The sequence below is a fragment of the Hemitrygon akajei genome, unplaced genomic scaffold (assembly GCF_048418815.1).
Source record: "Hemitrygon akajei unplaced genomic scaffold, sHemAka1.3 Scf000111, whole genome shotgun sequence".
Taxonomy (NCBI): domain Eukaryota; kingdom Metazoa; phylum Chordata; class Chondrichthyes; order Myliobatiformes; family Dasyatidae; genus Hemitrygon; species Hemitrygon akajei.
The window spans coordinates 1517349-1582062 of record NW_027331997.1 but is presented as its reverse complement, the minus strand read 5'-3'; the positions used below and the strand labels follow the sequence as shown (position 1 = coordinate 1582062).

At 45.5% G+C, this 64714-nt stretch overlaps 1 protein-coding gene and 1 long non-coding RNA gene across 3 annotated transcripts; both read left to right on the top strand.

Annotated features, from left to right (window-relative positions):
• The first annotated feature begins 19823 nt into the window (after positions 1 to 19823).
• Positions 19824 to 37238, top strand: LOC140723375 (NACHT, LRR and PYD domains-containing protein 3-like). 2 transcript variants are annotated; one of them, XM_073037955.1, is made up of 13 exons: positions 19824 to 19939; positions 20700 to 20866; positions 21788 to 21959; positions 22058 to 22108; positions 25805 to 25897; positions 26764 to 26930; positions 27769 to 27940; positions 28040 to 28105; positions 32427 to 34164; positions 35034 to 35120; positions 35276 to 35446; positions 35569 to 35736; positions 35889 to 37238. In XM_073037955.1, the coding sequence occupies exons 1-13, from the start codon at positions 19879 to 19881 to the stop codon at positions 35974 to 35976; spliced, it is 3201 nt and encodes a 1066-aa protein (XP_072894056.1). In that variant the 5' UTR covers positions 19824 to 19878; the 3' UTR covers positions 35977 to 37238. The 2 variants fall into 2 exon arrangements, with proteins under 2 accessions (XP_072894056.1, XP_072894055.1); XM_073037954.1 differs by having other exon boundaries at positions 35532 to 35736.
• Positions 37239 to 40704: 3466 nt separating this feature from the next.
• Positions 40705 to 46584, top strand: LOC140723397 (uncharacterized). The gene is made up of 2 exons (XR_012097881.1): positions 40705 to 40908; positions 46319 to 46584. It is a non-coding gene; the product is annotated as an uncharacterized lncRNA (long non-coding RNA).
• Positions 46585 to 64714: the final 18130 nt, after the last annotated feature.

Sequence of the window (64714 nt, the reverse complement as noted above, 5' to 3'; positions counted from 1 at the left end):
TTAGGCTCTGGGTAGTTTGTTAACAGCTTAAGTTAAATGCAAATACATTTGAGAAAAAAAAGACCACCAAACAGCAATTTTACTTTCACTGCTCTGGGGGGAAATAATCATGACAGGTATGAAAGGAGGGAACTTCTATTGTCTGAGTCCATGACCTGATATCCCCGAGGCTGCGGCAGCACCGTCCGCACTACAAATGTAATCTCAGGTTACTGGGAGCGCGGGATTTAGGGGAACAAATTAGTAGACGTCACAGAATATTGCAAGAAACATAATTTGTTGTAGTTTGATTTTAAACTTCCACATATAGTCTGGCTCTCTCATACTGTAAATTGAGTAGAGGCACTGATGTATTTGACAAATGTCTTCAGGAAAGTTTCCTTAATGAGTAAGTTGAAGATCCAACGAGAGAGCGTGTGATACTTACTGTCCGAGTAGGGAATGAGACAGGTCACATGTAACAGAAGTCTGTGTAGGGAAACTATTTGTAGCTGGTGATCACAATGTCATCAGATTCAAAGGAAGTATGGACAACGCTAGCTCTGGTCCATGGGTTGAGATTCTAAATTGGAGAAAGATCAATTTTGATGGTATCATAAAGTATCTGTATTGTGTGGATAGGGACAGGTTGTATTCTGGCAAATGCGTACTTGTATGTGGAGACATTGAAATATAAAATTTATAGACTTCACGGCATTTATAAGCCTATCAGAATAAAGGGTTAAATATACCTGTTTTTGAGAACCTTGGTTTTCAGGAGATATTGAGGCAAAAAAAAGGCAAAGAAAATACGGGGTGCATAATAGGTATACGCTGAACAGAATTAAATGAGGTACTTATGGAGTCACGGAAATGCAAGATAAAACTGGAGAAAGAAACCAGGAAGGCAATAGGATTGCAGTGGACAAAACTGATTGTCTGGATGGTAATGTCTGTATGGAGGATAGAGGAATTCTCAATTGGAATTTTCCAGTCAGGAAAAGGACACAATATTTGTAGAAGTGAGGCAAGGGAGAAGTGAGGGCATGGATGTTATACAGATTATAGATAAGTAAGTGTTTGGCATATTGGGCAAATTAGAGTGTATAAATCTCCAGCGACTGACAAGTTGATCCCTCAGAACCCGATGGAGGCGAGTGTGAAAATTGCAGGGACGTAGCCAATATGCCTAAATTATGTTCAGCCACAGGAGATTGGAGGTTAGCTAATGCTGATCCGCTGTTTAAAAAGGGCCCCAGAATTAAACCAGGAAATAATTGATCAGTGCGCCCAACATTAGTTGTGGGAAGACATTGGAAGGACTGGTTATAGGAGTATTTAAATAAACAGGACTGATAAAACAAAATGACTTTGTGTGTTCAGGGCAATCTTATTGAGTTTTTTGCAGAAGTTATGAGGAACGTTACCTCATAAGTTGATGAAGGCAAGGCACTGGATATTTTCAACGTGGACTTTAGCAAGGCATTTGACAAGATCATTTGACATAGGATGTTAACCAATAAATTTCATTCTCTTGGCATTCAAGGTAAAGTAGTAAATGGGAGTAGACATTAGCATACAGGAGGAAGGCGGATAGTGGTAGCAGATGGTTGCCTCTCTGACTGGAGTCCTGTGACTGGTGGAATTCCGCAGGGATCGGTGCTGATATCCATTGTTGTTTGTAATCTATATCAATGATCTCGATGATGATTAGATTAACCCGATCAGCAAATGTGCGGATGACACCGAGGTTTATGGTGTATTGGACAGCAAAGAAGACTATCAGAGCTTGCAGTGGGATCTGTGCCAGTTGTAAAAATGGGCTGATAATGGCAGATGGAGTTTAATGCAGGCCTGCCAGCTGTTACACTTTGGTAGGATCAACCAGAGTCGGTGTTGCACAGTGAACAGTCGGGTACTGAGGTGTGCGGTAGAACAAAGGCATCTGGGAATACAATTCATTGAAAGTGGCGGCACACCTAGATAAGGTAGTAAACAAATCATTGGCACATTGGCCTTCATAAATTAAAGTATTCAGTACAGGAGACTGCATGATATAAGATGGTTATAACGCCTAATTTGGAGCATGTTTGTAGTTTACGTCACCTACCCACAGGAAAGATGTAAATAAGGTTGACAGAGTATAATGAAAATTTGCAAGGATGTTGCTGCGATTGGAGAGCCTGAGTTATAAGGGAAGATTGAATAGGTTATGACTTTGTTCCTTGGAATGCAGAAGATTTCGGGGAGATTTGATGGAGGTCTACAAAATCATGAGGGGTATAGATAGGGTGGAGAGATGGTGATAGTGAAGGTTAGGTCAGGGGATAAAGTGGAGTGAGGGTCTCATTTTTAATCAGGAAACAACACCCCCCTCCCCCCGTGCTCATTTCAGTCAGTGCATCATTCCCTCCCTGTCGACCATTTTAACGACAGGGAGGGAATGTGACAATTTTCAGTGAGTGCGTCACTCCCACCTTCGGTAAAAATTCTGGCCATTTGGAATAAATGACTTTTAAGAGAAACAAATTCCAGAAGTATTTCTTGTAGAGTGTGGATCAACATCTGCGGCCTGTGAAATGAATTCCGCTGTTAGCCATTGGCGAGGGGGTTTCTTGTGACAATAGATGTTTGGATGGAAATGCAATCATCTTTCCCAGTTCTGGTTTTCCAGTTGAGTGTGAATATATAGCCGAACGTGCTTGGTTTAATTTTAGCAGAAAGGTGTCTCCCTGTACCTGGACAGATGAGAGACGTTTGAATTGAAACTGTACCTACGCCGGGCAGTCCTGTTTACACACGGAGCGGAGCTCAGACATTCCCAGAACTCGAACTGGATCAAATTCGCAGACTGGGACTCGCTGAGTTAAACAGAGAAACTCCGCTCCATTGGTTGCGGTGAAAGAAAAAGGAGAGATCTACACGGAAACCCGGACAGAAAGGTTAACGCAGCCTGTTTGTTTTCCTCTTTAGGGTTGCTACAGTGATCCCACTCCCGCCTCCTCCCGCTGTCAGACCCGTCCTGAGCCGGTGAGAGTTAGTGTGACCCGGACTGCGGCAGTCCCGCTCTACCCCGGCTCACCCGGCCCTGTCCATCTGTAATGAGCGACGGACACATCACAGCCGAGTGGCCTCGGGAGCAGCAGCTCAGACTCAACTCTCCGTACAGGGTGAGCACACCGGTGCAGGACCAGTGTCGATCACCCGAATAGTCAGACTGTGATTTCCCGGGACCACACTGAACGCCGTCCAGTTAAGCATCAGAGGTAAGTGTTGTCTATGATTCTGCACAACGATTCAGCGTTCACAGCGAGGCTCACCTTTGGTCGAGATCGGGAGTGAATTTAGTGGGAGAAGGGAGTCCTGACATGTTCATGTTAACGAGTCAATTACTGTCCAAATGGATTAAGAGAAATGATGTCGTTTCTGTCAGCTACAAATACTCTCCAGGGTGGATTCTACTGAGTGCCAGCAGAAGAAATCTTCTCAAACAGATGTTGTTAGGACAGCAGACAAAGTCAGGAATCGCAGGCTAACCATGATGCGACTAATGTTCTGAGCTGCGCATGTTTCAATGTACCAAGTATTAAAGGAAAGTCAGATGTGCTCAGGCATGAATCAACACGTGGAATTATGACATTTTAGCCATTTGTGAGACTTGGTTGCAGGAGGAGCAGGGCTGGCTGCTCTGTAATTCCGTTGTTTTAAATGCATATGTGCATGTGGAATTAAATGGGGGAGTACTCCAGGAAAATGTCCTGGCAGTGCTCAGTGAGGAAAGCCTGGAGATCTCCTCTGCTGAGGCTTTATGGGCAGAACTGAGGAATAAGAATGATACGACCGCATTAATGGGGCTGTATTACAGATCACCAACAGTCTGTGGGATTTAGTGGAGCAGATTTGCTGAGAGATTGCAGACTGTTGTAGAAACATAACTTGTGATGGTAGGTGATTTTAACTTTTCTCATATGGACGGGGACGGCCATACTGCAAAATGACTCGATGTAATAGATGGACCCTATACAGATTAGAGAGGAGGAGTTATTTGCTGTCTGAAAGCACATTAGGGACACTGACTTGACAAGGTCTTCCCTTCGATGGTGTGGAGGCAAGTGCAGAAATTGCAGGGCCAGAGCAGAGATATTTAAATCATCCGTAGCGAAACGTGAGGTAGCGGAAGATTGGAAGATAGCTAATATTGTTCCACTGCTTCAAAAAACCTCCAAAAATAAACCAGCAAATGAGAAGCCGGGAATCCTGATGTAAGTAGTGGGAAAGTTATTGAAAGCTATTCTAAGGGACCAGATATATAACTATTTGGATAGACTTTGACTGATCCAGGATGGTCAACATGGCGTTGTGCCTGGTAGGTCGTGTCTCAGCATTCTTATAAAAGACAAGACAGTGGATGTTGCCTATGTGGATTTTAGCAAGGCATTTGCCAAGGTTCCACTTGGGAGCTTAGTCAAAAAGTTTCAGTTGCTCAACATTCAAATAACAAACTACCAGAGGAACTCAGTGGGTCGGGCAGCATCTGTGGAGGGAAATGGACCGTCAACATTTCGGGCCGAGACCCTCCCTCTGGACTGAGAGTGGACGGGAAATAGAGAAAAGAGATGAGGTGTGGGGATGGGGCAAGAGCTGGGGAGTAAGAGGTGGATCCAGGTGAGGGGGGGAGGTAAGAATGTGGAAATAGTGACGGGTGGGAGGTGATTGTTTCGGGCAACACAGGGCTGCAGAAGATGGAAATTAATTCCATAGAGGATGAACAAAGAGGTTAGAGAGTATTTGTTATAGAGAGTGCAATGAAGATTCACCAGACTGATCCTTGGAGTGGTGGGGTCATCATATGAACAGACACACAATGCTGGAGGAACTCTACAGGCCAGGCAGCATCTATGGAAAATAGTACAGTGGACATTCGAGAGCCCAGTAATGTTCTTTACATTGTGCCTTTGGTTCTACTGCTCTTTCCTGTAGAAGAAAGGGTTAAATGCAATATTAAGCTTTCTTCACGCTTGAATGACAGTGTTTTGTCGAACCGGTTGGATTTGATTTCAGCGGAACGGCCGCTCCCTGTTCTGAGGAATGTGCACGGACAGGCAGCTGCTTGCACGCAGACCCTGAGCACCGAGTCTCATAGAGCAACAAACCGCACCTTCCAAATCAGTCAATCATCTGCCCTCCTCCCCTTTCCAGTCCAATCCTGATGATGGGACTCGGTTCACAACATCGACTGCTTACACCCATCAGTAAATGCTGGCTAACCTGCTGAGTTCTCCCAGCACTCTGTGTGTTGCCATGGTTACGTGTGATATGTGTGGGGTTGTGGGCGGGATTATTTGTAAGAAACGGTACACAGTATTCACACTGTCAGAAAACTCTCACACTCTTGGGGAATTGACTTAAGAATAATTCAATTTCAGATATTTATTTCGGATCTTTATTTCCAAACAACAAGTTGTCTCTGAATTGTATCAGCATTCAAGGAGATATTTGTTTATTTTGAGCCACTTCTGGCAGCTTTGTTTTTTCTGTTCCTAGTGTTAGAATTTTTTGATGTTGTGACTAAACACATTTCCGAAGGTAGAGCAGTAGATGTGGTGTATGTGGATTTTAGCGAGGCATTTGATAAGGTACCACATGCAAGGCTTATTGAGAAAGTAAGGAGGCATGGGATCCAAGGGGACATTGCTTTGTGGATCCAGAGCTGGCTTGCCCAGTGAAGGCAAAGAGTGGTTGTAGCCGGGTCATATTCTGCATGGTGACCAGTGGTGTGTTTCAGGGATCTGATCTGGGACCGTTACTCTTCGTAGTTTTTATAATTGACCTGGATGAGGAAGTGGAGGAATGGGTTAGTAAGTTTGCTGATGACACAAATGCTGGCGGTGTTGTGAGTAGTGTGGAGGTCTGTCAGAGGTTACAGTAGGACATTGATTGGATGCAGAACTGGGCTGAGAAGTGCCAGATGGAGTTCAATCTAGATAAGCGTGAAATAGTTCATTTTGGTAGGTCTAATATGATGGCAGAATATAGTATTAATGGTATGATTTTTGGCCCTGTGGAGGATCAGAGGGATCTTGGGGTCCGAGTCCATAGGACGCTCAAAGCTGCTGTGCAGTTTGACTCCATGGTTAAGAAGGCATTCGGTGTGTATTGGCCTTCATCAATTGTGGAAATGAATTTAGGAGCCAAGAAGTAATGTTGCAGCAATATATGACCCCGTGCTCAGTTCTGGTCGCCTCACTACAGGAAGGATGTGGAAACCATAGAAAGGGTGCAGAGGAGATTTACAAGGATGTTGCCTGGATTGAAGAACATGCCTTATCAAAACAGGTTGAGTGAACTTGGCCTTTTCTCCTTGGAGCGACGGAGGATGAGAGTTGACCATATAGAGATGTATACGATGGTGAGAGGCATTGATCGTGCGGATAGTCAGAGGCTTTTTCTCAGGGCTGAAATGGCTGCCACAAGAGGGCACATGTTTAAGGTGCTTGGGAGTCGGTAAGAAGAGATGTCAGGGGTAACTTTTTTTTACACAGAGAGTGGTGAGTAGTGTAATGGGCTGCCGGCAACGATGGTGCAGGCGGATACGATAGGCTCTTTTAAGAGACTGTTGGATAGGTACATGGAGCTTAGAAAAATCGAGGGCTATGGGTAACCCTAGTAATTTCTAAGATAGGTTTACGTTAGACACAACGTTGTTTACCGAAGGGTCTGTATTGTGCTGCAGGTTTTCTATGTTCCATGTTTTTCTATGTTAACTGTTTGCACGATTGACATTTTCCACAGGCTTAGTAAAGATTAAGAACAGTTCTAGAACAATGGCCACCTGCTTCAAAGCGAAGGTGCGGGATCTGTACAGCAAACACCTGTTCCGTTTTCAGAATTTCTAATTTCAGACAGATACATCTATTGGTTCATGTGTTGATTGAGGGTGTTTTGAACTCTTCTCCTCAATGGCCAGTGGAAGCAAAGCCTTTGATTCTGTTGAAGGCCGAGATTCTTGATAAACAGTAGTTTACAGGGATGGACATGGGGGAATATGGAATGAAATTTCAGATCAGATCAGATCAGCCGTGATTTCATTACCTGCAGCATCAGTTTTGAGGGATGTGTGGTCCATTTATGTGTATAGTATTGTTATATTGACTGGAAAAGCTCTGACAATTTAAATAATGTAACCTGGTATAATGACTGCATTCGAAGAGAGATATAATTTCTTTTATATGGTGAGCTGAAAACAAGCATTAAATAGATGAACGATTTACATCCAACTTTGTGCTTTAAGTATATGCCCCAGCGTCAGGGGATGGAATTTATGAGTAACTTGGTGAGCTGGGCATCACGGTGTTAAACCGAAAGGCGAGCTCCCGATTCCATGTTAATCCTGCTGCAGACTCCGTGTGTCTTTCCACGACCCCAACACAGACCCCTCGGCAACTTTAGAGGTTAGGGGACCTCGGGTGGCCACAAGTGGCCGAAGATCCCCGTGGACCCACCATTTGTCGGCGGTCGGATGGACAATGGAGAGGGTTCAGCTGTCCGGCCCTTTCTGTGCGACACTCCCGATCTCCACATCAACTCCATCCATCTGACTCTGGGCAAATTTTAACAATTAACAAATATAATTCCTCTCAGTGACCAGCTCTCTGAGTGATCCCCTGGCTTTTGGAGGAAAGGTTACCTATGGTCCACACTGTCAGGGTGTTGAGTTTACCAGGAGACAAAGACTGCAGGGACGAGAGGTTTTCTGTTGACTAATACACTGTTTGGACCCCGCTGGCAATTCTGGTTTACATTTGTAAAACAGATGTGTTTTTTTTTCAAAATACTGAACAGCGAATCTCTGCGTTGATTAATCTACTCGAAACCAGATCAGCCTCGATAGTTCTCCCAAATCAGTCGAGATTTTGTGATCAAACTCGAGACAAATAGCGTGCTACACACTCCAACAACGGCACAGCCGAGCAAATCCCAGGATTGATTTCGTTGTCGCTCTGAAACCAGAATAAACGGCCGTTCGGGTGTTTTAAAATACAAGTGCCTCCCACACCAGGACCTACCGACACGTGTGCGGTACTTTACATCGCACTAATAGAAACATAGAAAGCCTAGAGCACAATACAGGCCCTTCGGCCCACAAAGCTGTGCCGAACATGTCCTTACCTTAGAGCTACCTAGGTTTGCACATAGCCCGCTATTTTTCTGAGCTCCATGTACCTATCCAAGAGTCTCTTAAACAACCCTATCGTATCCGCCTTCACCAACGTCACCGGTAGCCCATTCCACGCAATCACCATTCTATGCGTAAAAAACTTACCCGTGACATCTTCTCTGTACCGACTTCCAAGCACCTTAAAACTATGCCCTCTCGTTGTAGCCATTTGAGTGCTGGGGAAAAGCCTCTGATTATCCACAACATCAATGCCTCTCATTATCTTATACAGCTCTATCAGTTCACCTCTCATCCTCCGTCGCTCCAAGGAGAACAGGCCGAGTTCACTCAACAGCGCTGCCCGGCTGGCATTGAGATGTGTTAACGGCTGAGGTACCAATCACGTCAGCCCACACCCACCGGCGCTGTCAACAGAGCATATACAAGCTACGTTATTCTCATTGATGCGAAGAGATGTCAATTACTGGTTACACCCAATAGTGGAGGCGGACCAGTCGAGAGGGTGGTACCACCACAGAACGGTCTCCCACTCCCATTCCAAACTCCCCGTCAAAGTGGAACAAACCTCAAAGTAAATGCCCCCTTTTTTGTTTATCTCCATTTCCTTCCGAGGGAAGTTGGGGGTGTTTGTGAACCACCTTCTGCAGCAGGTGTCTGATGTATGGCTGAGAGGCAGGAGGAGACCGCTTGTCCATCGGTTTGATGCCGGCTCCCCGGGGTGCGAGAGATCCCGCCTGAAGAAGTGGGGGGGATTTTATTGAAAGGATAAAGATGGTGTTAGAGGTGTCGGAGAGGATGGTTTCCCCAGTGGGGATAGGAGGGACTCATCTGTGGAAATGTCCGAGCCCATGGTGGTGGTGAGCAGAGGGGTTAACCATATTGGTGCACAAACACCGGCGGACTGCTGACCTGTAAATTGGCCACGTCACAAAAATCTGTATATTGTTGACAACATAAAAAAGATATTTTATATGTTACTGACAGAGGTTTTGTATAATTTATGTTCGTGTATCATCTGGATGTACTTGCCTGCGATGCTGCTAGAAGTCAGTGTTCCTCTATACCTGCACTTTCCTGTATTCCTGAATACGGGGCTTCAAAAATGGTGCAAGGGGGAGGGATTCAAATTTCTGGGGCATTAGAACCAGTTCTGAGAGAGGTGGGACTGGTGTAAACAGGACGGTCTGCACCTGGACTGGACTAAGACCTATGTCCTTTGGGAAGCGTTTGCTACTGTTGTTCAGGAGGATTTAAACTAATGTGACAGGGGGATGGGAACAAGTGCAGAGAGACCGAGGGGTGTAAAATGAGGGTAGAAATAAAAAGTAGTAACTTGAAAAATAAAAGTGGCAGGCAGGAAAATCCAGGGCAAAAATCAAAAAGGACAACTTCTCAACATAATTGTATAAGGGCTAAGTGTTGTAAAAACAAGCCTGAAGGCTTTGTGTGTCAATGCAAGGAGCATTCATAACAAGGTGGATGAATTGAATGTGCAGATAGGTATTAATGAATATGATATAGTTGGGATGACAGAGACATGGCTCCAGGGTGACCAATGATGGGAACTCAACATCCAGGGATATTCAATATTCAGGAGGGATAGACAGGAAAGAAAAGGAGGTGGGGAAGTGTTGCTGGTTAGAGAGGAGATTAATGCAATAGAAAGGAAGGACATTAGCCTGGAGGATGTGGAATCGATATGGGTCGAACTGCATAACACTAAGGGGCAGAAAATGCTGTTGGCAGTTGTGTACAGGCCACCTAACAGTAGTAGTGAGGTTGAGGATGGCATTAAATGGGAAATTAGAAGTGCGTGCAATAAAGGAACACCAGTTATAATGGGTGACTTCAATCCACATATAGATTGGGTGAACCAAATTGGTAAGGGTACTGCGGAAGAGGATTTCTTGGAATGTATGCGGGATGGTTTTCTGAACCAACATGTCGAGGAACCAACTAGAGAGCAGGCCATTCTAGACTGGGTATTGAGTAACGAAGAAAGATTAGTTAGCAATCTTGTCATGCGAGGCCCCTTCAGTAAGAGTGACCATAATATGGTGGAATTCTTCATTAAGATGGAGAGTAACATAGTTAATTCAGAAACAAAGGTTCTGTACTTAAAGAAGGGTTACTTTGAAGGTATGAGACGTGAATTAGCAAAGATAGACTGGCAAATGATACTTTACGGTGGATATGCAATGGCAAGCATTTAAAGATCGCATTTTGTAGATGAACTACAACAATTTTTCATCTCAGTTTTGCAAAAGAATTAACCAGGGAAGGTAGTGCACATGTGGCAGACAAGGGAAATTAGGGATAGTATCAATTCCAAAGAAGAAACATACAAATTAGCCAGAAAAAGCGGCATACCTGAGGACTGGGAATAATTCAGAGTCCAGCAGAGGAGGACAAAGGGCTTAATTAGGAAAGTGAAAAAGATTATGAGAGAAACCTAGCAGGAAACATAAAAATTGACTGTAAAAGCTCTAATAGATATATGAAAAGAAAAAAATTGGTTAAGACAAATGTAGGTCCCTTAAAGTCAGATACAGGTGAATTGATCATGGGGAACAAGGACATGGCAGACCAATTGAATAACTACTTTGGTTCTGTCTTCACTAAGGAGGACATAAATAATCTTCCAGAAATAGTAGGGGACCGAGGGTCTAGTGAGATGGAGGAACTGAGGGAAAAACTTGTTAGTAGGGAACTGGTGTTAGGTAAATTGAAGGGATTAAAGGCAGATAAATCCCCAGGGCCAGATGGTTTGCTTCCCAGAGTGCGTAAGGAAGTAGCCCAAGAAATAGTGGATGTATTAGTGATAATTTTTCAAAACTCTTTAGATTCTGGATTAGTTCCTGAGGACTGGAGGGTGGCTAATGTAACCCCACTTTTTAAAGAAGGAGGGAGAGAGAAACTGGGGAATTATCAACCGGTTAGCCTGACAACGGTGGTGGGGAAAATGCTAGAGTCAGTTATCAAAGATGTGATAACAGCACATTTGGAAAGCAGTGAAATCATCGGACAAAGTCAGCATGGATTTGTAAAAGGAAAATCATGTCTGACGAATCTTATAGAATTTTTTGAGGATGTAACTACTAGAGTGGATGGGGAGAACCAGTGGATGTGGTATATTTGGATTTTCAAAAGGCTTATGACAAGGTCCCACACAGGAGATTAGTATGCAAACTTAAAGCACACGGTATTGGGGGTATGGTATTGATGTGGATAGAGAATTGGTTTGCAGACAGGAAGCAAAGAGTGGGAATAAATGGGACCTTTTCAGAATGGCAGGCAGTGATTAGTGGGGTACCGCAAGGCTCAGTGCTGGAACCTCAGTTGTTTACAATACATATTAATGATCTAGACGAGGGAATTAAAAGCAGCATCTCCAAGTTTGCGGATGACACGAAGCTGGGTGGCAGTGTTAGCTGTGAGGACGATGCTAAGAGGATGCAGGGTGACTTGGATAGGTTAGGTGAGTGGGCAAATTCATGGTCGATGCAATTTAATGTGGATAAATGTGAGGTTATCCACTTTGGTGGCAAAAACAGGGAAACAGATTATTATCTGAATGGTGGCCGATTAGGAAAAGGGGAGGTACAACGAGACCTGAGTGTCATTGTACACCAGTCACTGAAAGTGGGCATGCAGGTACAGCAGGCGGTGAAAAAGGCCAATGGTTTGTTGGCATTCATAGCAAGAGGATTTGAGTACAGGAGCGGGGAGGTTCTACTGCAGTTGTACAAGGCCTTGGTGAGAGTACACCTGGAGTATTGTGTGCAGTTTTGGTCCCCTAATCTGAGGAGATATTCTTGCCATAGAGGGAGTACAAAGATGGTTCACCAGATTGATTCCTGGGATGGCAGGACTTTCATATGAAGAAAGACTGGATCGACTTGGCTTATTCTAGCTGAAATTTAGAAGATTGAGAGGAGATCTTATTGAAACGTATAAAATTCTAAAGGGATTGGACAGGCTAGATGCAGGAAGATTGTTCCCGATGTTGGGAACGTCTAGAACGAGGTGTCACAGTTTACGGTTAAAGGGGAAGGAAGCCTTTTAGGACCAAGATGAGGAAAAACTTCTTCACACAGAGAGAGGTGAATCTATTGAATTCTCTGCCACAGAGAACAGTTTGACGCCAGTTCATTGGCTACATTTAAGAGGGAGTTAGATATGGCCCTTGTGGCTAAAGGGATCAGGGGGTATGGAGAGAAAGCAGGTACAGGGTTCTGAGTTTGATGATCAGCCATGATCATACTGAATAGTGGTGCAGGCTCGAAGGGCCGAAGGGCCTACTCCTGCACCTATTTTCTATGTTTCTATGTTTCTATTGTACACTTGACAATAAATTCAACAGGACCTGAGAAAACTCAGGGAGATTTGATTAGTGATGATCATCTTGGAACCTCGGTAGGTGGAATGTAAAGAGACAGTACATTGTTAAACGTAAGACCCTTAAAATGTCGATGAGCACAGGGATCTTGGAGTCCAAGTTCATCGCTCCCTGAAAGTAGCTACACAGATTGACAGGGTGGTCAAGAAGGCAAATGGCATCTTTGCCTTTATCAGTCAAGATATTGCATTCAAAATTCATAAAACTCGATTAGACCACATCTGGAGTGTTTTAGGCAGATCTGATCGCCCCCATTCTCGGAAGGATGTCGGGACTTTGGACAGGGCGCAGAAGAGGTTTACCAGGATACTGCCTGGATTAGAGAGCAGGAGCTATAACGAGAGGCTGGGCAAATTTGGGTTGTTTTCTCGGGAGCGGCTCAGGCTAAGGAGGGACTGGATGGACGTTTATAAGATTATGCGAAGCATATATGGAGTAGACAAACAAGATCTTTTACAATGGTAGCAATGTCTAACACCAGAGGCCATACACTCAAGGAGTAAAGGGGTAGTTTGAAAGGAGCTGTCAAGGGCAAGTGTTTCTTACAGAGAGAGTGGTGGGTCACTAGAATGTGCTGCCTGGGGTGGTGGTAAAGGCAGATACATTGGGGACTTCTCAGGGACGTTTCGATAGGCACACGGATGTGAGGAAAATAGAAGTATTGTGGAAATTTTGTAGGCAGAAGGGATTTGATTGGTTAACATTTCGGTAAAAAAATTTAATTGGTTGAGTACAATATTGTGGGCCGAAGGGCCTGTTCCTGTGCTGTACGGTTCTATTTTCTGTGTCTGTTCTCGAGAGATTTCAGCGTAACTGAGGCAAAAGGAGTGAGTGGGAACAACAGGTCAGCTGGTCCAATGTGGGAAATGTGACATCACCCACTTCTGTAGGAGAAACAGAAACACTAAATGGTTTAAATGGTGAGGGACTAAGGTGCAGTGGGTGGGGAAGGAAGTCAAAACTACATTGAATTTATCGTAAAAGTTATTGGATATCAGAGTGAAATGACTTTAACAATTATTTGGGCTTTGTTGAGATTGTACCTGGAATATGGTGTAAAATCCCGCTCCCCATAACCAAAGAACAAACTGCCGGAGGAACTCAGTGGGTCGGGCAGCATCTGTGGAGGTAAATTTTTCGGGCTGAGACCATCCCTCTGGACTGAGAGTGGACGGGAAATAGTCAGAGAAAAGAGGTGAGGGGTGGGTATGGGGCAAGAGCTGGGGAGTGAGAGGTGGATCCAGGTGAGGGGAAGGTGGAAATAGTGACAGGGGTGGGAGGTGAGTGGTTGGGGCAATACGGGGCTGCAGAAGATGGAAATTAATTCCATAGAGGATTAACAAAGAGGTTAGAGAGTATTTGTTATAGAGAGTGCAAAGAGGATTCACCTGACTGATCCCTGGAATGGTGGGATCATCATATGAAGAAAGATCAAAAGTGATAACCCTTTCATTTAGACTTAGAGAGTCGAAGACGGAGAGGTGGACACATTGAAATGCACAACATCCTTACTGGTTGAACCAGGGATCCCAGTCTCTGAAAAAAGGGGCGGACTGTCCGGGACTGAGTTGAGGGGGAATGTCTCCACTCCGAGGGTGGTGAATGTCTGTAATTCACCACCATAGAGGGTGGTGAAGACTCAGTGATCATCCTCACGTAAAACAGAGATCGGCAGATGTGTGGAGACCGAAGGGATCGAGGAAATGAGGATCGTGGAGAAACATGTGGCTGAGATGGAAGAGCAGCCGCCATCTTGTTGATAGTTAGAGGGGCTGAATGGCCTCCTCCTCCTGTTTCACACTTGACGTTTCAGTGTTCCTGTTCAGTGAGGCCGGAGGAATGTGAATAGAAATTAGTGTTTGTACACATAGAAGTGATTTAAATGAAATCTGCATATTTCCTGTTTGGGTCTGAATTGTGTGTCGGACCGGGATGTGAATCGAACCGGTAACTCTGTGAGCCGGTGATGGAGTGAAGGGATCGGGGAAGATACAGAGGGAATTTTTTTAAATTAAAATGTAACTGGTGTAAATATGAAATAATTTGGAAAATGCAGCGGTGGGTAGGTAGTGTTTGTGGGGTGAGAAGCAAAATTACCAGTTCAGGTGGGTGACCCGTGGTGATCCCATCTCCCGCTCCTGTTTTATCGCATATCTGGATCCTGATACCACAGTTTTTGACCCAGGTAAAACGGAGCCGAGGATCGGGCCACCAAGTTTTCTTAAGGTGTTGAACGGGTGTTTTTCTTCTGGGCTCAGATATTTGTTTCTGAAGTTCCTTTGGAAGCAAAGACTGCTTTTCTGAGGACAGGATAAGCTCCTGTTCCAAATGCTGAGATTAAATGGGCTGTTCTGTGTTTAGAACAGTAGAAATAGACACGGTCCAGTGTTCAAACCGTATGTGGAAATTTCCCCCCACTGTCACCTGTCTGTCAGGCAGCGGAAATCAAACAGAAACTCAAGTTAACACACACAAAATGCTGGAGGAACTCAACAGGCTAGACAGAATCTATGAAGAACAGTAAACAGTCAACATTTTAGAGGCTGGGACGGCCTGCTAAGATCTTGCACTAGTTTGTGTGCGTTACATTTAGATTTGAGAAAGTCGGGACGCTGGAGATCCGCACTACAAGCGGAAAATGTTTGAAGCCATTCTACCGAAAGTTTGGGAACCTGAATTGTTACTTAGTTCCTCTCCCCACAGCTGTTCCTTACCTGCTGACCGTTTCAAATAATTGCAGATTACTTTTTTAATTACATTCACTCTGGAATGATTTAAATCTCCTGATAATTGTACGTAGGTGCTCTTTTTGTAATGTTTCGAGAACAATAAAATCATCACTGTTTTTGTTTCCCGTAAATTCTCCTGGTACCGATTTGCCTGAAAATGTGTTCAGTACAGGTGTTGCTAACAATGTTCACAAGAATGATGACAGGAATGACAGGCTTTAACTATGAGGAGTGTTTGATGGATCTGGGCCTGTGGTCAGTGGAGTTCAGAGCGACGGGACAGGGTGTGATCCTACTTAAACCTCTGAATGTTGAATAGCCTGAATTGAGTGGACGTGGAGAGGATATTTCCATTGGTCAGAGAGTCTGAAATCCAAGGTTGCACCTTCAGAATAAAGAAACTTCCCTTTAAAACTGAGATGAGAGGAATTTCTTCGGCTAATGGTTAATCTGTGGAAATTGTTTCCACATGGGGTGTTGGAGGCTGTTATTGTGATACAGCTGAGACTACTATGTTCATGACTGTAAGGAGATTGAGGATTTAAGGAAGAACGTAGGAGAATAAGGTTGGATCAGACTGGATGGACCAAATAGCCTTATTATACTGGTTTTACTGTGAACAGAAGGATATCACCTCCAGATGTTGCGGTGTGAGGGACGATTATATATTTGTTCTCTGAGATCATTCTACTTGCAAGTGGTGTTCAAATTTCAATGAGGTTTGCTTTTAAAAACAGTAAGATCTGGTGGTTTTCGAAGTTATTTTAGGAGTCCAGGAATGTCTTGAAAACTTGTCCCTACTCGATCGTACATTGAAAGTTTAAAAATAGAAATGGGCACAGCATTGTGTCCTAATAGTGTTCTAAAATCTCCTATTAATGTTTACTATTAATAGTGTTATTAATTCACTAATTAATTAGGCTCCAGGCATGGTACAGCGAGGCAAGTTGAGGCACCAGGAGGAAAGTGAAGGGAAGGGATAGGGGCAGGGGGTTTGGGCAGGAATAATCCAGCCGCCAGAGGCTGAATCCTGAAGCTGTTTACAAAGCCAGCCCAAACAAGGGGATGCTGGAGGAAACAGGAAAACCTGGAATAAGGAACTTGGACGGGATGGTGAACCGGAATGCCGATTCCATGGACCGGACCATGACAATGTCATGATCTGGCATATTAATGCGTGGCTGAGAAACTGGTGTAGGGGGCAGGGTTTAGGGTTCCTGATTCATTGGGGGCTCTTTTGGGGAAGGGACCACCTGTACAAAAAGGATGGATTACACCTGAAGTCAAATTATCTGAGTAGGCAGGGTTAATAGTGCTGTTAGGCAGGGTTTAACAGAGGGTGGGAACCGGAGTGATTGGGCTGAGGAAGGGGAGAACAGAAATAAATCGAAGATAACCTGTATTAGAGATGATAGAAATGACAGGCAGGAGCTGAGGCTTAATCACAGCCAATGGCATGAGTTACAGGCAATAGAGTCATGGTGCAATTAAAACAGAAGCAACAAATGCTGGACTGAGAGTGTTGTACTTGAATGCACGCAGCATAAGGAATAAAATGGACGATCTTGAAATTCAGCTGCAGATTGGCAACTATGACGTAGTGTCCATCTCTGAATCTTGGCTAAAGAATGGCTGCCATTGGGAACTGAATGTCCAAGGATACACTGTGTATCGGAGAGATAGATTGGTAGGCAGATATGGGAGTGATATGGCCCTGTCTAGAAGAACTAATATTAAATCATTAGAAAGGGATGACATACCATTGGAAGGTGTAGAGTCGATATGGGTTGAGTTAAATGGAAAGTGTATAAGGACCCTAATGGCAGCTTTATACAGGCCTCCAAACAGCAGCCGCGATGTGGATTACAATTTACAGCAGGAGATAGAAAAGGCCTGTCAGAAGGGCAATATCATGATAATCGTTGGGGATTTTAACATGAAAGTGAGTTAGGTAAACCAGGTTAGTACTGGACCTCAAGAGAATGAAATGGTAGAATGTCAAAGGGATTTTTTTTTTTTAAGAACAGCTTGTTGTTGAGCCCAGTTGGGAATCGTCTGTGCTGGATTGGCTGTTGTGCAATGATCCAGAAGTGATAAGGGAGCTTAAGGTTAAGGAACACTTAGGGAACAGTAATCACAATATGATCGAGTTCACATTGAAATTTGAGTGTGCAGGCTGATCGGCAGAAAACAAAGAGTGGGAAAGAAGGGATCCTATTCTGGCTGGCTGCCGGTTACCAGTGGAGATCCTCAGGGGTTGATGTTGGGACCACTGCTTTTTACGATGTATGTCGATATGGACTATGGGATTAATGGATTACTGGCTAAATTTGCCGATGAAACTAATGTAGGTGGAGGAGCTGGTAGTGTTGAGGAATAAGAGAGTCTGTAGATAGACTTAGATAGTTTAGGGGAATAGGCAAAGAAGTGGCAAATGAAATACAATGTTGGAAAGTGTATGGTCAGGCACTTTGGTGGAAGCAATCAATGGGCAGACTGTTATTTAGATGGGGAGAGAATTCAAAATGCAGAGATGCAAAATGACTTGGAGTCCTTGTGCAGGACACCCCAAAAGGTTAACCTCCAGGGTGAGTCCGTGGTGAAGCAGGCGAATACAATGTTAGCATTCATTTTTAGAGGTATAGAATATGAGAGCAGGGATGTGATGTTGGGGCTCCATAAGATACTCGTGAGACCACACTTGGAATATTGTGTGCAGTTTTGGGCTCCTTAATTTAGAAGTGATATACTGACATTGGAGAGGGTTCAGAGAAGATTCTCCAGAATGATTCCAGTAATTAACGGGTTACCGTATATTGAACGCCTGGCTGCTCTTGGGCTGTGTTCCCTGGAGTTCAGAAGAATGAGGGAGGGAATCTCATAGAAAAAATCCAAATGTCAAAAGGCCTGAGAAGATTAGGTATGGCAAAGTTATTTCCCATGGCAGGGGATTCTAGGACAAGAGGGCACAACTTCAGGATTGAAGGACATCCATTTAGAACAGAGATGCGAAGAACTTACTTTAGTCAAAGGGTGGTAAATCTATTGAATTTGTTGCCACGAACGGCTGTGGAGGTTATGTCATTAGGTGTATTTAACGCAGAGATATACAGGTTCTTGATTAACCAGCACATCAAAGGGTATGGGGTGAAAGCAGGGGAGTGGGGATGACTAGAAGAATTAGATCAGTCTATGATTGAATGGCATAGCAGACTGGATGGGCCGAATGACCTACCTCTGCTCCTATATCTTATGGTCCTATATTTGAAATAATCATCAGATTGAGAAACATTTGTTGAGAGTGTAGCCAAACAAATTTGTCATTGTTCGCGACCCCCAAGGATTTGTTAAGGTTATATGACGTGTCCTCAACTCCAATAGCGATTGTAAAAGTTGGTGATTGTAAAGGTTGGTGTATTCGATCCTTTATTAGAAATCAGTTAACATGCAATCTTGTAGTGATGGAACTCAAGTCCACCCGAGTGTAAATTCAGTGTATTGGAGTGGATAATAATCAAAGGTATGACATCCGTCAGTTCCCAGCTGTGAACAAAGCACAGATATTTAATTGATTCCCTTCACTTTTACCCCTCCCTACCCCACCCTACCCCACCCCACAGCATAAGAAAATAATAAATACACTACATAGAATACAACGCAGACAGAGAGCAGATACATGGCTGATACAGATAGGCTCAGCTTTGATTACACGGTCTTCGACCGGAAGTATCAACGTACCGTCTGCCTTGTTCAATAATTCCAGCATTTTGTTTTAGTTATTGTCAATCTGTTTTTGCCAGCTTGCAGTTTTTGATGTATGGTGGGTCTGCATTGTGTTTAACAAGGTGCCATGTAACTATCTGATAATAGCCAGATGAATGCGAAAATAAATCTTGACCGGAGATTAGGTGCTAATAATGATCTTAAAATCCTGGGGGAGAAAATGTGGTTTCTGGACAAGATGCCAGAAAAGACTATAGACTGCATTGTTCAGGATGTAGAGTATTTCTATGTAGACTCAAACCACATATATTGCCATAGGTGTCAATGCCAGGCGATGTTAAACTGAAAGGGGACGGTGAGAATCAGGTGTGACTGAGAAATCTGTATTATTCAGTGACGAGAGGAATAGACGTCCCATTGGTCAGCAGAAATGCTTCACGTAACACTGCTGTAACAGCTAGCCATTACTCACCAGAGCGCCACCAGTGGTAGGAGGACCAAAGCAGAGGGTTTTGTCTGATCAATCTGCCTCGCCATTCCATTGATAAATCACTCACAGTCGAGGACACAAGATTGGTTCTTTAAAGGGAGTTGCCTGCAATACAGCGAGTAGATACTCCGGGGAATCCCAGAAAGGTGAACAATCCAGGGATAGAGGGGAAATGGGTATTCTGTGATTGTGGGTGGATGAGCGCAGGTCCATTAGGTCATATCAAGTCTTCAGTGGATAGGCCCAAGATGTTTGGAAGTGTGTCGTTCCGCCTAACAACAAAACAGTGTTCTCCTTTATATTTCAATTAATGCCTGATGCTCTACTATTAATTCTGTTTGATACAGCGCAGCAAAATCTCACCACAACTGTCCTCAACATGGCTGAACGGGCCGGGAATGGGGGAGTTCCAGTGACGTCAACATCAGGAAAGGTCACGGGTATGTCAGCAATTGCCTTGACTCTGTATCTGGGTTTAATGCAGTGTCTGCACTTCACAAAATATTTGTGAAATCAGCAGAGAGATGAGAGAGTTAACATCCCTAAGGGAACAGTCACACGTGGAAGGAGTAAAATCCCCTCTCCATCTCTCCCCACCGCTCCCTTTCCCCCTCTCCTCTCCAGCACTCCCCACCCCTCCCTTCCCCCTCTTCTCTCCCTCGCTCCCCACACATCCCTACCCCCTCTCTTCCTTGTCTCTCCCCACCCATCCCTTTCCCCTCTCCGTCACTCCCCACCCCTCCCTTCCCCCTCTCCTGTTTCTCCCCACCCACCCCCTCTCCACTCCATCTCTCCCCTCCCCTCCCTTCCCCTTCTCCTCTCCGTCTCTTCCCACCCCTCCGTTCCCCCTCTCCTCTCCGTCTCTTCCCTCCTCCCTTCCCCCCTCCTCTCCGTCACACCCCTCCTTCCCTTCCCCTATCCTGTCCGTCTTTCGGACCCCTCCCTTCCCCCTCCACTACCTCTCTCCCCCTCTCCCTACCCTCTTTCTATCCCACCTTTGGCTCACCACCCGCCCCCATCCCCACCACCGGATCTCTGACCGCTCCCTATTTGACTCCCGTCTCCAGACCTCTCTACACCTGCCATACTTATTTTACACTGTGTTTGGTGACCTGCCCCACCATCTTTAGGTTCCAGAGAGAAAGTTACTGCCCAACATGGGGTCGGCAATTTCTTTAAGCTCCTCCTTTCCCTTCACAGGTCCGAGCTCAGTGATCACCGAGCTCCTGGCAAGCTGGAATGATTCCCAGCTGCTGCAGCTGACGGACTTCTACCGGGACAGGCTGGAGCAGGCGATGGAAGGAGGGGTGCACGGAGTGAGCCTGGCGTTAACGGCCGAGAATCAGTTCAGCGGAGAGGAACATCGGGTGAGTGGGAGGGAGAATGGGTTTGAATTTTCACACATCACAGGACTGACGGGTGTCGGATCTCTCAGTCATCGGATATTAAATTAGATAAAAGAACAACTGGGAAATAAATACTGTACCTGCAATCACAAACATGTGAATCTGAACCAGTGATAGAAAGGGGTGAAAAGACCCCGCGGACTGGTGGGTGGCTGCTCAATGTTCAGAGTGAGTTGAGCAGGTAGCGGTTGTGTGGGCTTACAGTATTAAATGGAAATATGACGGGAGGTTTCGGTTTGGGAAGACCGTGCGGCGTGACGACAGGATGTCAGTGAGAACCGGGGCATCATCAGTGGGTGTCACAGGAGCTCGAGTGTGTTCTGTTCTGGGTGGAGATGATTGCGTTACAATCTGTAACTGCAAACAGTGTGGATCGGGGAGTATTGCTACGTTTTAATGTGTAATCACCGAACAAACCTCCATTGGAAAAGACAAAGGAAAGGCATCAGGTGTCAGCCGGTAATCCACTGTCATGTTGGACACTGGCGGACTGAGGAGATGACTCACATAATCTTTTCTGCAACTTCTCCGAGACTGCTCACTCTGTTATAAAAACCCTCCTGACTTCTTTCTTCATCTGTGATCGTTATGTTCTGATTTCTGTTTTACACGGTCAAATCCGATGAGGAATTATTTATGAATTTGGAGCCACGTGAATGAAGCGGTCACAGACCAGCCAGGATCTCATTGACTGGTGGTCCAGGTTCACGGTGAATGTCCCTCCGTGTGCTCTGCACTCAGAATGTACAGTCCATGTCCAGACAGGATCAGCACCCGTCCGGGTGACTGCTCAGTGTGATCCCGTTACAGAGCACATCATTTACTTCTCATTCTCTGTGTGAATCTGTCAGTCCCCAATATGTTCACCGTTACTCTTCACAGAAAATCTCTGATCTCGCTGATAAGGGAGAGCGGGCGGACAGTTCTAAACTCCTCCTGAGCCTGGTGATGGAGAAAGGCTCCCGCGCCCGGAGGGTGATGTGGGAAACCTTCGTGAAAATCCGGATTGGTGTCCCAACATTGGACAAAATACTGAAAGAAATACAGGAACATGGTGAGAGAGTATCAGAGATTAATTTAATTTTGGATTCAGTCATTACATACTCATAATTTGAGGAATTGAAATGTGTCAAATTGTTTAAATCTTAACAGGTTGTGTTCCGGTCCATCGATCTGTACCGGAGATTCCCAGGGAGCTGAAAGGTAAGTGAAGAAACCGCTGTTTCCACCGAAGGGTGATATTATGTAGGGCCATGTCGTTGCTGAGCCACGGGGATTTGATCAGGTAAATGTTCCACCATGATACAGAGTACAGTGAGACACGGGGAAAAATATTTTGTTCGAGGGAGAGATTTCACAGGACAGCATGAGGAACAACGCAGAGAGATGGGGGCTTTGCTGAAAGGGATCACTCCTCTCTGGGTCCTGCAACTACGGATCCCTCCACCCAAGTCAGAATGGAGAAGAGGGCAATCTGAGGACCGAAATTATGGGAAATGACTTACTCCAAAAGGTGAAATCATTTCCCTATAACCACCCAACCCCCGGTACAGCCCTCATCTTAATTCCCTCAGATCCTACAGGAAATCATTTTTGAACTGGGAGTCCATTGAAGTTCTCGGCACCGAATAACAATGATAATTTAATGAGAAAAGCAGGTAGCACCCCAACTCGTCTGTTCAACTCCAAAGCAGCATATGAAACCAACTATATTCACATCTGCGCCTCCTTACTGCAAACACTGCTAAAGTTATCCAGTTTTATATCCCACTGAATAATCCTGGGAATTCCATCAGGAGACAGTGTCAGTGAGGGTGTGATTGGGGACAAAATCCTCAGCACAGTCCACAGAAGCTGAAATTGATGTGACGTGTGATGGACACTGTGGAAGGGTGAGAGATGGGAATTAGGACAGAGAAACTGAGGGTTGTGGGATCGCGGCAAAGAGGTGGAAAGGACTGAAAATATCTATAAATAATATTGTAATTAATTACATTGTGACCGTCTGGATAAGAAACTCACTATTGTACATCCGTAAGCACATTGTGTCTGTAAAAATGGAGCCCGAGGCAGTGCATGGACGAAAGAGATTGCAAGGCTTCATAATTGCAGACTGTGTTGGATTACACAACTGCACATTTAACAGAGGAGACAGCGTGGTGAAGACAGATATCGTAAAAATTATTAATCTTAAAGTAGCCCATGTTTTATCTGATTTCTCAAAGCCCTTGAACAGAAATATAAAGAATCTGGACCACAACCCTCATTCAGCCTCTCTCATTTCCAAGAACAAATTCCAAAGATGTTAATATTCAAACGGCACCAAAGGAAGTTGTCAAACTGCTCACGTTTCTGTCACCTGTGATAATGCTTTTCCCATCTACATTCAGACAATAAAACCCCTCTGTTCCCCTGCACTAAGGATTTGGTAATTTTCTACAATTTCCTGGCAAACTTATTCTTCACTGTTCTTCATGCTGTTTGCTGAGGGAACAGTCACAGCAGTAAAGTTCCCACATCTATTTCTGAATACAGAACAGACCTCTCCCTGATTATTGAAGAAAATTATTTCTCCCACTGTCACATTCTCTAAAGTAAACATTTCAACAATCAATGTTTTCGTACGCTCCCTGTTTCACCCAAATACATTGTCTGGAGAGCCTACACACTCCCCGACAGGTCCTGACAAATTGTGAGACACCTCACAGACCTGGCAGGTTCCTAACACACAGTGAGACCCTCCACACTCCTGATAGCTTCCTGACACACTTTAAGACCCCACACACCCCTGACAGGGTCCTTACACACAGTGAGACCCCACACACCACTGACAGGGTCCTGACACACTGTGAGACTCCACACACCCCTGACAGGGTCCAGACAAACTGTGCAACCCCACACACCCCTGACAGGGTCCCGATACACTGTGAGAACGCACACACCCCTGGCAGTGTCCTGACACACTTTGAGACTCCACAAACCCGTAACAGGGTCCTGACACACTGTGAGACCCCACAAACCCGTAACAGGGTCCTGACACACTGTCAGACCCCACACACCCGTGACAGTGTCCAGACACACGGTGAGAACCCACACACCCCTGACAAGGTCCTGACACACTGCGAGACCACAATCCCACCCCCCCCCCCCCCACCCCGGAAGGTTCCTGAAACACTGTGAGAAACAATACACCCCTGACGGGGTCCTGACACGCTGTGAGACCCCACACACCCCTGACAGGGTCCTGACACACTGTGAGACTCCACACACCACTGACAGGGTCCTGACACACTGTGAGACCCCACACACCCCTGACAGGTTCCTAACACACTGTGAGACCCCACACACCCCTGGCAGGGTTCTGACACACTGTGAGACCGCACACACCCCTGACAGGTTCCTGACACACTGTGAGACCCCACACACCCCTGACAGGGTCCTGACACGCTGTGAGACCCCACACACCGCTGGCAGGGTCCTGACACACTGTGAGACCGCACACACCCCTGACAGGTTCCTGACGCACGGTGAGAACACACACACCCCTGACTGGGACCTGACACACTGTTAGACTCCACATACCCCTGACAGGGTCCTGACACACGGTGAGACTCCACACACCCCTGACAGGGTCCTGACACACTGTGACACCCCACACACCCCTGACATGGTCCCGACACAAGGTGAGACCCCACACACTTCTGACATGGTCCCGACACACTGTGAGACCCCACACACCCCTGACAGGGTCCCGATACACTGTGAGAACCCACACACCCCTGACAGGGTCCTGACACACTGTGACACCCCACACACCCCTGACATGGTCCCAACACAAGGTGAGACCCCACACACTTCTGACATGGTCCGGACACACTGTGAGACCCCACACACCCCTGACAGGGTCCAGACACACTGTGAGACCCCACACATCCCTGACAGGGTCAGAACACACTGTGAGACCCCACACACCCCTGACAGGGACCTGACACACTGTAAGACTCCACATACCTCTGGCAGGGTCCTGACACACTGTGAGACCCCACACTCCTCTGGCAGGATCCTGACAAACTGTGAGGCACCATTCACCCCTGACAGTGTCCAGACACTCTGTGAGACCCCACACACCCCTGACAGGGACCCGACACACTGAGAGAGCCCACACACACATGACCGGGTCCTGACACACTACGGGACCCCACACACCCCTGACAGGGTCCTGACACACTGCGAGACCCCACACACCCCTGGCAGTGTCCTGACACACTGTGAGACCCCACACACACCTGACAGGGTCCTGACACACTGTGAGAACCCACATAACCCTGGCAGAGTCTTGACACACTGTCAGACCACACACCTGACAGGGTGTCATATAACTAATTATCTGATAATAGCCAGGTGATATGCTTAAAGAAATCTTAACCGAGTTTTAGTGCTAATAATGATCTTAAAGTCCTGCTGGAAAAATGATAGTGGTTCAGGACAAGATATTATGATACTATGGGTGAGACTGCATTGTTCAGGATGTCAGATTGTTTCTCTATAGAGTCAAATCATATATTGCCATAGGTGTCAATGCCAGGCAATGTTAAACTGTGGTAGGATGACCACATTCGCCATTCCATTGACACATCCCTCCAGGGCACAAGATTTTTACCTAATAGGGATTTGCCTGCAATATAGTGAGTAGATACCCCAGAGAATCCCAGCACGGTGCACAATCCATGGGGAGATCGATCTGTGGGTGGATGGACGCGGGTGGATCTGGCTGTGTCAAGCCTTTAGTGGATAGGTCCAAGATATTTGGAAATGTTTGCCTCAGTTGAAAAACAAAACAGTGTTCTGCTTTACACCTCAATTAATATCTGACCCTACTGTTAATTTTGTTTGTTACAGAGCATCAAAATCTGAGCACAACTGTCCTCAAAATGGCTCAAGGAGTGGGCAGGAGAGAAGTTCCAGTGATGTTAAGATCAGGAAAGGACATGGGTATGTTAGCAAATTATTTTAATTTTTAAATATTTCCTTGACACTGTGTCTGAGTTTATTCCAATATCAGCAATTCACAAAATATTTGTAAAAACTGAGCAGAGAGATGAGACTGAGAGTTAGCAGTCACACGTGGAAGGAGCACAATTATTGTCTGCTTTTTGCTCTTCAAACAGACAGTGATGCACAATAAAACAGTGAGGTGTTCCAGAGCACAAGACATTCTGCAGATGCTGAAAGCTTTGAGCAACACAAAGACACACAAAATATTGGCGGAACTCAGCATCCATGGAGAGAAATAAACAGTTAATGTTTCAGATCAGGACCACAAAATATAGAAAATAATGTGGCAATATCTAGAATTTCTGTCCCCTCATTTCCAGTCTGATGAAGCACCCTAAATGTTGGCTGTTTATTCTCCTCGATAGATGCTGCCTGACCTGCTGAGTACCTCCAGCATTTTGTGAGATATGCCAGAGATTTGCTGAGGAAGGGGATGACCAGGCAGGCAGACATAACCCAGAGCAAAGCGGTGGTGATGGGCAGTACCAGGAGAGTGATGGTGATGGGTTACTATATTCTCAGGAATAAGCAGAGTCCTTTCCAAACAGAGAGGTATATTCCTGGGGAATAGAAAGGGCAGCCTTCAACAGATGGAGCCAAGCCCCACCACAACCCTGCTCGATCTGAACCCCCACCCAGCCTGCGCTCATTTCACCAACCCCGCTTATTCCTCCCTCGCACCCTTTATATATATCTTGGACTGTGTTTGGTGACCTGGTGCACCATCTTACGGTTCCAGAGAGAAAGTTGCCTCCGAATATGGGGTCAGTAATTTCTTTAATTTTCACCATTGTGCTTCACAGGTCCGAGTTCAGTGATCACCGAGCTCCTGGCGAGCTGCAACGATTCCCAGCTGCTGCAGCTGACGGACTTCTACCGGGACAGGCTGGAGCAGGCGATGGAAGGAGGGGTGCACGGAGTGAGCCTGGCATTAACGGCTGAGAATCAGTTCAGCGGAGAGGAACATCGGGTGAGTGGGAGGGAGAATGAGTTTGAATTTTCACACATCACAGGACTGATGGGTGTCGGAACTCCGACTCATTGGATATTAAATTAGATAAAAGAACAACTGGGAAATAAATACTGTACATGCAATCTCAAAGATGTGAATCTGAAGCAGTGATAGAAAGGGGTGAAAAGACCCCGCGGACTGATGGGGGGCTGCTCAATGTTCAGAGTGAGTTGAGCAAGTGACATTTGTGTGGGGTTACAGTATTAAATGGAAATATGACTGGAGGTTTCGGTTTGGAAAGATCGTGCAGTCTGACAGCAGGATGTCAATGAGAACCGGGGCATCATCAGTGGGTGCCACAGGAGCTCCAGTGTGTTCTGTTCTGGGTGGAGATGATTGTGTTACAATCTGTAACTGCAAACAGTGTGAAGCTGGTAATCCGCTCTCATGCTGGATACTGGCGGACTGAGGAGATGAATCACATCATCTTTTCTGCAACTTCTCTGAGTCTGCTCACTCTGTTATAAAAACCATCCTGACTTCTTTCTTCATCTGTGATCGTTATTTTCTGATTTTGTTTCACACGGTCAAATCCGGTGAGGAATTGTTTATGGATTTGGAGCCACGTCAATGAAGCGGTCACAGACCAGCCAGGATCTCATTGACTGGTGGATCAGGTTCACGGTGAATGTCCCTCCGTGTGCTCTGCACTCAGAATGTACAGTCCATGTCCAGACAGGATCAGCACCCGTCCGGGTGACTGCTCAGTGTGATCCCGTTACAGAGCACATCATTTACTTCTCATTCTCTGTGTGAATCTGTCAGTCCCCAATATGTTCACCGTTACTCTTCGCAGAAAATCTCTGATCTCGCTGATAAGGGAGAGCGGGCGGACAGTTCTAAACTCCTCCTGAGCCTGGTGATGGGGAAAGGCTCCCGCGCCCGGAGGGTGATGTGGGAAACCTTTGTGAAAATGCGGATAGGAGTCCCAAATTTGGACAAAATACTGAAGGAAATACAGATGTATGGTGAGATAATATCAGAGGTTAATTCAAATTTGAGTTGCAAAACATTACACTTCACAATTTTCCATAAATTATCCACTTAATGTGTTTAAATTCAAACAGGTTCTGATCCATCCCATCGATCAAATCCCACTCAAGGTTTACTCAAGATTCTCAGTGAGTTGAAAGGTGAGTGAACATGCGTTGAAAATTGAAGAGTATAACAGGAATAGGCCATTAGGCAAATAATATTGTACTGAAACAGCTAACAAGTAAATCAAACATACCCAAACTCTAATCTCCCCTTCTGACACCATCTCCATATGCCTCCATCTTCGTTAATCCATGTACCTAACCAAACGTCTCTTAAAAGCTTCAAAAAATTTACGTCTACCACCTTACCAGGCAGTGCTTTCCAGACAGCAATGACACTTCCCCCTTCACTCTACACCCTCTCACCTTCAATAGCATTTGAGACATTCAGAAACCGATTCTCTCTGTTCACTCTATTTATGCCTCTCTTAATGTTGCAAACCTTTGTCAGAGCTCCCCTCAGCCTCCGATGATCCAGAGAAAACAATCTAATTTTATCCAGCCTCTCATGATAGCACATGCCCTTTAAACCAGGCAGCATCCTGGTAAACCTCTTCTGCTCCCTCTCTAAAGCCTCAACATTCCTCCGGTAGTGAGGTGATCAGAACGGTACGCAGTGGCCCAGATGAGACTGAAGCAGAGTTCATCAAGTTGAAACTTGACCTCTGTTTCCACCAACGTTTGTAATTTGCGTCGGACGGTTCAGTTGTTGAGACACGAGGATCTGACCAGGTAAATACTGGCACTGTGACAGAGACCACAGGGACATACAGGGAAACGTGTTTGCTAGAGGGAGAGTTTTCAAAGGACATTTTGAGGAAAGAGGCAGAGAGCTGGTGAGTTTGAGGAAAGTGCTCACACCGCTCTGGGGCCTGAAACTACAGATCCCCACCAGAGTCTGAGTGGAGAAGGGGGGGATCTGGAGAATGACAAAAAAAAGGATATTTCTTCATATCAAAAAGTCAAATCCTTCTCTTGCCAGCGGCTATCCGCTCCAGGATAGCCTCATCCTTAACCATTTTCTAAACGACTTCAGTTTCTTTAGGTTATTTTTGTTTTTCGAGTTGCTCGTCCATTGAAGTTCTATTCACAGAATAGTAATAATAACGTCACTTTAATCAGAAAAGCAGCATATGAACCCTGCTCTCTTCACATCTGCACTCCCTTAGTGCAAACATTGATAAAGATATCCAGTTTAATTTCCAACTCAATAATCCTGGGAATTCTAGCAGTGAGACAGTATTACTGAGGGTGAGATCGGAGACAAATTCCTCAGCGCAGTTCACAGAAGCTGAAGTTGATGTGTGCTGGACTCTGGAAGGTGAAGAGATGGGAATTAGGACAGGGAAACCGAGGGTTGTGGGATCGCTGCAAGGAATGTGGAAAGGACTGAAAATATCTATAAATAATATTGCAATTAGTTAAATTGTGACCGTCTGGATGAGAAGCTCACTACATCCATAAGCCCATCATGCCCGTGAAAATGGAGCTCAGGGCAGTGCATGGGCTGAAGAGATTGTAAGACATCATCACCGCAGACTGAGTTGGATCACACAGCTGTGCATTTAACAGAGGAGAGAGCGTAGGAAAGACAAATATCACAAAACTTGTTGATATTGCATCAGACCATGTTTTATCTGATTATTCGAAGCTCGTAACAGAAATATAGGGAATCTCGGCCAGAACCCTGGTTCAGTCTCTCTCACTTACAGGAATAAATCCCAAAGATGATAATTTAAATTTGGTACCAGAGATAGACCAATCAGGAAGTTTACAAACTACTCACGTCTCTGTCACCTCTGTTAATGCAGCTCCAGTCCACATCAGGTCAATAAAACCCCTCAGTGTCCCTGAACACGGGTTTAGTAAAGCGCTACAAGCTTGTTCATCATTGTCCTTCATCCGGTTTACAGAGGGAACAGACACGACAGTGTCATTCCCACACCCATTTCTGAATAGGAAACAGATACACTCCCTGATTATTGAACAACATCATTTCTACCAGTGTCACATTCTCTAAATTAAATATGTGCAAGATCAATGTTTTCCTACGTTGCCTATCACAGCTGAATAGATTGAATAGAGACCCCACACGTACCTGACAGTGTCCTGCCGCACTGTGAGACCCCACACACTCCTGGCAGGGTCCTGACGCACTGTGGGACCCCAGACACACCTGGCAGGATCTTGACACACTAAGAGCCCACACACTCCCAGCAGAGTCCTGACACACTGTGAGACCCCACACACTCCCAGCAGGGTCCTGACACACTGTGAGACCACACACACCCCTGAAAGGGTCCTGACACACTGTGAGACCCCACACACACCTGACAGGGTCCTGACACAGTGTGAGACCACACACACCCCTGAAAGGGTCCTGACACACTGTGAGACCACACACACCCCTGACAGGGTCCTGACACACTGTGAGACCCCACACACTCCTGGCAGGGTACTGACACACTGTGAGACCCCACACATCCCTGATTGGGTCCTGACAAACTAAGAGAAGCCACATACCCCTGGCAGGTTTCAGATACATTGTGAGATCCAGATCTTATCAGGGAGCATAATGTAAAGGGAACCTTAGGAGACAGTTAGTGACTGGGTAAAAGCCAAGGAATAAGATAAAAAAAAGTTGTTTTATTTTCTCTTTCTTCCATGGCCTTCTGTCTCTTTAACCAATCAACTTCAACCCTTTGCTTCAACCCTCCCCCTCCAAGTTTCACCCATCGTCTGGCAATTCTCTCTCCCCTCTCCTCCCCCCACCCCCCCCCTCCCCCGCCACACCTTTCAATTCTACTCCCCAGTATTTTGTTTCCAGACCTACCGAAGTGTTTAAGCCCGGAACGTCAACTATACTTTTTTTCCATAGATGCTGTCTGGCCTTACAAGTTCCTCCAGCATTTTGTGTGTGTTGCTGCATTTTCAGCATCTACAGATTCTCTCTTGATTGCAAAATTATAGACCAGTTTGCCCAACCTCAGTGGTTGGGGAAGTGTGAGAGTATTATTAAGATTGAGGTTCTGAGGTATTTACAGTCTAATTATAAAATAAGTCAAAGTCAACATAGTTTCTATGAAGGGAAATCTTGCCTGATAGATCTGCTAGAGTTCATTGAGGAAATTCCAAACAGAGTGGACAAAGGAGATGCAGTAGATGTCATTTAGGTTTTCATAAGGCGTATTATAAGTTACCTCATGAGTCTACTTAAGAAGATAAAATCTGATGGCGTTACAGGAAATATACTGGCATGGACAGTAGGTTGACATAGGACACTCAAGGCTGCTGCGGAGTTTGACTCTGTGGTTAGGAAGGCATACGGCACATTGGCCTTCATCAACCGTGGGATTGAGTTCAAGAGGCGAGAGGTAATGTAGTTATATAGGACCCTGGTCAGACACCACTTGGAGTACTGTGCTCAGTTCTGGTCACCTCACTACAGGAAGGATATGGAAACTATAGAAAGGGTGCAGTGGAGATTTACAAGGATGTTGCCTGTATTGGGTGCATGCCCTATGAGAATAGGTTGAGTGAAACTGGCCTTTTCTCCTTGGAGCGAGGAAGGATGAGAGGTGACCTGATAGAGGTGTATAAAGTGATGAGAGGCGTTGATCATGTGGATAGTCAGCAGTTTTTTCCCAGGGCTGAAATGGCTAGCACGAGAGGACATAGTTTTATGTTGCTTGGAAGCAGGTACAGAGGAGATGTCAGGGGTAAGTTGTTTTTTACTCAGAGAGTGGTGAGTGCGTGGAATGGGCGGCTGGCGGCGGTGGTGGATGAGGATACAATAGGATTGTTTACGGCTCCTCTGGATGGCTACATGGAGCTTAGAAAAATAGAGGACTATGGGTAAACCCAGGTAAACTCTAAGGTAAGTACATGTTCGGCACAGCTTTGTGGGCCGAAGGACTTGTATTGTGCTGTCGGTTTTCCAAGTTTCTAATCTTCTACCACACCACAGATCCACAAATGTATTTCTCTTTATTTTGAATCCGTGATGGTGAGAGGGGAGGGGGAGCTGTGATTCCCGTGACCTATTCCGTTGACAGAATGCCCACTATCATTTTATCTATCTCCAAAGACCACATCAACACCGGGGTTTAAAAGTTTTTCCACAGAACAATGATAGAAGTGGCAGTAGTGGGAGTTTGTCTAGTCGGGGCTCAGTAAACTACCAGGGAAAACTCAACTTAACTGAACAACTTTATGTGTAAATGTGATGATCTGATGATTATCTGGCCCATGCCTCTCCATCCACTTTGGGGTCTGTTAATCAAACTTAATTTAGTGTAAGAAAATCCAGTGATGAGTTCAAATAATGCAAAACCTTTGAGCTAATCCTTGGCTACTTAAATACTGAGTTCTGAGTTGAAGCATCTAACAGTTTGTCCACTGTCTGTTCCCATGGAAGATGTTCAACAGAAACACAAGGAGACTCTGCGGGCACAAACTGAAAAACTGAGAGCGAATACAATCCTGATGAGGGAGAAAGTGAAGGTTTTCCAGCTGGCAGATCGATACGCTGAGCTCACGGTCATTTCTACTCTTCGAGATCGGACACTGGTGGAACATGAGCTGCTGGCAAGAGGCAGAGACCACGAGGAGTGGAGAGAGAAACATCTCCGCGGAAAGCTGGAAAAAATCCGGACTGATCAGTTGTTCCAGAGCAGCTTTTCCCGGAGGAAAACCAAATCTGGTAGTTCGGCAGCAGTGGCCGGAGTCCCGGGGATCGGGAAAACAACAATGGTACAAAAGATTGTTTATGACTGGGCCATGGGGAAAATATACCAACAATTCCAGTTTGTCTTCAGTTTCAAATTCCGGGATTTAAACTCTATTAACTGCAGAAAAAACCTGAGGCAACTAATTCAGGATCAGTATCCTTACTTTGGGAATATCCTGAGAGATGTCTGGAAGAACCCAGAGCGATTGCTGTTTATATTTGATGGTCTGGATGAATTCGAGCACAGAATTGATTTTGCTGACAGTTGGAGAGATACAGAACCCAAGCACCAGTGCCCAGATCCCGAGTGGTGTTGTGAGGTGTCTGACATTTTGTACAGTTTAATCCAGGGCAAGCTGCTCCCAGGGTGTTCAGTGCTGGTGACCACCCGTCCCACTGCATTACATTTATTGGATAAAGCCAAGATCAGCGTCTGGGCTGAAATCCTGGGATTTGTTGGTGAGGAACGGAAGGAATATTTCATCAGGTATTTTGAAGATCCATCGGTGGCAGCAGCTGTTTTCAAACATGTGAAGGAGAACGAGATCCTGTACACCATGAGCTACAACCCCTCCTACTGCTGGATCCTTGCTCTGGCACTGGGCCCCTTCTTCACACAAAGAGTCAGGGACCCGCAGCGAGTTCCCAAGACCATCACCCAACTGTACTCCTACTATATTTACAACATCCTGAAAAACCACGTTCGTGAGATTGAGAACCCCCGTGATGTGTTACTCAGGGTTGGTCAGATGGCCTTCAGAGGAGTGTCCGAGAAGAAGATTGTGTTTACATATGGAGATTTGATCAGCTACAATCTTAAGCCTTCCCAGTTCCTGTCCGGGTTCCTGATGGAGCTTTTGGAGAGAGAGGATTCTGCCCGGTGTGTGGTGTACACATTCCCACACCTCACCATCCAAGAGTTTGTAGCAGCAGTCGCACAATTCCTGACCCTACATCCCAAGGATATCCTGAAATTCCTCACTGAAGCTCACAACATGACAGATGGGCGATTTGAGGTATTTCTCCGTTTTGTTGCTGGTCTCTCCTCCCCAATGACAGCTCGAGGCCTGGAAGAGTTTCTGGGTCCATTTCCTCATCAAACAACATGCCGGGTGATTGACTGGGTGAAGGAGGAGGTTAAACACCAGAGTGGAAACACAAGGATTGCATCTGGTAAAAGGAGCCTCCTGAACACACTGCACTACCTGTTTGAGTCTCAGAATCGTGGACTGACTCAAGGTACACTGGGATCTGTGAAAAAACTCTCATTCAGTGGAATGACACTGACCCCGATCGACTGCGCGGTCCTGTCTCATGTCATCGGACTCTGTGATACAATAAAACACCTCGACCTGCAGGGCTGTCACATTCAGTGTGAAGGAATCCAACGGCTGGGACCCGGGCTCCACAAGTGCCAGGAGTTGAGGTAACTTGATTTATCTCTCACTCTGAACTGTGGAACTGTCCCATTGTGTTGTTTCAATGTAAAACAATTTGGGTTAAACAGTCATAAATCAGATTGTGAAAAATAGTGTCAAATGCCCAGGGGATCGGTCAGTAATTCTCCAAAGACGGGGGGGTTCTGTGGTTCCTTGTGAAGAGATGTTGGAGACTTCAACAGATCATTTGGGCATCTCCTCCCGATTGTTGTCCTCAATTCAGAAAGACCCATCCCGTAAAATCTATTTCTGCATCCTCTAATCTTTTATTAGATTATCTCATCCCTTTGGTATCCTCCTGAGGGATCTGTATTCCCCATCCCCTTTCCCCCTGTGGGATCTCTTCCCCATTCCCATTTTTCCCTTCGGGATCTTCTTTTCCCCATATCCCTTACTCCTGCGGAATCTCTCATCCTCATCCTCATTCCTCCTATGGGATGTTTCCTATTTCCTCTCTTTCTCCTACAGGTTTTCTCTTCCTACCTCTTTTCCTCAGGTGGGGTCTCTTCCACCAACTCCCATCGACACTTTCCCTTTCACAAATTCTCCTCACTGTGGGACTTTCTATCATCCTTCACCCCTGCCCCTCCCAACGCTCTCACATCAGGAACATTTTTCTAGCCATCGGGGAATGAGACAGAATATGTTGAGTTTACAGGGTCACACCGACAGACTACACTACTGATATTCGGTGAATACCCTGGAGCTGGGCAGTGAGGGACATTGAGAGTGATGGGAACTCCGATCAGTGAGTTGCTGAAGGAGTGAATGTTTCCTGAAATATCCGAGTGAGAGAAATTCCCTCAGACCCACGGTTTGAATCACTTTGTTCATCAATTTGTCTGATTGTGTTTAGCCTTGGGCAGAATAAACTGGGAGATTCAGGAGTGAAACTGGTGTCTGCGGCTCTGAGGAACCCGGAGTGTAAAATACAGAAACTGTGGTAAGTACCAGACTGTGGGAGATTGTGTTTACAGTCACTGGGTGTCTGACACTGAACATTAATGTGATCAGTAATTGTGTTACTGATAAACACTGGGGATTTGTACCATCTCCTGTCTCTCTGTGTGCTTCATCCTCACTCTCTCTCATCTCCAGGCTCTGGGATGTCAGTCTCACATATTCTGGTGCTGCGGATCTCGCCTCCGCTCTCAGTACAAACCCATCACTGACGGAGCTGGGCCTGGGTTATAATAAACTGGGAGATTCAGGAGTGAAGCTGGTGTCTGTGGCTCTGACAAACCCCAAGTGTGGAATAGAGAAACTGGGGTAAGTACCAGACTGTGGGTGATTGTGTTTACAGTCACTGGGTGTCTAACACTGAACATTAATGTGATCAGTAATTGTGTTACAGTCTCCTGTCTCTCTGTGTCCTTCATCCTCACCTCCAGACTGAGGGATATCGGTCTCACAGATTCTGGTGCCGAGGATCTTGCCTCTGCTCTCAGTACCAACCCATCACTGACAGAGCTGGAGCTGGGATTCAACTCGCTCACGGACCGATCTGTCCCCGCTCTCCGCCGTCTCATACTGGCCCTCCCGAGTCTGAAGCTGATCGAGTGAGTATTTGTGTTAATGTTCAATGTAATAAAATATCAGCGGATCCGCGGGTTTTCTGGTGATATTTGTCTGTGAGTGTTGTTGAAACGTTAACCCCAGTCCACTGTTGTGTATTCTGTTTATTTTATCTTTATTCTTCCATCTGTTTTAGCTTGTGGAGGAATCAGTTCAGTCAGACCGGGGGGAAGGAACTGAGATCTCTGCAGGAACCCAGACCCGGACTGACAGTTGATCTGTGAACATCTGAATGGTGAACTAGCTCCAATCTCACACTCTGTGACGTCCAAAGTGACGCAATTCCGCATCCTATCCAGCTGCACGTGTCCGGATTCAACAGCTGCTCCAAATGGCGTGCCGGGGAATTACACAGAGAGGAAAAGCCCGGGGGGCCGGGTTAGATCTGGGAAACCAGTGTCCCTGGGAGAGAATCATTTTACTCACTTTGAGAACATCCTGGCCAATATAATGATGTTAATGATGTTAAATTGACAAATCCCTCGGCAGTGACCCTGGATCTGCAGCGATCCCAGACACGACCCTGAAGTGTGATTTTATAATCATCGGTTCCCCAATGCAGAGTGACGGTGAGAAACGGGACTGATTATTCAAACTGTCATGCATTGTCGCCGGTCAGTTAATTGTGTGTGACTGTGAGTGAGTCGGGAGCAGCTTATTTATTCCCGCACGTCAGCAGCTCACACATTGTTTAATTTAGCTTTGAACATTTGTCAAGATGAAGTCAATAAAATCTCTGACGTACAAAGAAGCTGGATGAACTCAGCAGGTCGGGCAGTATCCGTTGAAAGGAGCAGTCAATGTTTCGGGCCGAAACCCTCCGTCAGGACTAAAGAAGGAGGGGTCACGGCCCTATAAAGAAGGTGGGGGGAGGGTGGAATGTGCCAGGTGAAAAACCAATGAGAGGAAAGATCAAGGGCTGGGGGAGGGGAAGCAAGGAGGGGATAGGCAGAAGAGGTGAAGGAGGAATCTAAGGGGAACACACTATGGGTAGTAGAAGAAGGCAGAATCATGAGGGAGGTGATAGGCAGCTAGAGGAGGAGACAGAGTGAAGGTGGGATGGTGGAAGGGATAAGGAGGGTATTACCGGAAGTTAGAGAATTCGATGTTCATACCAAGGGGCTGGAGACTACCCAGACGGTAGATGAGGTGCTGTTACTCCAACCGAAGTTTGACCTCATCATGACTAAAACCTGCTTTTAATTGAATTGCATTGACACCGCGTTCGCTGTGAAGCAGATCGTCAGAAACAGCCCGTACACATTGGAAAAAAACCTGAAGTTAGAGCTATAGCGAGCTTTTCGGAACTGGCATCGAAAGACTATGCATGCCGGCAAAGATCAGTCATTACTGAAATGAACACCAACGTAGGCGTGTGACGCCTTTTGACACACTGCTCGTGCACTCTTCTTCTGTTCAGCCTGCCTCTCCCTTCCATTCGTAATCACTGATGGAAGCGGGGAGCTGATATATATAGGAGAGCGCACAGAATATGTGAATGATGTCAAATGGATTGAAAAATAAAGGTCAGCAGATATTTCTGAAATGAAAGAAAAACTTAGCTCATAAATGTTGTGTGAGGGAGAACAGGGGTAACAAATTGCTAAACCAGTTGCTTGGTATTTAGACAATAAAGATCATTTCTGGACGTGTCTGATGGAGTTGAATCCAAGCAAGTGCGGGGGCTGTCCTTGGAGTTCTACTGTAAGTGAAGGTATGCGATCAATGACAGACGGTTAACAGAATTGCCCACTATTGCTTTACAGAGTAATCTGTCCGCCGAAATACAGAGCTCACCGACAGTGTGTACGCAAGCTGGCCGGATGTTATAAGCGCATGTGGCATGTTGGCCTTCAGTGGGAAGGCGAGTGAGTGGAATAGTCAGGAATTCATATAAACCTTCGGTAGGATTTCAGTTACAGTTTTGTATTCAATGACAGTTACTTGGAGGATAGGACACAGACCATTACAGCACATCACAGGTGCAACGGCCGGCGACGTTGTACCGACCTTTGAATCTACCCTAAGATAAATCGAACCATCCGCTACAACACAGCCTGCTATTTATATTACCAATGTGCCTAAATAAGAGTTCGTGAATGCCCCCAGTGCATCCGCCTCTATCGGAGCGTTCCATGCACCCACCATTCTCTGTACAACGAACGTGCCTCTAACAAACCCGTACAGACCATAAGACATGGGAGCAGAATCAAGTCATTCAACCCATTGCGTGAACTCTGCCATTCCATCATGGCTCATCCCCGATCCCACTCAACCCCATTCGCCTGACTCCTCCCCATATCCCTTGATGCTTGAACCGATCAGCAATGTTCCAGTCCAACTAAATGAAATTCCTCCACTCTAACGACCACTTAGTCAACTGTCATATCGTCTGATAACTTTCAAACCCGCCCCCACTACCCCAACCAAGCCATTTTTAAAAGTCGCAAGTAACGGTGGTTTCAGAGCAGACTTCCCTGAAGACACCAATGGTCATAGACCCCCAAGCGAAATACTCGCCAAATACTACCATCCTCTGACTTCTCTGCGAAAGCTAATTCTGTATTCACACAGCCACATTTTCAGCTCGTATGCCACCAGAATTTATGAATGACCCTACAATGGAGAACCCTATCAAACGCCTTACTAAAATCCACCTGCAACACACCCACTGTTCTACCTTCATCAATGTGAGAGTCCTGGTTTGTCCTTTTTTTATTTTGTGATATCACTCTGGAGGAACATTGTATCATTTCTTAATGCAAGCATGCATTTCTAAATGACAATAAAAGAGGACTGAGTGTCCTCATAAACTTAAAAAAAAATAATAAAAAAATTTGTTTCTTCACATCATCACAGAATTCGTCAGGTTCGTGTTTCTTGACATGATCCTTAGAAAGCCATGTTGAAAATCCTTAATCAGACAATGTTTCTCCAATTACTAGTAAATCCTGTCCTTCCAATAATTCAGCCACCGCTGAAGTAAGACTCTGGTCTGTGATTCTCAGTGCTATCTTCTCCCCATTTCCTGAACAGAGGAATCACATTTGTCAGCCTGTAGTCGTCTGGTTCTACCCTTATGGGAAATAAGTATGCGGCAGCTTTTGAAAGAGTGCTCTACCAGGATACTGTCTGAATTACAGGCTGTGACCAGGAAAATAAGGAATCGACCTGCAGATCCAGTGGTTCAGGAAATCCTGTCACTTCGGAGACGGGAGTGCGGAATGTGAAAGTAAAGCCACAGAGGAACAACCGACCTTCTGAAATGTATAGACATGGGGGAAGTCGGTATGATGCACCGACTTTGCTTTCGACCAACTCTCTCCATGCTTTTCCGCATGGAGAGTAGCTCAGTGATTGAATCGGGCGCCTGGGTTCGGGCATCACGTGATGAAACTAGTGTGATTGGTGTCTGGAGGGTGGACAATTCCACCCTCGCAGCTAATCGGGTAAAACAGAAATCTCTGGACCCCTTGTGAGGAATACTGTATGAAATACAGTGCTCCCGTTACTGCGGCACAGTGAAGAGATTCCCACTCAAACCTATATCTGATTGACTATTTAATATAATGAAAATACTGCCCCCTTGTTCTGGAGATTGAGGTATAATGTTCGTGTCCAACTGGTTTCAATGCAACCCCTCTATTTGCCCCTTGTTTCGTGTATCTGTCGTCGTTACAGCGGAAGTGGTTAAATTAACTATACTCGTGACACGGTTTTTGCCGTTTACAATTCAGTTGGTTCTCTGCCCAATTTACTAGTCCAGTGATTTGCAATTATAAACTTGTAAATTTGCTGATATTTCTTTACCACTCCGGAAGCTGAAATAGCCTGGACTGGTAAAGTGTGACAGATTTTGTGTTATTTTGAGGTGCACCACCGTTGTGAGGTATTGCGTTATTACAGGGCATTTTGTCGTTCGTATAAAATCCATCACTATTAGGAGCAGAACACGTGATACATTTCTGTTTATTTTTGTGCTGAATTTTATTCCTGCTGAGATTGTGAGTAGAGATGATTGTCTTCTTTTCACATTTTCTCCGAAAACACGAACTGCGGTGAACTATTGCTGAATCATTCACTCGTCCGTGCGTATCCATCCATTTCAAATTTTCAAATTGCACACACACATTAATATTTTAAACACGGCTAATTCAGCAGGTGCTGAAAATCCAAGGCAACACACACACACACACACACACACACTCACACACAGACACACACACACACACACACATACACACACACACCCCGCACACACACACACACACACACACGCACTCACACACATACACCCACACACCCCACACACACACTCACACACATACACACACCCCCACACACACACACTCACACACATACACACACACACACCCCACACACACACTCACACACACACACAAACACACACACACCACACACACACAAACACACACACACCACACACACACACACACACTCACACACATACACACACCCCCACACACACACACTCACACACATACACACACACACACCCCACACACACACTCACACACACACACACACACACACTTACTTGCCGGATGAATGCAGCAGTGCGGAAGGCATTTATGGAAATGAATAAGTGCTTGATATATCGGGTAGAAATCTTTCTTCACGTCTGGAGAGTAAGGGGGAAGACGCCAGAATAAAATGGCGTTAGTGGGGAAAGGTGAGAGATGAAACCAGGTGAACGACGAAGGGCTGGAGCGGAAGGAATCTGATAAGAGAGGACAGTGGGGTACAGGAAAACCGGAGGTATTTAGGGACGCCGTGTGAGGTGAAAGGCGGGTGAGAATAGGCATGAACCAACGTGGTGAACAGCAGAAGTGGGGAGAGGGAGGGATCTTTATTTCGATATTCATGACACCAGGTTAGAGGTTACCTGGACGGAAAGTAAGTTGTCGCTCCTCCCTCTTGAGGTCAGCCTCACTGTGGCACAAGATGAAGCAATGGACAGAAGATGTCGGATTGGGAATCAGAATTAAAATGTTTGGACACCAGAAAGCTCCGCTATTCACGGATGGAGCGGTGGTGATGAACGGAACGAGCCCATTATGTCCCGGGTCTCTCCAATGTAGAGGAGTGCCCGACAGGAGCACCAGACACAATGGACGACCACAGCGGATTCTCAGGTGAAGTGTTGCCTTACCTGGCAGACTGTTTGGGCCCGGACTGATGGTGAGGGAGGAGATGAATGTGCGGGTGTAGTACTTTGGGTGCTTACAGGGATATGCACCGCGAGGGAGAATGGTGCGGAGGGCTGAATGTAACAGCGGGGAGCGGAGAGATGGCGACGGGTGGTAGTAATATCTTTGTCGGTAGCATCGCTTTAAAAGTGGGATCACTCCATCCGCGCTCACCAAGTCTTCCATCAGTTTATCGGCGATGGAGTTCCTCTTGCTCTAACCTACCACCCCACGACGTTCTGCACCCAAAAAATCCCAATTTGCAGCTTCCACCTTCTCCGAAGAAATCGTACAAACAAATTTACCTTTACCACCCCATCACCGTTCCCAAACCACACTCCGCTTTCCACAGAGATCACTTCCTCCATTATTCCGTTTCCCTTCCGTCCCTCACCATTGATCTCCCTCCCGGCGCTTATCCCTGCAAGCGGCCGCAGCGCTACACCTGCCCATCCACCTCCAACCTCACCACCAGTCCTTTCCCCAAACAGCCCTTCCAGGTGAGGCAACAATTTACCTACGAATCCACTGGGGTAGTCTGTGTGCCCAACGTTCCCGAAACGTCCTTCTCTACATTGGCGAGACCCATCGTTGATTGGGAACCATTTCCTCGAGCAGCTCAGCTCCATCCGCCAAAAACAGATCTTCCCCCAGGCCAAACATATTAATGCCGATTCCTGTTCCTGTTCCGCAGTTTCCTCTTCTTCCCTGATGAGACCACCGTCAGGGTGGAGGAGCAACAACCTCCAGGGGCATGCAGAAGTTGGGGCAGCCCTGGTCAATATCTCTGTTACTGTCAATAGCTAAGCGAGGAAAGGATGACTTGATTTCCAAAAAAAAGAAACATAAAGTTAAAGATGACACATTTCTTTAATATTTTAAGCAAGATTACTGTTTTATTTCCATTCTTAGAGTTTAAAAATAATTTTTAAAAAAACGAAAAGAGCCCGAAGCAAATGTTTGTGCAACCTGCATGGTCACTACTTAGTAATACCCCTTTGGCAAGTATCACAGCTTGTAAACGCTTTCTGTAGCCAGCTAAGAGTCTTTCTTTATTTTCAGCATCTGCAGATTCACTCGTGTTACCTAAGAGTCTTTCAATTCTTGTTTTGGGAATTTCGCCCATTTTTCCTTGCAAAATGCTCCTAGTTCTGTAAAATTCTTGGGCCGTCTTGCATATATTGCTCTTTTGAGGTATATCCAAAGATTTTCCGTGATATTTAGGTCGGGGGACTGTGAGGGCCATGGCAAAACATCCAGTTGTGGATTTCGAAGTGTGATTGGGATCATTATTCTGCTTTAGAAGCCATCCTATTTTCATCTTCAGCTTTTTTGCAGATGGTGTGATGTTTGCTTCAATAATTTGCTGGTGTTATTTTCATGAACGTCTACACCCTTTTTTTTCTCCAAAGATACCTTTGCTCATTGCGGCCAATAAGTTCTATTTTAACTTCATTAGTCAACAGGAAGCATCGGGCTTGTTTAGATACTCCTTTGCAAACTTCTGACGCTGACGACTGTGGTGAGGACGCAGGAAAGATTTCCCTCTGATGACTCTTCCATGAAGGTCATTTTTGTGCAGGTATCGCTGCACAGTAGAACAGAGCACCACCACGCCAGAGTCTGTTAGATCTTCCTGAAGGTCTTTTGCAGTAAAACGGAGGTTCTGATTTGCTTTTCTATCAATCCTACAAGCAATTCTCTCGGAAAGTTTTCTTGATCTTCCAGACCTCAGCTTGACCTCCACCGTTCGTCTAATTGACATTTCTTAATTACATTACTAACTGAGGAAACGGCTACCTGGAAAGGCTTTGCTATTTTCTTATAGCCTTCTACTACTTTGTGGGCATCATTTATTTTAATTTTCAGAGTGCTAGCCAGCTGCTTATAGGAGCCCCTGGCTGCTAATTGTTGGGACTAGGTTTGAGGAGTTAGGGTGTTTACAAGGCTTTGAAATTTGTATCACCTGGCCATTCCTAACGATGACTGTGAACAAGCCAGAGCCCTCACAAGCAAATTAGGGTCTGAGACCTTGCTAAACGGTATCTGAGAGCTTAAATCTCTTTGGGTGCCCAAACCTTTGCATGGTGTTCTTTTCCTTTTATCACTCTAAAAGTGTACAAAACAAAACAAAACAAAAATATATACTAATCTTGTTTAAACTGTTGAAAAACATTTTTCTACTTTAACTTTATGACTTTTTGAGATCATTTCATCTTCTACTCACTTGATTAATCACAGTAACAGAAATTTTGACCAGGGTTGCCCAAGCTTTTGCATGCCGCTGTATATGTGTTTTGGATAGACTCCATCCATATGGTATGGATATCGATTCTCCTTCCGGTAGAAGGAATGATCACCCTTTTGTTCTATTCTCCAGTCTGGCCTTTTAACTATTCTCACCTGCCTATCATCTCCTCGTCCGTCCACTCCAGCTTCTCTTTCTCCTGTTGACCACTCTCCATTCCAATCCAATTCCTTCCTCTCCATCCCTTCAGTTTTCCTGTCCAGCAGACTTGACCTATCACCATCCAGCTATCCTTTTCCTCCTCCGTTACCTTTTTATTCTGGCGTCTCTCCACTTCGTTTCCGGTCCTGGAGGAGGGTCTCGGCCCGACACTTCGGCTGATTATTCATTCCCGTAGATGCTGCCTGACCTGCCGAGTTCCCCTCGCAGTTTGTTTGTGCCGCTTTTAGTGTTTTTGTTGTGAGATATCGTGACGGCGGGTGCGAGGCAAATGTTTTATTACAATGTTTCTGAGCCATTGGTGCCTCACTGCATTTCAGTAATGAAGGTGAAGTAGAAGGCGAGTGTGGAGAGAGGGGAACTTGTGGGCAGAAAGAATGGAGATGGAAAGAATCTGAAAGTGAGGTACGAGAGAGCAATGTGGAGAGAAAGAGAGAGGAGAGAGAGACGGAGAGAGAGAGAGAGAGAGAGAGAGAGAGAGAGAGAGAGAGAGAGAGAGACAGACAGACAGACAGAGAGAGAGAGAGGGGGGGGGTAGCTGGAGGGGATAGTGGGATAGTGGAGAACAGAGACAGAAGAGGGGGACTATGTGTGGAGAGAGAGGCAGGGTGATGAGAGCGATTCCGAATGGCTGGAGAGATCGGAGCCCGAGTTAGACCGAGATATACGGAGAGACACTGGGGCGAGAAAGAGACCAGGCCTGGGCAGAGAGACGTGAGAGAGTGTGCGGACGTGGTAAGTCTTGGATGAGGGAGTGTGGGGAAGAGTGAGTCAGAACCGAGAAAAATGCAGCGTGAGGGTCTAGAGAGCTTTCCGTCACGCATAGCATTCTGGGACTGCAGTGGCACTATTGTAAAGTGCTGCCGAATCATCCAACCCGTCTCGGTGAACTCCTTCCCTTGACCCGACTCCTTCCAAACCCGCATTGGCGTTCTCTCTCCCTCCTAACCTTCTCCGCCACCTCCCTCTCTCTCTGATCTCCAACCTCCGTCCTTGTGACGACATTTCCGAATATACCGTTTCCTGTGCTGTATGTTGTTTCGTCGTCGTCGTTAGTTCACCTCTGGAATTTCCAGTTGGTGGACAATTTCCCGCATGTCGCTCTGTCCACAACATCCCTAGACTAATCTAGCTTGGTCCAATCCTTGATGTTATCCAGCCACGTTGTTCGTTGCCTTCCTCTTCCTTTCTTTCCCTCCACCTTTCCATATAGCAAGTCCGACAAGATGTTATCGCTCCACTTAACGTGTCCACAATAAGCAACTTTTACCTTCATGATCTTCTCCAGCAATATCCGTGGTCTACCAACTTCGGACAAAACCCTCTCATTTGAAACTTTCTCTACCCAGCTGATCTTCAACATTCGTCGACTGCAGCACATTTCAAAAGCATTAATTCGTTTCATGTCATCCTTCTTCAGGGTCCATATTTCTGATCCTCACCTCAGCACTGACCACACGAAACACTCGAGGAAGCGGATTCTACTTTTGGATGTCTACCTTCCGATTGCATAGTACATCATTTAGCTTCATGAACTCGGTCTTAGCCATAACTATTCTCCTTCTGATCTCAACTTCACATCTCCCGTCATCTGTCAGAAAACTGCCAAGATAATCAAACTTTCGCACCTGTTCAATGTCTTGTCCATTCACTTGTAATGATACCATCATGACTGAGTCTTCAGTGTTTGTTTTGCTTACCACCATCGATTTTGTTTTCTTACGGTTGATTTTTAGTCCGTATTCAAGGCCTTTCTCTCACTTTATTCAGCATAATTTGCAGTTCTCTTTCACTGTCAGCTAACAACGCGGTGTCATCCGCATAACTGATGTTTCCCACCGTCCGGCCTCCGATTGGAATACCTGTCTCCTGATGGTCTCATTCCCGGAGTATCCATTCTCCATAGAGGTTGAACAAATCCGGAGAGCCTTACGCCTGGTTTAATGCATGCCCATGGTGATAGCCCATTTTCTGCCCTGACCGCCGCTATCTGTTTCCAATACAATTTCCTTATTATTTGCAAATGCTCCCATCCCAGATCGTACTTATGCAGCGTCTCTGTTACTTTCTCATGTCTTTCTTAATCAAAAACCTTTTCATAGTCAATAAAGCATAAATAGATGGTCTTTTGTGCCTCAGTGCATCTCTCCAGGAAGTATCTCATCGCAAATGTTCCTTCCCTTGTTCCTGAGCCTTTACGAAAACCAAACTGTGTTTCCTCAGTTTCACCGCTGATTGTACCTTTCATTCTGCCGAACACTATTTTCAACAGTAACTTGACGCAATGAGACATAATGCTTATCGTCCTGTGTTTGTTACATTTTATCGTCCTTGGCTTTTTTGGTAAGGCGATAAATACCGATTTGAGAAAGTCCTCCGGAAGATATCCTGTCATATAACTGTTTAGTATCGCTGAAAGGTTCGATTTTCCCTTCGGGCCAAGTGATTTCAGAACTTGTGTGGAAATCTTATCTTCACCGGCTGCCTTTCTGACTTTTAGACTCCAAATCGCACTTTCCATCTCTGACATCAATAGTTTTTCTGCTGATTAGTCATTTGATTTGATTGTGGTAAATCCTCAATCCTGCTATCTTCAAATAATTCCGAGATGTACTCAACTCATCTGTCCATGATCTCTTCTTTATCATGGCATGGATTACCACTACCGTCTTCCATACACCCAGCTGATGGCACAGTCCTCCTTCATTTCCTCATATCCTTTACCTGTTGGTGAAGTCCTCTGTAATCATGACTTCGTTCATACTGCTCAATTTCATCGCACTGTTCATTCATCCAATTCTCTTTCGCTTCCTTACATGTTCTCTGAATCAAGCGGTGCAGGACTTTGTATCGTTCATTATCCTGATGTTTTATCTTATGTTGCTTTAGGTTGTGAAATTGAACACTTCAGCGTTTTCCACTGAAGAATATCCTCTCCTCATCGGAACGATAACGCGGCTGCACAAGTCAGATGGGTGGAAACGGATGAACCACAAATCAAGAAAACAACATTATGACCGGATTCTATTGTTCTACGGTTTCGCAAGCTTCCCTACTACTAGATTTAAAGGCAAGCCTTTTACTTGTACCTCAGAGTTCCACACATGTGGACTCTGCGTGATATCTTGCTAAAATAAAATATTCTCCTATTGAAATCTGGTGCCGAACTTCATTTTGAAATATCTCTGACAAATTGCTGTAGTCCAGCAGGATCCCGACAAAACGGGGTGGAACGATGGAGTAACTGAGAGTCGCAAAGGCAACTTCGAGTTCGCCACCCGGATCCGGATCCTAGTTCCACCCAAGATGTTCTCCGATTAGTAAATAAATCCAATGGATATAAATATGACTTGAAGAGACGAATGTAACGGAACTTTGATCGCGCTTCTGCCTGCGAGTGACAGATTTTCCTTTGCAGGACCAGGTACGTAGATTGAAGGCGGATGGGAAGTAGTGACAGTAAAGCTGATCAGAAATGCGGGGGGAGAGAGTTCCCTGTAAGGATAAGGATCAAAACCAGGTATGTAGATCGAAGGAAGATGGTAAGTAATGATTGTAAAGTTGATGAGTGAAATGTGGGGAGTTTTCTCTGTAAAGGTAAAGAAGAAAACGAGAACGAAGCACCCGAAGGTTGAACGAGTAAAGGAATCCCTGGGAGATCCGCTGGTGTCTCCCTGCTGATGAGGTCTGGCTTGTGTGGTTGGAAAAAAGGACGGTGACCCTCTGAGGGTCTTTTTAGTTAAAGAAAATCAAATGTTTTAAACAAGAAACTGGTGACGGAGATCCTACGTGGGATTATGATTATATAATATGGTATTATTATTTATGCATTTTAATTTGTTTATTTGTGCCTGGCTCATCGGAGGGTGTTGTCCTTGCTTTGATAAGTGGTTGTGCGTTGTGTGTGTAGTGTGCGCTGCTGTGCTTGTGTGTAGTTAAATGACAGTAAACTTGACTTGAGTTGAATAAGTGCTGGAGGTAGCTAAACGACACCATCCTACGAAACAACAAAAGATAAAAAAAGACGGACTGACCAAACCATGTCCAAACAAAAGAAATGTCCTCACCTAGACAGCCTGTGACCAGGCCGGAATCAGGTCTGGACAAAGTTTTCATGTCAGCAGATGCTACACGACAGAATCAAACACCCCGAACCCGCCTGATAACGCTCAGGCAACTGAAGCAGAGGGGCAAGAGGGGGACAAACGGCAAGACAAAGAACTGTGCAAGGCAAGATGAGCCCATTTTTAGCGCCGCCTCTGAACCGTTGAGGGGTCTTAAAAAAGAGGATACGACTATAATTTGCGTATTGGAACAGGAAACGGGGAGAAATAAAAAGAAGCGAATTCAGAACTCGATCCTGTTACATAATATCCAAAAAAGAAATTTATGATTGGCACCACCTCGGTAACTGGGCTATAGACCCCGTCTGAAGTTCGGGCTATGGGACAAATTTGTGAAATTTATAACTCCTTGCCTGGAAATGTTGAGATGTTCTGAAAAGTGGTGTGCGGAACCCACTTGGCCTGAAGTACAAAGCGCGTTTGAATTCCCCAGAGGAATGGAGGGGGAAACGATAATGATGGATATTCCGTTACCATGGGGATGCGGTTAAAGGGGACCGTGTTCGTCTGCCCGAGTGGGGCAGTCCGTCAGCATAGTGATTTTGGAGAGGGAACCAGGTGCAGGCAAATATCAGGAGACAATATAACTGACTTCATTTCCCTGACACTTGATAGACTTGCAGAGCAACTCTGCGCTGCCGTACACAGAATTAGAAATACACTTGGACTAAGATGTTAACCAACGACAGTTTATCCTGACAGGCCGACCTCTGATACATTTCCATCGCACCGTCCGATACACTGACACATCTCAGCCGAGCGATCACCAGAAGCTCCTTTCCGTGACTAACAGAGCAGAAACTCTTTCTGTAACTGAACACATCTATTATGGTCCAAAGGACAAAGTGGAAGAAGGGCTTTCGAGAGAGTATCAGAATGAGCGATTTAAACTGCCAAACGTAACCCCTCATGTCACCACAGCTATCAAACACCCTGCAACTCCTGAACTACTCGGACCCGCGCTTCAAAATTCATGGGAGTTGAACCGCACACGGTGTATAACTCTGCATAATACTAACGCTACTCGACAACTTCATTCCGCTCAGGCTAGGTGTATAATATTTCCTTCTTCATCGTTAAAACACAGTTTGACCTGTTTGCTCCGCCCGCTTTGCCTGAGTATGTCGTACACGTGTTGCTTTCGCAGGCACCTCCCTCTCGGTGGGCGATAAACAAACATCACGAGGGACTTGTACATTCCGCCCCACCACACGAAGACCTCTGCAATTCTACCCTCTATACGGCTACATGATTTGTCGCTGGAGGCAATGGAAGGCATGAATCCTGTCATAAAGCACTTTTCGATCAGGAAGGGCTTGTACCAGCCTGCAGTCCTTGAAATTCCCTTATTTTACCAGTTCCGAAACCAGGTCGTGATAATGAGTGACTTTTTTTTTGCAATACTGAAGGGCGATTAGCAAGACAGCATGTCAGGGATTTACTAATGGCAATTTAACCGAAGGACAAGGCGCCGCTGACAACCCAGTGCATAACGCTCTGCACAATTGCCAGCAGTTGTAAGAGGCATGTCTGGGTGTCTAACATCTGTCGCCGACACTACAATTAAAAAACATAGAACACAGAAACCTACAGCCCATTACAGGCCCTTCGGCCAGTAATGTTGTGCCCTCCATGTGACCTGATCTAGTAACTGCTTGTATTTCCCTAGGGCATAAACCTCTACTTTTCAAAGTTCCATGTACCTATCTAAGAGGCTTTTAAAGGCCCTATTGTATTCGCTTCCATCAGCGCCGCCGGCAGTGTATTCCACGCACCCAACACTCTCTGTGTGAAAACTGAACAGTGACATTCCCTCGGTACCTATTTCCAAGCACATTAAAAGCATACCCCGCGTGTTAGCCATTTTGTCCCAGGGAAAAAAAGCCTCGGGTTATCCACACGATCAAAACTGCGCTGCCTTCACGAGGCAAAATTAACCCCAGGTCATTACCAACTCCGGAATGCGAAGCTCTTGTCATTTAATCTTGCCAGGCAATTATGTTGTAGTCTTTAAGCTACTCAATTTGATTGGGAGTTAAATTGGACAAGGCTAGAATGACGTCGCTTGGGATTCCCGCTGCTTTGGTGTTCACGGTGGCCGGAGATGGGACACAATCCTTACGTATCACGGGAAACATTATTTATGATAAAACATTGAGTTAGTATTAACTGGTGCGAGGTGCATAAATCTATTCAGCGCTTGAAAAGATATCTGTCGTGTCGACTGTCCTTCCGTCAGCACCGGGCGAGGAGAATCACCGGTGTTGTATAACACTGATCGGTGGCAGGACAGACATCAGTGAGACGGAAGTGGAAATGCGAAAGAGTCAGTATCGTTCCAAAGAAAGCGGTACAACATCTTTCAAAGTAATTTTAATTCATATTTCCAGTATCATTCATTTATTTTTCATACATCGATACAACTTCCAGGTAGAGCTTAGTTAATTGGAGAGAGAAAAAAAATAAACAAATAACTTTTTCCCGTAGCTCTGGAAGTTGATTAAATTTCAGTGTACATTGATGATCGATATAAATATATGTTCCTGCAATGAGATTTCCTTTGCTCAGTACGCGACCGGACGGAAGGTGTGGTCAGACAGAAACAGAGAACAGAGGGAAAGAAAGAGACTGTGACGGGGCCTCGGGATGTGAACAGAGATAAAGCCGGAGAGATGCGGGAACAACGAGGGAGCAGGTCGGAGATGGAGATGGGGTTGACAAAGAAGGAAAATAACGCACACACACTCTGTTCCAGTCCGATCATGTTTCCCTCACGGTGAAACTCACTAGTCCACGATGATATTAGATTTTGTTCAGATCGGGACCGGACGTGTGGACAGAGAGAAACAGGGAACAGAGGAAACAGATTTTCACGGGACCTCAGGATGTGAACGGAGATAAATTGGCAGATATGAAAGGACAAAGCGGAACAGTCCGGAGATGGAAAAGCAGTTGGATAAGAAAAGAAACACACACACACACACACACACACACACACACACACACACACACACACACACACACACACACACACACACACACACACACACACACACACACACACACACACACACCTCCGCTATGTTTCAGTCTGATCACGTTCCCCTTGCCGGGGTGGGGGAAGGAGTGAGGGAGGACAACGTGAGGGATATTGGGAGTAAAACACCGTGAGCGTCACTGAAAAGGACGAATCAGAAACAACGGAGAGAATAGAGAAAAGGGAGAGGATTCCTCCTAACTGGACCAACACAGAGTAAAACGCTGTCAGATGTTATGGAGTTTATTACAATAAAAGAAGAGGGACCTGACTATATAGACCCTCCATCGGGGTGAATTACAGCTGAGGTGACCGCTACATATTCCATATTCGATGAAGGACACATTTCACCTGTACGGGGTAAACAGCGAGTGAAATATATCATCACAAAACGCATGCGTATTTCACAGCGCTCAGTTGTTACCCGTGGTTCTACATATCGGCAAGTGGATAGATTATGGAGGAAACATGGTGTTTGACTGAAATCTCCCTCAGAAAGAAACAAATCGCTCTATGATTTAAGGAATTTGGTTAAGAGTTTCAGCGGGTATTTCACCGCGTTCATCAGCTCCTCTCTGAACTTGCTCTGAGTCACGGCGTAAATACATGTGTTGGTGCAGGAGCTGAGGATCTGCAGCATCGTCGCCGTGGATTCTGCGATATAAATGGGATCCGTGGCCGAGTAACGAGGGCTGTTTGCAATCCGTATGTAAATATCAAATACTACCCGTGTTAACCACAGAAATATAAAACTACCGGTTATACTGAATAGTAAAACCACCGATTTCCTTCGGTTCTCCATCTCCGGGTCCTTGTCATTCTTTCCGATACTGCGGCCCCGGAAACCCATCCGGACTTTATTGGCGGAAAAAATCCGTCTAACTGTCAGAGCATTGAACAATAAAATCAGAACAAACGGGAGACAAGGCAGGAAAATACGATGAATCATCTCAAGTGCGGCCCACGAGGGAGACGTATAGAAACTCTCTTTGGTCACACAACCATAGAAAACGCCATTACTTATTAACCAAGGATCCAATGTAAAGTAGAAAGGGATACTTTCTAAACAGCCCAGAACACTCACTGTCCCGATAACCACGGACGCCGTTCTTTCGGTGCAATATTTTGTTTTCAGCTTTTCACAACAAATGGCCACAAATCTGTCACAGGTGAACGCGACTGTCAGCCAGACAGAGACCCCGGTGCTTGCTAAAAGCAGGCAACGAACAACCCTGCAAACGGGAGTTCTATAGAGGAAGGAAGACCTAAAGTATATGAAAACAGTCCACTTCAGCAGAGGGTCAGAGATAACGACCAGGAGATCGGCCGCTGCCATTCCCAGCAGGTAGCGAGTGATACATTTGGAGAGACCGCACTTTCCTCGGGACAGGATAACAATCGCCACCAGGTTAACTGCAAGAGGGCGAGAAAGAAGCAGAGAAATTACTGACTTGTCAGGTAATACAGGAAAAATTATAATAGTCTTAGACTTGATCTTGTACTTTTTCCCCCTGCTACAAATGGTGGAATCCGGACATATGAAGCCACTGAGAGTGTGAAATATCGGCATGACGGAGAACTTTCCGCCAGTTCTGTAAATGGGTTAAATTGACAGCGGTCTTAATGCCCCCTTGTCCGCAGTAAATATCACTGGCTCTGACCGGCAGAGGAATGAAATGAAATCCACATCTGCAGAGTCCCATTCGCGTCGTTCCGTCACTCAGTCACGCAATTCACAGTCGATTTATACGGACAGAACAGAAGGTCGGCTGGCTCCCACGGATACAGTATAGCCCGGTGTCCTCCTGTGCAGACATTCCCATTCACAATTATTTCATGATATCGAGCCAGCAGAGAGGATTTCAGTCAAAGGCAGCATCTCGGCTCCAATATGGAGCGCTGCCTGCTACGAAAGCAATGGGATTAATATTGTCAGCGCCTTCCGCCCATCACTGAAATGCGGGGACTGGGCAGGTGGCTGTGGAAACAAGTAGCGAGAGAAACACTTCAGAACATTGGAATTAACTCTCAGTTTCTGCCGTTTGCAGGAGTGCCAGCGGCTTACCGGCAATTCCAACGGCTGAAATAACAGGGTAGTAAATGTCTTCTATCCGCCAGATTACTGGATATCCCATTTGAGTGACGCAGTGAACGCTATTGCTCTGAATTCCACAGCTCGGCAAGACATTCTGGGCTGACGTACTGCAACAGGCTCTGATTTATTCAGGGGATCGATCTCCAGTGACAAGGTTCCACATTTGAGGGTTGTTATTGAACAAACAAATTACATCACCGGCGGTGTCTCAGGTGCAAATACTGTTGGCATGGAGCAGGAGCACGTCAGTATCACTGGCATTTTCCAACCTGAAACTTTAATTATGATTCTCTTTCCACAAGCATCCCGGAATCGATGTTTCCAGATATAAAACATACCGGCTGTGTACAGAGACACCCTGTCCAGTTCCCCATCAGTCACCAAACCCACCCCACCCCGTCCCACTATGTGCCATCAGATATAAAACATACCCGCTGTGTACAGAGACACCCTGTCCTGTTCCCCATCAGACACCAAACCCAGCCCACCCCGTCCCACCATGTGCCATCAGATATAAAACATACCCGCTGTGTACAGAGACACCCTGTCCAGTTCCCCATCCGACACCAAACCCACCCCACCCCGCCCCACGATGTGCGATCAGATATAAAACATACCCTCTGTGTACAGAGACACCCTGTCCAGTTCCCCATCAGACATCAAACCCACCGCACCCCGTCTCACTATGTGCCATCAGATATAAAACATACCCGCTGTGTACAGAGACTCCCTGTCCAGTTCCCCATCAGACACCAACCACCCCCCACCCCGTCCCACTATATGCCATCAGATATAAAATATAACCGCTGTGTACAGAGATACCCTGTCCAGTTCTCCATCAGACACCAAAGCCTCCCCACCCCGTCCCACTATGTGCCACCAGATATAAAACATACACGCTGTGTACAGAGACACCCTGTCCAGTTCCCCATCAGACACCAAACCCACCACACCCCGTCCCACTATGTGCCACCAGATATAAAACATACCCGCTGTGTACAGAGACACCCTGTCCAGTTCCCCATCAGACACCAAACACACCACACCTCGTCCCACTATGTGCCATCAGATATAAAACATACCCGCTGTGTACAGAGACACCCTGTCCAGTTCCCCATCAGTCACCAAACCCACCCCACCCCGTCCCACTATGTGCCATCAGATATAAAACATACCCGCTGTGTACAGAGACACCCTGTCCTGTTCCCCATCAGACACCAAACCCAACAGACCCCGTCCCACTATGTGCCATCAGATATAAAACATACCTGCTGTGTACAGAGACACCCTGTCCAGGTCCCCATCAGACTTCAGGGACATCGATGTTCTCCTCAGTGTGATGGGTTTCTCCATGATTATGATTACTTCCGTTATCTTGAAGTCCAGATCTGTCCATATACACCCCCCCCCCCCTTAAACTCTCTTCTCTGTTGAATCTGACTGAGGAACAGTTAGATGCTCAAATACTGTGGCGTTCTATTAGCTGTAGGAATATAATGGGCTGATATGTCCATTGACTGTGGGTTAAGAACGAAACCAGCAACGGGTTTGTCTCTGGTGAAAATACAGGCATCATTGAACAGAATATTCTCTGTCATGTATAGATTCCACTCGGTAAACAGAGGTCTTCATCTGCTGCTTTAACATAGAAATACACGTGTCCTTGTCATTCCCTCCGAGGTGCCCTTGTAGAAATAAATGCAGGATCGCCAGGTAAGGTCACATCATCAGATAAGGTCATATTAGAAACCGTTGTAATCACGTTCACGCGCGCACACACACACACACACACACACACACACACACACACACACACACACACACACACACACACACACACACACACACACACACACACACACACACACACACACACACACACACACTCACACACACAAATAAACGGTAGGTCCTCTGTTAAATTATTTGCCTATTTCCCTGTCCATTCCCTTCTCTTCTCCCACTGAACCCGTTAACCAGGGTATTTTACGACCAATCGTATCATTTATAAAAGGATAGAGGAAACAGAAAAGATATTTAAACAGCTGCAGTACCATACTGCAAAACCTAGAGAAAGAAAATGAATAGTGAGTTGGGAGAATATAGCGTAATTTCTCAGTCTGCCGGAGAGCAAAGTATTTATTACGCAGGAGGCTGCAAGCTGAAAATGAAGAGAGAGTTCATATGCATTTCACATGAAATAAAGAACTGTGAGAGAGAACGGCAACAATGCAGAGATAAGCAACTAACGGGAGACTTTCAGTCGGATAATAAGAGAGTGTTGGTTTAAATCTCGACTTGATTGTCACCGGTATAATGTTCAAGTGTGGTTCATTTTATACCCACCTGTCTCCGGGGCAATGTGAGAGTGCGGGGTTCATTTTGTAGATATCAGAACCCTGGTACAGATTGAGAGCGTGGCCTTCTGCATGTGCAACTCTCTGGTTCAGTATGCGAAAATGCATTTTACTCTGTATCTATCAGTCTCTGCGACAGTGTGAGAGTTTGGGTTTCATTCTGTATCTGTCAGTCTCTGTTACAGTGTGAGAGTGTGGGTTTCATTCTGTATCTGTCATTCTCTGCTACAGTGTGAGAGTATGGGTTTCATTCTCTATCTGACAGTCTCTGTTACAGTGTGAGAGTGTGGGTTTCATTCTGTATCTGCCAGTCTCTGCTACAGTGTGAGAGTGTGGGTTTCATTCTGTATCTGTCAGTCTCTGTTACAGTGTGAGAGTGTGGGTTTCATTCTGTATCTGTCAGTCTCTGTTACAGTGTGAGAGTGTGGGTTTCATTCTGTATCTGTCAGTCTCTGCTACAGTGTGTGAGTGTAGGGTCCTGTCTGTATCTGCCTGTCTCTGCTCGAGTATTACGTGTGTCGTCTCAGTCCTGTACCTGTGAGACTCTGATTCAGTGTGAGTGGGTCTATTTTACCTCCGTCTTTCCCGCTGTTCCTCAAATTCAGTAAATACTCTGAAAATATATTCAGTATTCCCTGAGCTATTTTTTGAACAGGTGTCTCCTGCATTTGGTTTATGTTAAAATTGTGAGAGAGACAGTGCACTGATGATGATGATGGTTGTATGGAGCAGTACATTCTGTGTAATGGAGTCTTATGGCAAGCAGACCGTTCGGCCCGGCATCATTCTGCATGCGATTCGTTCTTAAACTACATGGAGCCAAACGAACAGCACCTGATCCGTATCTTTCTATGGTTTGTTAAAACAATCTCTAAATGCTGAAATAAAATAAGGAAAATAAATATTTTTAAATATGTTAATTAAATAAGTGCAGAACTATATTAATGAATTGATTGAAATAAAGCCGACAGACGCTGCGAGTTTCATGTTGGAGCAGCATTTATATGCATTTCTCTCATCACATTCTACAGGGGTTGTATTGAGAGCATCCTGAGCATCTGCATCACTGCCTGGTTCGGAAATCTCACCATCTCAGATCGCAAGACCTTGCAGCGGATAGTGAGGTCAGCTGAGAAGATCATCGGTATCTCTCTTCCCGCCATTTCGGACACTACCCGCTGCATCCGCAAAGGAAAGAGCATTATGAAGGACCCCACACCCCTCATACAAACTCCTCTCCCTCCTGCCATCTGAGAAAAGGCACCGAAGCATTCCGGCTCTCACGACCAGACTATGTAACAGTTTCTTCCTCCAAGCTATCAGAATCCTCAATACCCAGAGCATGAGCTGACACCAACTTACTGCTCTCTACAGTGCCTGTTGTCTCGTTTATTATTTATTGTAATGCCTGCACTGTTTTGTTCACTTTATGCTGTCCTGGGTAGGTCTGTAGTCTGGTGTAGTTTTATTCTGTGTTTTGTTTTTCTTACGTTGTTCAGTGTAGTTTTTGTACTGTTTCATGTAACACCATGGTCCTGAAAAACGTTGTCTCGTTTTTACTGTGTACTGTGCCAGCAGTTCTGGTCGAACTGACAATAAAAAATGACTTGACTTGACCTGACTTGAACAGTTCTAAATTGCGCCCTTCACCGTGTATTCCGCACTCTTATGTTTGTCGATTCTGTCACATATTCCTCAATGTGTACCTGTCCATGAATTAACTAGAGTTATTTCCCACTCACAAATAATATAATATTCATTTCGATTTTCTTATCTGTCAGTCTCAGCTACAGTGTGAGATGTTGGCGGTCAGTCTTTATCTGTCAGTCTCTTCTCGAGCATTTCGTGATCCATATCAGTCCTGTACCTGTGAGCTTCTGATTCAGTGTGAGCGGGTCTATATTCCTCCTTCTTTCCCGCTGTTCCTCAAATTCAGCAAATACAGTTAAAATAGATTCTGTATTCCCTCCGCTATTTTTAGAACATCAGTCTCCTGCAGTTGGTTTATGTTAAAATTGTGAGAGAGGCAGCGCACTGATGAATGATGACAGTTTTATGGAGCAGTACATCCTGTGTAATAGGGTCACATGGCAAATAGTCCGTTCGGCCCTGCATCTGTCTATATGCGATTCGTGATTCATTGCTGAACCACATAGAGCCAAACGAACAGCACCCGATCCGAATATTTCTATGGTTTGGTAAAATAATCTCTAAAATGTCGAATAAAAATGAGAAAAATAAATATTTCATTAATTTAATTAAGTAAGTACATACCTAAATTCATAAATTGATTGAAATAAAACCCACAGAGGTAGCGAGTTTCATGTTCGAGCAGCATTTACATGCATTTCTCTCACAGTTCTAAATTGCTGCCTTCGCCGTGTATTCCGCACTCTTATGTTTGCCCATTCGGTCACTTATTCCTCAATGTGCACCAGACCATGAATTAACTAGAGTTATTTCCCACTCACAAATAATATAATATTAATTTCGATTTTCTTATGACAGCCTCAGACAGCTCTGTAATATGCCATGGATTTTTCATTGATAAAATAGTGACAGCCTTGTTCCGTGCAGCACTGAGAGAGTTTGTGAGTGGGAATGCGAGGGAAGCTCAGTTTCACATTTGGAATCATCCAAAGCTGCTCACTGCAACACGCGGTTGATGGAAGAATCCTGAGAATTTGTCGTCACTAATTACGTCACTGCACAGCCGGGAATGTTCCCCCCGTCAGGGACATGGTGGGCGGAAGAGTTGTTCCTTTATTGCGGGATACAGTGTCCCACATTACACCCATCAGTGCAGAAGAACGAGATGAATGGCGGTGAATGGACAGAAGATGATGAACAGATTGATATTACAATGGGAACACATCACCTGGACATGTTGGGATCATGGAACAGCAGAGAACAGGAACAAGCCCGGTGACTCACCACTCCTGCGCTGAACAAGATACCGAATGAGACTAAACTCTGTTGACTGTCCGGTACCCATCTCCATTCATTCACTGCATGTCATGTGCTGAGCCAACAGCGTCGTAAACAACAATGTATTAGCGACTGCCGATTTTCCAGGCACCCACCATTATCTGTGAAAAAAAAAACAAACCTGTCCCGCGCATCTGGACACTTCGAAGCCCAGAGGCAGAAGCAGGAAGATGTCGGAGCAGGGCTGGGCACAGCTGGACTGTGGCTCCCAATTCTGGTCCCGTCAATTTAGGATGGAAGTGGACGTCTCCGTCATGCAGCCGAAAATATTCCTAGGAATATTTCCACCGGTAAGGAACCTCAGACGCAGGTTAAACAGGAAAAGCTGTTATTACTCGTCCTGGAGCAGAGAAGCCGAAGAAATGTACAAAGGATGAGGTAAATCTAGTCAAGAAGAAAGCAAGAGCTTCTGAAAGGTTCAAAAAGCTAGGTAATGTTAGAGAGCTGGAAGATTATAACGTTAGCAGGAAGGAGCTCAAGAAAGAAAATAGGAGAGCTGGAAGGGGCCATGAGAAGGCCTTGATGGACAGGATTAAGGAAAACCCCAAGGCATTCTACAAGTAGGTGAAGAGAAAGAGGATAAGAAATGGGAGAATAGAACCAATCAAGTGTGACCGTGGAAAAGAGTGTATAGAACCGGGGGAGATAGCGGAGGTACTTAATGAGTACGTTGCTTCAGTATTCACTACGGAAAAAGGATCTTGGCGTTTGTAGGAATGACCTACAGCGAAATGAAAAGCTTGAACATGTAAATATTAAGGAAAAAATGTGCTGGAGCATTTGGAAAGCATCAAGTTGGATAAGTCACCCGGACTGTTCAAGGCCTACAGCAGCAACGTTCCCCAAATCAGCCAACGCTACATCGACGATTGCATAGTTGCTGCTTCCCGCACTCGTGCTGAGCTCGTCCATTTATTCAAATTTGCCTCCAACTTCCAACCTGCCCTCAAATTTACCTGGTCCATTTCGACAACTCTTTCCCCTTTCTCCATCTCTGCCTCCATCTCCGGAGACAGTCTATACGCTGGTATATTTTATAAACCTACTACCTCACAGCAGTCCGGACGGTACCTCTTTCCACCCTGTCATTTGTAAACAATGCCACCCCATCTTTCAGCTCCTCCGTCCCCTCTGTATCTGCTCTCAGGCTGAGGCTTTTCATTCCAGAGCAACTGAGATGTCCTTCTTCTTCAAAGAAAGGGGCTTCTTCTCCCCCAACATGAACGCTGCCTCACCAACATCTCTTCCATTTCACACACACCTGCCCTTACACCATCCTTCCGCGTCCCATCACGGATAGAGTTCATCTTTTTCACTCACTTACCGCACCACAATGCACATTCTGAACATAATCGCACATATCGTCTACTGCCTCCAACGGGATCCCACCGCCGAGCACATCTTCCCATCCTCATACAACTCCCAACCATTTCTGCTTTCTGCAGGGATGACTCCCTGTGTGACTCCCTTGTCCCTCCCCACTGATCTTCCTCCTGGCACTTATCATTACAACTGGAACAATCACAACATCTGTCCTCACACCTCCTCCCTCAGGGCAACAAACATTCCTTCCACGGATGGCGACACTTCACCTGCGAGTCTGTTGGGGTCATCAACAGTAACCGGTCGTTGAGAGCTCCTATATATCAGTGAGACCCAAAGCAGATCGGAAGACCCCTCCCCCTCGTCGAGCACCTGCCACGGAAAGCGGTGGCCTCCCATTTCAATTCTACTTCCCGTTCCCATTCTGACATGCCAGTCCGCGGCCTCCTCTACTGCCAATGCGCCGCACACAGGTTCGAGTACTGACACCTTGTATTCCGTCAGGGTAGCCTCCAATATTATGGCATGAACATCGATTTCTCTAACGTCAGGTCATTGCCCACACTCACCCCCACAACTTCTTCACCATTCCGCATTCATGTCTCCCTTTCACAAGTTCTCTTCTTACCTGATCATCCCCACTCTCTGGTGCTCTCCCCTAACCACCCCCACCCCAAACACTTCCCTTTTTTCCATGGACTTCCTTCTGCTCGATTCTGATTCCCCCTTCTCCAGACCTTTATTTCTGACACCAATCAACCTCCCAGCTCTTTATTTCACCCCTCCCTCCCTCCCGTTACATCTATCAACTGCCCCATTAAATTTTTCCTTCCCGCAAACAGCTGTTTAATCTCACTTCTCCCCTTCTTTTCCGGTACCGATGAAGGGTCTCAGCCCGAAAAACAATGATTGTTTACTCTTTTCCGTAGATGCTGCCTGGCCTGCTTAGTTACTCTAGCATTTTGCGTGTGTTGCTTTGTATATCCGGCATCTGCAGACTTTCTGGTGTTTGGTATATCTGTCTGAATTTATTTACCCGCGCCTCCACGGAGCCGACAAAAAGTCAGGCAGAGCTGGGCCGCCTTGCGAGTGCTCATGGGTACACGTTTTGTTGTAAGGGAGTGGGAGGATCTAAAGGAGAAATTATTGAGAGTGAGGACAAGCTCCGCCAGACGGAGGAGAGTGATGGTGGAATGGAAGCCGTTGGGTTTGGTGTCCAGATAGAAACGGGGAGCTTTGGGAACTTCCTGGTGAGGGATGGGGGTGTATAGGGACTGGGCATGGATGGTATATATCATATGATATGTGTCAGGGCACAAGACAACATTGAAAAGATGCAAAGCGTGTGAGCTGTCATGGATGTGTATGGGAAGGGAATGAACCATGGTGGATGAAACGGAGTCAAAGAATACAGATATGATTTTAGTGGGGCAGAACAATCTGTAACAAAGTGTTTACCTGAACAGGGACGATTGTGGGTATTGGGTATGAGGTAGAAACGGGAGACGCCGGTTACGGGAACTATGAGGGTGCTGCAGTGGAATTTGATCCCCAGAGCTAGTAAGTTTGGGGACAAAGGCCTGGTGCTCCGTGGTGGGATCCTTTTCGAGGAGTAAGTAGGAGAAGATGTCTGAGAGCTGACGCTGGGCCTCCAGAAGGTAGTTCTGTCTGAGCGCAAATGAACCTTTCTGGACTTTAGAGCAATAATCAAGCACTGATTGCACCTAAAATTAGTCGTGAATTCCTGATTTCGCTACACCTTGTTATAAACATTCTAATAGCGATAACTAAACTGAAACTACAGCTAACCTAACTTTTACGAAACTTTGTTTTTGGAGAGGGCAACGTGAAGCAAATCGGCACGATATATTGAGGAATTTCGAGATAAGTTTGCTATTCAGGAAATTGCTAACGATTTGTTACTAGCTCAAAGTTTCAGAAGTGAGATAGCCACTCTGTATTGCACATTACGTTTCCAGAAATTCCGAATTACACACAGGGGCAATTTCAACGTTAGGGCTCGATCATAATATGTTGCTCTACTGATTGGGATGTTTATGTAAATTCATTTGGAATGGCATTAAATTGTCCGTTTAAGTCGGCACAGTTCATTGTCAGCGCGTCACTTTAATTTTGAGTTAATACTGGGTAGATAGCCTTAAGAAAAGCTAACTGAATTGAATTGAATATATTTTTGACATCCTTCATATAATGAGCGAAAATCTCTACATTTCCGTCTAAATGTGCAAAGTGCAATTATAATAATTTATAATAAATCGTGTTTAGTACTACTTCTTAGACAGTTTGTACTGCTCTTTCTTATTTTAATATAACGACAGTCAATATCTTACCGGAACAAGGACGAACTTCCGGATTTCCAGACATATTACGCTCTTTTCACCATAGCCTGATCAGACATGCAGCGTGACAGAGAGTGACCGGAGTGAATGTGATCGGATGAGAAACAGGCATACATCTTTTAGCAATACAATGTGAATTTCGTGTCACACACGAGCACAAAGAAATATTTCAAAAACTTGTTAAGGAAAATTCGGATAAGAATAAAAAATTCGGGAATGAGGTCTTTGATTCTACATTCACAGTTTAAAATCTAAGAGCAGGTGTTGCAGACTTGACAAACTGACGTGATGTGACGTGGGGTCAAAACAAGTTCCGGTGGATCATCAGACTGCAGGAGCAGAATTAGTCGCTCAGTCAATCGAGTCATTTATATCGTGAGCTTCTCCATTGGCTGAAACTGGAAAGATTCAGCCAGACAGAGAATAGATCGATAAATCTCCCGATCACATGCTGGTAAAGGAGGCACACTGGAACATTAAATAAAATGAAAACTCCGAACCAAATGTAAAGAGAATGGATGTCGGGATGGCAAACACGGCCGGGTAACTGCACAGGTTTAGATAGTGGACAATTCGAGAATAAATCTCTTTGTTTTCAATACCGGATATTAGAGGAATTAATGTGTAAGTTAAAATACATTTTACAGAACGGAAATATCTAAGCAATCTGATCTATATAAAACAATGCTTCATTTCCTGAAATAATGGAAAGGCAGAACTGCTGGGAACAACGACGTTTTCAGGAAGTTCAATTTATTATTCCGCTTGTAGAGCAGGTGTGGATTTATTTTCGAACTGGGAGAACTACTTGACCCTTTCAACTGAGCGGTATAGACATCTAAAATGTTTCAAAACTATAATAGCGGGGGAGATCAAAAGAACTTTCACCTGCTCTCTGAATCTGGTCTTGGTCACTCCGTAGATAAATGTATTTGTGCAGCTACTGAAATTCTGAATCACAGAACCCCAAAACTGTGCCTGAAAAAGCCGAATGGACTTTTCCAGGTCTGTGTGGGGGCATCGCATAAGAATGAAGATCAGAGTGGTTGTCGCCCAACAGAGAAGCAAACTCGCCGACAGCCTGAAGAGCAGAATGATGGATTGTCTCCGACTCTCCATCTCCAGATCTCGCTGTTTCCCGCAATTTCCCCGTCCCTTCAGCCCCCTGCGGACTCTGCTCGCCGCCAGTGTCTGTCTGACGGTCAGAGCATTGAGGGTCAAAATGAGGAAGAAAGAAAGTAGCGGATTCAGCAGACGGTCCACCCAATAAAACCCCTCAAACGGTTCTGTGAAAGGAAGTGCGGGCCTATTGGTACAGACCCAGTCACTATTTTCCAACAACGCTTCTCCATTCATATACAGGAAATAAAACGGGATGTTTTTTGAACAGAAACCGACAGATACTGCGCCTATCACCAATCCTGCATCTTTGAATATGCAGTACTTCGTTTTAAAATTAGCGGAGCAAATGGCCACAAAGCGATCGAAAGTGAAAGCGACAGTAAACCACACGGAACAGTCAACGGCCACATGACACAAGACGTAGTGGACAAGGCAGAACGGAGCGGTGTCCAGTACTCCGTAATGAAATCTGTATGCTCCACCCATCTGGTCGAACAGGACTTCGATAATCACCACCATTAGATCCGCCGCAGCCATCGCCATCAGGTACCGCGTGACACATTTGGAGAGACCGCATTTTCCTCGGCTGAGAATGATGATTGCCACAAGGTTAACTGCAGTGAAAAAAAATAGACCAAAACTAAGAATAAAGAAAATCAAACGCATTTTTTTTTGTAGAAATACAGTTATCGTTTGTTCCCTTGAAATACAACCCATCGTTCATCTCTGCCGGGCATTATCAGTGGAAGTAAAAAGATACGTTGTTCGTTTGAACGCGTGACCGCAGCATAAAGCGTTTTACAGATGCGCATGCTCACATTAATCTCTTCACCTTCACGGATGTAGCAGCGATGAGCAGAGTCCAAGAATGATAGATCACAGAAACGGGTCCTTCGGCCCAATATCTCCATGCTGCCCGACGTGGCCATCTGATACCGTTGTCCGTGATTGGATCAGATTCGGCAAACTGTCCATGTGTACTTCAAATGTTGTTAACGACTCTGTAGGGCCCATTTCCTTTGTCAGGCTGTTCAATACACAGAGCAACTTCTGCGTGAGGAAACGTCGCTCGAAATCTAGCTACATTTCTGCCCTCTGATCATAAATTCACCTCCTTTTGTTCACGATACCTATTCCACGGAGATGAATGATTGTATCTATACATTGTCATGGTTTTATGCACCTCATCCGCCGGTCACCTGCCTTTAGCAATAAAATGCCACTCGGCCGAACCTCTCCCTGTAACTCAACCCCGAGAGTCCCTGCAGCATCTTTGTGAATACTGTCTGCACTCTTTTCAGCGGACTTCTGCCTTTCCTATAACAGGGCGACCCCTCAATAAAATGCCACTCGGCCGAACCTCTCCCTGTAACTCAACCCCGAGAGTCCCTGCAGCATCTTTGTGAATACTGTCTGCACTCTTTTCAGCGGACTTCTGCCTTTCCTATAACAGGGCGACCAAACCTGTTCACAGAACTCCAAGCGCGGTATCTCCAAGGAGAGGGGTAGTGTAATTGAAGTGCGCGTCTACACTTCCTTCCGAAGGTTAAACTGAACTTACAGCAAACGCACCCCTTCCGCAACTTTTCCTCGGAAAGAGTAACGGTAAACAAAGCGGCACAACATAGGCAGGAATTTCGAGACAATTCTGATATTTCAGTAAGTGGAGACAACTTGTCAAGAACTTAACGTTTCAAAAGTGATATAGCAATTCCGGATTGCGCAATATGTTTCCAGAAGTTCCGAATAAGAGGAAAGAGCAACTTCAAAGTGGGGGCTCAATCAGTAGATGATGTTGCTGCACTGGGGCGTTTTCCATAAAGTGTTTTTCAATGCTATTACATCATTCAGTTAACTGGGCAGAGTTGACAAACAGCAG

Bases quoted from the DNA above. Each gene is read 5' to 3' on its own strand.
- LOC140723375 (XM_073037954.1), top strand. From the start codon at position 19,879: ATGGCTGAACGGGCCGGGAATGGGGGAGTTCCAGTGACGTCAACATCA. The intron at 21,960-22,057 runs GTGAGAGAGTAT...AAATCTTAACAG, and splicing joins GAAAGAAATACAGGAACATG to GTTGTGTTCCGGTCCATCGA. The intron at 22,109-25,804 runs GTAAGTGAAGAA...TGTTTGTTACAG, and splicing joins GATTCCCAGGGAGCTGAAAG to AGCATCAAAATCTGAGCACA.